The 72,089-nt window shown below is 42.3% G+C and overlaps 1 protein-coding gene and 2 long non-coding RNA genes across 5 annotated transcripts; all 3 read left to right on the forward strand.

Moving 5' to 3' along the window:
• Positions 1–28,409: 28,409 nt before the first annotated feature.
• On the forward strand, positions 28,410–29,486 carry LOC133914207 (uncharacterized). The gene is made up of 3 exons (XR_009909186.1): positions 28,410–28,535; positions 28,624–28,689; positions 29,118–29,486. It is a non-coding gene; the product is annotated as an uncharacterized LOC133914207 (long non-coding RNA).
• A 2,776-nt stretch (positions 29,487–32,262) lies between these two features.
• LOC133914208 (uncharacterized) lies at positions 32,263–34,856 on the forward strand. Its single transcript, XR_009909187.1, has 3 exons — positions 32,263–32,387; positions 34,112–34,209; positions 34,293–34,856. It is a non-coding gene; the product is annotated as an uncharacterized LOC133914208 (long non-coding RNA).
• Positions 34,857–46,110: 11,254 nt separating this feature from the next.
• On the forward strand, positions 46,111–47,751 carry LOC133914210 (transcription factor bHLH18-like). Of its 3 annotated transcripts, none has more exons than XM_062357343.1 (3): positions 46,111–46,161; positions 46,443–47,081; positions 47,168–47,751. In XM_062357343.1, the coding sequence occupies exons 2-3, from the start codon at positions 46,464–46,466 to the stop codon at positions 47,576–47,578; spliced, it is 1,029 nt and encodes a 342-aa protein (XP_062213327.1). In that variant the 5' UTR covers positions 46,111–46,161; positions 46,443–46,463; the 3' UTR covers positions 47,579–47,751. The 3 variants fall into 3 exon arrangements, with proteins under 3 accessions (XP_062213327.1, XP_062213325.1, XP_062213326.1); XM_062357341.1 differs by lacking the exon at positions 46,111–46,161 and adding an exon at positions 46,165–46,246; XM_062357342.1 differs by lacking the exon at positions 46,111–46,161 and adding an exon at positions 46,165–46,242.
• The last annotated feature ends 24,338 nt before the right edge of the window (positions 47,752–72,089 follow it).

Genomic DNA, 72,089 nt, shown 5'->3' on the forward strand with positions numbered 1-72,089 from the left:
CATCTCCTCTCATACTCACCACTCATACAACCATCCCAACTTCAACAAGTGTGCGTAACCATAAGAGTCCTATGCTCGCGAACAACGGAATGAGCCGTCGTTTGACTTCTACCGAATGACCTAAGCATGGCTAAGCATATAAGTCGAACTCGTGTCTAAACATTGACAACACCACACAGCTACAAGGAATGTAAATACACAAGTATTCAAAGTAGAAGAATGCAATCGGCATAGGTTTTACCCATTGGTACCGATACTGACTCACTAAACATGCATACATACATAAGCATAATTTATCAATTTTAGACTTATCCAATTACACAAGAGGGATCAATATGCTTAGTTGCTTGCCTTGCTGTTCAGGTGGTAACCCAAAATCTCCTTCACTCTTTAGGAAAACCGGCTCGACGTTCTCTAAAAAGAATAACACGTGCAATGCCATGAGTATGGATAAAATGCAACAAGGCATGCCATATGATGCGTAAAACATGTTAAAAGAGCAAACATGGGAATTAGAGCAAAATTGGGAGCAGTTCTGGAAAGTGCAGAACCTCCGGAGAAATCTCCGGAACCTCCGGACATATGCGGACTATCCGTAAAATTCTGTGGACAATCCAGACATTTGTGCAGCTCAGGCAAGCTCCGGACTATCCAGAGAATTCTCTGGATACTCCGGACATATGCAGACCCTCTGAACTTTGTCCGGACACTCTGGACATTGACAGGAAATATGTTTTCGCCGATTCGTTGATCGGTTCAACTTGAACACTAGACACACTTCACCTAAACATGGTCATACACTATATAAGGGGTTTAGATTCAATTAATTACACAATGTTAAAGATTAAAATCATTTCAATGACTCATTAAACCTCAACACGTATTTCATTAACCAATGGAATTAAAACACTCATCTCATGGCTCATAGTATTTTTAATGTGTAGAGAATGTTAATACAAGGCTAACAAAAGTGGTTTCATAATTTTAGGACATGGCAACAAATAACCGTGACCTAAACAAGCCGAAACACATTTAATTAACTCACTAATTCTCAAAAATATTTTCTGGAGTTTCAACATTTTTAACACATAGTTCACACTCATACAAAGGTAACGCAACTGGTCTTATGTCGTTTGGAGTTCGGATGAATTAATTAACTCAAAATTGACCAACCAAACCACGAATTCTTGCCATAGGGAGCCTAAGAGACTTACTCAAGATGATTGTGGAGTTGGGTGACCGCTGGGAAGTGGAGGAAATGGAGGAAAATCGAAGAACTCCAGTGTTTCTTGTGCTTCAACTATGAACACCAAAAGACATTAAATCCGGCTCGAATCTTTCAAGAAAACGAAAATTAATTGGATGAATAAGTAGCTTATGAGCTCTATAATGCAATGGTACCACATGCATACCTTCAATCCCCCTCTTGAGCTCGGATTTTGGAAGAAATGGAGAGAGGGAGTGAGAGCTTGAGTGGGGAGGGGAGAGGAGCAGCAACTCCTGCTGCACGGTGGGAGTGAGGGACGAGAGAGAGGGAGTAGGTGGGGGCTGCCCACTTGAGTGGTTGGAGTGGGTGAGGTGTGGGGCTAGGTGGGTCCCACATGTTAGAGAGAAAGAGGTTCGTTTTCACTGCGATTCTAATTCTTTTCTCTCTCGAATTTCTTTCTCTCATCCAATTGATTTCAAACAAAGTGCTCTAGTGCACCAAAATAATCTACCTCGAAAATAAATATGACGCTAATGATGCATGATTAAGCTTAATCATGCGATTATGGAATTTGAGATGTGACAAAACCTCCCCCCCCCCTTAAAAGCAATCTCGCCCCGAGATTCGGTACGAGTCGAGGGAAGAGAACGATGAATCTAGGAACCATGCTGTGAGAGATACCATGCTGTGAATACTATCACGTGGTGAGCGATGGAACCCAATGCAATGCTTTTATTCAATATAGTGATGAGCATAGACATGCAAGAGGTCCCAATTGTACAAAACTCACACAATGCTTACAAGCTCGCAAAGAGCTCGGGATACTCAGAGAGGATTTTATCCTCACGCTCCCAAGTTGCTTCGTCTTTCGAGTGGTTGCTCCATTGGACTTTGATGAATTTTATGGAACTTCGCCACGTCTTGCACTCGGCTTCACCCAGAATCCTTATCGGTCGCTCGCAATACGACAAATCCAGCTACAACTCCTGAGGTGCAACATCATTGACCTCGGTTGAAACTCGGAGGCATTTCTTCAGTTGTGACACGTGGAAGACATTATGCATGGCGGAGAGGGACGGAGGCAAGTCCAGTTGATATGCCACCTCTCCACGTCGAGCAACAATCTGGAATGGTCCCATGTATCGAGGCGCTAACTTGCCTCGGACTTGGAATTGGAAAACAACCTTGAGTGGTGAAACCTTGAGATACACCTGATCTCCAATTTCGAACTCGAGGTCTCGGCGGCGACGATCTGCATAGCACTTTTGCCGGGATTGAGCCATGAGAAGACTCTTACGGATATTCAGAACATGATCTTCCACCTCCTTGACCAAATCTGAAACTAGGAATGCCCGTTCACCGGATTCGGACCAATTTAGTGGCGTTCGGCATTCCTGACCATAAAGAGCTTCAAACGGTGCCATCTCAATACTAGCATGGAAGCTATTGTTGTAAGAGAATTCCGCGAATGGCAGTCATATGTCCCACTTCTTCCCATAAGTGAGAACACAAGCTCGGAGCATATCTTCTAGAATTTGGTTCACCCGCTGAGTTTGACCGTCTGTCTGAGGATGATATGCCGTGCTGTGAAAAAGCTCGGTTTCCATAGCCTCTTGGAAACTCCTCCAGAAATGAGAAGTGAACTGCATGCCTCGATCGGAGACAATCTTCTTCGGAATACCATGAAGGCAAACTATCCTGGTGAGGTACAACTCCGCATATTGCTTGGCCGAAAATGTGGTCTTGACGGGCAAGAAATGAGCGGACTTCGTCAATCGGTCCACAATCACCCATATAGAGTTGTACCCATTTGAGGTCTTTAGCAAGCCGGTAATGAAATCTATTCCAATTTCCTCCCGCTTTCAGGAAGGAATGGGCAAGGGCTGAAGTGTAACGGCTGGCTTGAGATGCTCGGCCTTCACTCTTTGAAAGACAACACACTCAGCTACATATCAAGCGATCTCTCGCTTCATGCGAGTCCACCAAAATCTCGGCTTGAGGTCTTGATACATTTTTGTGCTTCCCGGGTGAATAGACAACAATGAATCATGAGCCTCATCAAGGATCTTCTTCCTCAGTGCTTCAACCCTTGGAACCACTAGTCGGTTCCCAAACCACAGAACGCCCTGATCGTCTTCAGAAAGGCATACGGCCTGACCGATCTTCATCTTCTCTCGGATTTGGGCCATGCCTTTGTCGTCCTTCTGAGCTGCCTTGATCTCATCCAGAATAGTGGATTTGATCTCCAGGTTGGCAATGAATCGATCCATGACCATCTCGAGCCCAAGCCGGCGGAACTCATCACAAAGTGTGGAATTTCCGGGCTCGACCCTAAGACAATGGCAATGAGCTTTCCGGCTCAAGGCATCGGCGACCACATTCGCCTTGCCGGAATGATAATGAACCTCCAGTTCATAATCTTTGATCAACTCGAGCCATCTTCGTTGCCTCATGTTCAGATCGGCTTGAGTGAAAATGTACTTCAAACTCTTGTGATCCGTATAGATACGGCACAAGTTCCCCATCAGATAATGACGCCAGATCTTCAGAGCGTGCACGACTGCAGCAAGCTCTAAGTCATGCGTCGGATAATTCTCCTCATTGCGCTTCAATTATCGTCAGGCATAAGCGACAACCCTGTCTTCTTGCATAAGGACACATCCGAGGCCCATGCGAGAAGCATCGCAATAGACATCGAAGCCCTAGTTCACATCAGGCTGAGCAAGGACTGGAGCGGTCGTGAGCAGCTTCTTCAAAGTCTGAAAGTCAGACACACACTCACTTGACCACTCGAACTGGTTGCCTTGCTTCAACAATTCGGTCATTGGCTTGGCAATTTTGGAGAAGTTCTCGATGAACCGGCGGTAATAGCCCGCAAGTCCGAGAAAACTTCGGATGTCAGTGACATTCTTGGGTTGCACCCAATTGAGCACATCCTGCACCTTGCTCGGGTCAACTGCAACACCGTTCTCTAACAAAACATGACCTAGAAAAGCCACCTCCCTGAGCCAAAACTCACATTTGCTGAACTTTGCACAAAGTTGATGGTCTCTGAGCCGGCCAAGAACAATACGGAGGTGCTCAACATGTTCTGCATCAGTCTTGGAGTATATGAGAATGTCATCGATGAAAACCATGACAAACTTATCCAATTCCTCCATGAATACCATGTTCATCAAGTACATGAAGAACGCCGACGCATTCGTCAATCTAAAGGACATGATGGTGAATTCATACAGGTCATAGCGAGTCGAGAAAGTCGTCTTCGGAATATCCTCCGGTCGGACTTTGATCTGATGATAGCCCAGTCTTAACTCAATCTTCGAGAAAACCCAAGCTCTAGTGAATTGATCAAACAAAATATCAATCCTAGGGAGAGGATATTTGTTCTTGATAGTGACCTCATTCAACGAACAGTAATCAACACACATCCGCAGGGTACCATCCTTCTTCACAAAGAGTGCCGAGCATCCCCAAGGCGAGGAGCTCGGACGAATAAACCCCTTCTCCAACAACTCCTTCAACTGCTTCTTCAGTTCCGCTAATTCATTAGGTGGCATCCGATACGACCTCTTCGAGACTAGCACCGTTCCGTGATGGGATTGTTGGCCTGATCTTCCGATAGGTAGTGATAAGTCGGTAGGTGGAGAACTCGACGTTGATGATCCAAAGGCTTCGACCCGAACAGATCGTCTCCCTTGCAATCACTACACCACAGCTCCGTTGGTTATCAACCGTGTCGCGCGGTTGACCTCGCCAAGAAGGCTCAATCCCTGCAAGCGTACCGAGAACACAAGCAAGAACATAGAAGATGCAATCTGAAATATTGCGAATAGAATTCAAGCACTCGAAGTTGGGGTTCCACAAACACTTGCGGCGGCCTAGTCGGTCCGAAATAAGAGCGAAAATCTCACAATTTGTGTATAGATCAATATCTAAGCAAAATCCGACCCTAATTGGGGCAGAGGCTACTGTATATAAGAGTCTAGGGTCGGCCAAGGACCCCTGGACGCATCCCTAATGGACTCCAACACGTTACACGGCCCAACGGCCCAAAAGATGGTGGCGCAGTACCCTGACAGATTCTGGACGTCCAATTGTTTCGACAATTCCTGTTGACTCAGAAAGAATTTTGGAATGGGACCAGTCCCGTTGGAAATCCTATCTCCTTAGCTTTCCAACCATGTGTAGAACGTCAAAAACGGAGTTCATATGCGTCCTGGGCGACGATTTTAGTGCAGACTGGTCCTGGACTACAAAACGGACTCGAACTTGATTGGACCTCCACCTTGGCTTGGGCGCCCTTGCTGGTCTTCTCCCGTGTTCTTAAGTAACAATACATCACAATTATTCAGTAGCATACCATCCTTATCAAAATATAAAGGAACACTAAGGAACGAGCTCACCTCATGATTTAGTTGACGTGCACGAGTTCGTGTCAATGGACCTATTGTTGGAGGAATACTCGGTGTGTGTATCCGAAAGAGTGATGTCCTCATCATCCTCCCCCTCTTGAATTGGAGTCATCCTCGATGCAATGTCATCTTCTTCTCCCAAGTAAGGTTTCAAATCTGAAATGTTAAATGTGGGACTAACCCCATAATTTGCAGGCAACTCAAGCTTATATGCATTATCATTGATCTTTTCCACAATTTTAAAAGGACCATCAGCTCGAGGCAGCAATTTAGACTTTCTCAAATCAGGAAGCCTATCTTTGCGCAAATGTAACCACACAAGATCACCAATTTCAAAAGTAATATGTTTCCGACCTTGGCTACCATAAGTTCTATACTTCTCATTCATCTTTTCAATATTTTGCTTAGTCAACTCATGCATTTTCAGAATCAAATCAGCACGTGTCTTAGCATCAAAATTCAATTTCTCGGATGTTGGTAAAGGCAGTAAATCGATAGGGGCACGGGGATTAAAACCATACACTACCTGAAACAGACTTACCTTGGTGGTGGAGTGAACTGATCTGTTGTAAGCGAACTCAATATGGGGTAGACACTCTTCCCACATCCTCAAATTTTTCTTCAAAACAGCTCGCAACATGGTGGATAATGTGCGGTTCACAACCTCCGTTTGTCCGTCGGTTTGAGGGTGACATGTCGTCAAAAACAGCAGCTTTGTCCCAAGTTTATTCCAAAATGACCTCCAAAAGTGGCTCAAAAATTTTGCATCACGATCCAAAACAATGGTGTTAGGCACTCCATGCAAGCGAATGATTTCCCTGAAACCAAATCAGCTATGTTTGTAGCATCATCGCTCTTGTGACAAGGTATTAAATGTGCCATTTTTGAAAAACGATCCACAACGATAAATATACTATCCCTCCCCCTCTTAGTCCTAGGCAATCCTAAAACAAAATCCATAGAAATATCCTCCCAAGGCACACTAGGAACAGGAAGAGGCATATAAAGTTCATGTGGGTTCAAGCTAGACTTAGCTTTATTGCAAGTAGTGCAGTGTGCCACGTAGCGCTAGATGTCGCGTCTCATCTTAGGCCAAAAGAAGTGAGCAGTCAGTACATCCCCGGTCTTCTTCACTCCAAAATGTCCCATCAAACCACCTCCATGCGCTTCCTGCAAGAACAATAGACGAATAGAGTTGCTTTTCTTGGCTATGTTGTTACTCCACAGGGAATTAAAGTGGATGAAGCTAAAATTGAAGCCATCATGAGCTGGCCGACCCCTGGGACTATCACACAGGTGAGAAGCTTTCATGACCTTACAGGGTTCTATCGGCGTTTTGTGAGAGATTTCAACACCATTGCTGCCCCACTCAATGAGTTAACAAAGAAGGGCGTTACGTTCCAATGGGGGCCAGCACAAGAATAAGCTTTTAATACGTTGAAAGAGAAGCTTACGCATGCACCTCTACTTCAACTTCCGGACTTTGGTAAGACTTTTGAGTTAGAATGTGATGCTAGCGGCATTGGAATTGGAGGAGTGCTACTACAAGGAGGTAAACCCGTTGCTTGGCATGGCGGAAAGTAACACAAGGCGGCTCGCGGTGGCAAATCAAGTAATGTGGTGGCTCGACTTGTTGGTGGGGATGGTGGCGAGGAAGATGGTGAGGTTTTTGTTGGGCAAGATGCGCGTGCTGAGCAACGTCGTCCTGCTGAACAATTACGTCGTGAACAACAACAACATCGTCAAGGTAACGAAGGTAATTATGTTAATCGCAATGGTCGCGATGATCCTTATTCTAAGATTAAGTTTTCAATGCCTCCTTTTGATGGTGCATATGATGCTGATGCTTATTTGGATTGGGATAGCGGTGTGATCAAAACAGCACGGAGCGTTGACTAAAGACCAAGAACACGACTCTAAACCAGCAACAAGACTCGACCACGGACACAAACTCAACAACGCGCAACTAAAAACAAAAATTGCAAAGGCACAAAGGGTTCCAGGGCAGCGGAAATTGATGATTTTTTTTTTTGGCTTTTTCTGGACTCTAGGTAATGAAAAACAGACTAATCTAAAGGGAAAAACGAAATTACCTAACGGGCAACCTGAAAATCTGATACCAGATGATGGGATTGTTGGCCTGATCTTCCAATAGGTAGTGATAAGTCGGTAGGTGGAGAACTCGACGTTGATGATCCAAAGGCTTCGACCCGAATAGATCGTCTCCCTTGCAATCACTACACCACAGCTCCGTTGGTTATCAACCGTGTCGCGCGGTTGACCTCGCCAAGAAGGCTCAATCCCTGCAAGCGTACCGAGAACACAAGCAAGAACGTAGAAGATGCAATCTGAAATATTGCGAATAGAATTCAAGCACTCGAAGTTGGGGTTCCACAAACACTTGCGGCGGCCTAGTTGGTCCAGAACAAGAGTGAAAATCTCACAATTTGTGTGTAGATCAATATCTAAGCAAAACCCGACCCTAATTGGGGCGGCGGCTACTGTATATAAGAGTCTAGGGTCGGTCAAGGACCCCTGGATGCGTCCCTAATGGACTCCAACATGTTACACGGCCCAACGGCCCAAAAGATGGTGGCGCAGCACCCTGATAGATTCTGGACATCCACTTGTTTCGACGATTCCTGTTGACTCAGAAAGAATTTTGGCATGGGACCAGTCCCGTTGGAAAGCCTATCTCCTTAGCTTTCCAACCATGTGTAGAACATCGAAAACGGAGTCCGTGTGCGTGCTGGGCGATGATTTTAGTGCAGTCTGGTCCTGGAATACGAAACGGACTCGAACTTGATTGGACCTCCACCTTGGCTTGGGCGCCCTTGCTGGTCTTCTCCCGTGTTCCTAAGTAACAATACATCACAATTATTCAGTAGCATACCATCCTTATCAAAATATAAAGGAACACTAAGGAACGAGCTCACCTCATGATTTAGTTGACGTGCACGAGCTCGTGTCAATGGACCTATTGTTGGAAGAATACTCGGTGTGTGTGTATCCGAAAGAGTGATGTCCTCATCATTCCGGGCATGAGATCAATAGAGAACTCAACTACTCGATCGGGGGGCATTCCTAGCAACTCATCCGGAAAGACATCCAGGAATTCCCACACCACAGGAATACTCATCATGTCTACGGTGGGGACAACCTTCAAGGCGAAGAGACAAGATTTGACACCCTCAAGCTTCAATTGAATTCGGTGCTGGACGGACCACTTAGAGTAACTGTCCGCTGAGCACAACCCATAATAGCTTCATTTTTAGTGAGGCAGTTCATTCCCAAAATGACATCTATCCCCTTTGAGTTCATCACCAGTAAGTTTGCACCAAAATGCGTCTCATTGATAATGACCGACGCTCTGGGCACACACTGACTCACTAGAATCTTGGCCCCGGGTGCATCGATGACATACAGTGAAGTGGTGGCACTGACTTTCAGCCCGTGCCGCCAGGTATATCTCGTAGCTATGGAGTGAGAGGCCCCGGAATCAAACAGAACCAATGCAGGAATGACGACAGAATTGAAACTCATACTCAACGTACCCATCAAGATGGTATCACCCTCCTGAACCTCGTCGACGTTGGTGTGGCATGCTCGGCCACGCTTGGGGACATGGGTCGCTTGAGAGGACTGTGGTGCAGACTAAGCCGGTGGTGGCCTTGGGGCTTTCACCGCGGCTCCTGGCTTTGGATACACGCAATCCCGCGCATAGTGGCCGACACAGCCACAGTTGTAGCACGGGCCACCAGGACCACTTGTCACGCTCACTTGGGAGCCGACGGGTCTCGTAGGCTGTCCTTGTGGAGCGGAGAAGGACGAACGCCGCACCAGCCACATCGGCCATTGGGCTATCGAGGCCAACATGTGAGACGGTGGAGATGGATTCTCCGTGCGGGAGCGTTGAGAGCCCCTGCCCACAAAAGGCGACAGACCCCTCTTGCGCTTCTTCTCCTCTTGGTGGTTCTTGAGCTTGAACTCAACCGTGAACGAGATGCTCACAAGTTTGTTGAAATCGGCGAACTCGTGTGCCGACAACCGGTCTTGCATCTTCCAATTGAGACCGTTAATGAAGCGATATGTTTTTGCTCATCGATGCTCACTTCATCTTGAGCATATTGTGTAAGGTGGTTGAACACCTGCACATATTCCATCACCGATCGGCCTCCCTGCTTGAGGTCCATGAACTCTTGTCGCTTGATCTCCATAAGACCCTTGGGAACGTGGAAATCCCGGAATGCCTGGCGGAACTCCGCCCAAGACACCCGATGATTGGTGGGGTGCATGGCCAAGTAGTTGGACCACCACGCGTCCGCCAGACCTTGAAACTGATGAGCGGTGAAGAGCTCCCTCTTGTGGTCCTCTCATCGAAGGAGAGCGAGCTTCTGCTCGATAGTCTGGAGCCAGTGGTCGGTGTTGAGTGGATCCTCAGCACGCGTGAAGGTAGGCGGCTAAGTCCGCAACAAATCCGAGAAATCATCTCGGTGCCCAGCCCCACCTCCTCCATGAGGGGCCGTGTTGCGCACGAGGGCCTCAAGGAGCGTCATCTGAGCTTGACGGTTTTGTTCGATTTGCATTAGGACATCCACCATGCTCGGTGATGGAGGTGGTGGAGGGTTGTTCTCATCAGAACCCTCGGGAAGATCTCCTAAACTGCCATGGGTTCTCATCCTATTGTGACGATGAGAAGAAGAGAGGCGAAGGTTAATTTCCGACAGGTGAAAAATCGAACTCCAACTAATAATATTTTGCTATGTTAGATCTCGCTTACTTGGATCCATACACTATATATTGATGAAAATGCATGTTCAAGGGCATGATGCAAAATGAGCAATAAAACATGAAAGTATGCTCGTTTTTGAACTACACGTATCTTTCTCAAATGCATCTCACCCCATCAAGCATCACAACTATATACGTTATACTTAGGGGCATAATATAGCAGATTCATACATATTGACAGGAAAATGCATAAGTAAACTTTAGTTGGTTGCTAAGTGAGTTTGACACACTTACTAAACAACGTTCTAATTGTGTTTAGGCTACTTAATTAAACCAAGCTCTGACACCACACTGTGAGGAATCGTCCAAATAATATTCTAATTAATCACCAGAAGGATCATTATTCATAATCATAATCTTGATGATTAACCAGAATATCATCCCGGTATCCCGGCACGTGTTTTATGCCTAAGATTGGAATACATACCTTTCCAACATGTACATCACAACAAATCTTAAGAAAGAGCAAGTAATTAACATTATATTACAAGTTCTTAAGCATGCAACAAGTTATCATAATTTACAGTAAAAGAGAGTTAGGAGGAGACTAAAATCTGCTCAACTCCTAACTAGCAAAAGAACTAAGCAGCGAGAGTCTAAAAGCTATACAACAAAAGGATATGGAGCCATATGCCCTTAGGCTCCATACCAAGAGTACCGAGTTCGGAGTAGAGTATGCTACTCCTGCCCGCCACCCCGATCTGTAGGCACAAAGTAGCCAAACACCGCCTCTTCCTCAACGATAGGAGTACCTAAAAGTGCAGGCACAAATATGAAGGTACTCGCAAGACTTAAACCATATAGAGCACATATACATATCTCGACTCCAAGGATTATGCATTGATCATTAGCAAGGATCAACCACAGGTTAAGTAAAACATATGCACTAAGCATCCTAGACATATGTGTGAGCGACTGAAACTTTACCAAGCATATGAAAACTACCCTGCACCTAACAACTGAAACATATAACTGTAACAACATGTATATCAATAAGTAACAAGTGCCACATCACCATCTCCCACATACCAAACCACAAATCATACTCGAAACTCTACGACTGGGTGCAAATGAAACAATAGCATGCTCATGACCGAGAGCATGGTAGTTCGAACTGTTTATACACCCTGCAAGGGATACTCCTGGACCCATACGACACGAGGACCATACGGCTTGTGCCACCCGCTAAAGTGCACACAAGGGGGTACCCGTGACAACCTTTCCCAAGAAAACCCAACCGTGTGCGGCATGCAACGCTCGGCGTGGCGATACCAGAACTACTCCCAGAGCAAATTAGTACCGCTTACAAGCCCGTCCGCTCACACTGTCATTGTTTAGGCCCCACAAAGCCACAGCTGCGAAGGTATTCGGCTCGCCTTACCATTAGATTGGCATGTGGTGAGTAAGGTAAGTGCTAAAGCCAACTACCCCGACGATCGGCCTTAAACGATGCAAGCGGTCTACGGTGTCCGATCTTCCTCTACCAGCCTACCCAGGGGAACTTCACATCCGGGCAGGACAAAACACCATCCTAGCACCGCCCACATCTCGTCTCATACTCACCACTCGTACAACCATCCCAACCTCAACAAGTGTGCGTAACCATAAGAAGGTCCTATGCTCGCGAACAACGGGATGAGTCATCGTTCGACTTCTACCGAATGACCTAAGCATGGTTAAGCATATAAGTCGAACTCGTGTCTAAACATTGACAACACTTCACGGCTACAAGGAATGTAAATAAACAAGTATTCAAAGTAGAATAATGCAATCGGTATAGGTTCTACCCATTGGTACCCGATACTGACTCACTAAACATGCATACATACATAAGCATAATTTATCAATTTTAGACTTATCCAATTACACAAAAGGGATCAATATGCTTAGTTGCTTGCCTTATTATTTAGGTGGCTGCCCAAAATCTCCTTCGCTCTCCTGCAAAACCGGCTCGATGTTCTCTAAAAAGAATAACGCGTGGAATGCCATGAATATGGATAAAATGCAGCAATGCGTGCCATATGATGTGTAAAACATGTTAAAAGTGCAAACATGCGAATTAGAGCAAAATTGGGACTCAAACCCATTTGAAAAGTTAATGAAAGTGCGGAACCTCCAGAGAAATCTCCGGAACATCCGGACATATGCGGACTATCCGCAAAATTCTACGGAACATCCGGATATTTGCGCAGCTCAGGGAAACTCCAGACTATCTAGAGAATTCTCCGGATACTCCGGACATGTGCGGACCCTCCGAACTTTGTCCGGACACTCCGGACATTGACAGGAAATGTGTTTTCGCCGATTCGTTGATCGATTCAACTTGAACACTAGACACACTTTACCTAAGCATGGTCATACACTATATAAGGGGTTTAGATTCAATTAATTATGCAATGTTAAAGATTGAAACTATTTCAATGACTCATTAAACCTCAGCACGTATTTCATTAACCAACGGAATTCAAACACTCATATCATAGCTTATAGTATTTTTAATGTGTAGAGCATGTTAATACAAGGCTAACAAAAGGGGTTTCATAATTTTAGGACATGGCAACAACTAACCGTGACCTATACAAGCCGAAACACATTCAATTAACTCACTAATTCTCAAAAATATTTTCTGGAGTTCCAACATTTTTAACACGTAGTTCACACTCATACGAAGCTAACGCAACTGATCTCACGTCGTTTGGAGTTCGGATGAATTAATTATGAATATTACAACCCTCAACGCGCTTGATGAATAGTAATTGCGGACCCTCCGCACTTTTCTACAGAACCTCCGCACTTTTTTGCGGAGGTTTCAGACTGCGGAACCTCCGAATAATTTTTTGGAGGTTCCGGACTTTCCAGAACTGCTCCTATTTGAGGGGAAATTTTGCTAAATCGATTTGCGATCTTTTCCACTCCAAAGGGGGTATGTTTGGGAGAGTTTAGAGAGTCTAGAACTCAACTAACCACCTAGCAACTCAATTCCTAAATCAAATCTCATCTAAATCCTCATTTTGGTTCAAAACCTCAAAAACTTATGAACTTTGCTAAAACTCGAAATCGACCAACCAAACCACGAATTCTTACCATGGGGAGCCTAAGAGACTTACTCAAGATGCCTGTGGAGTTGGGTGACCGCCGGGAAGTGGAGGAAATGGAGGGAAATCGAAAAACTCCGGTGTTTCTTGTGCTTCAACCATGAACACCAAAAGACATCAAATCCGGCTTGAATCTTTCGAGAAAACAAAAATAAATTGGATAGATGAGTAGCTTATGAGCTCTAGAATGCAATGGTACCACATGCGTACCTTCAATCCCCCTCTTGAGCTCAAATTTTGGAAGAAATGGAGAGAGAGAGTGAGAGCTTGAGTGGGGAGGGGAGAGGAGGAGCAGCAGCTCCTGCTGCACTGTGAGAGTGAGGGAGGAGAGAGAGGGAGCAGGTGGGAGCTGCCCACTTGAGTGGTTGGAGTGGGTGAGGTGTGGGGCCGAGTGGGTCCCACATGTTAGAGAGAAAGAGGTCTGTTTTAACTGCGATTTTAATTCTTTTCTCTCCCGAATTTTTTTCTCTCATCCAATTGATTTCAAACAAAGTGCTCTAGTGCGCCAAAATAATTTATCTCAAAAATAAATATGATACTAATGATGCATGATTAAGCTTAATCATGCGATTATGGAATTTGGGACGTGACACGTTAGGCCATCGATTCCAACTGCTGTTGCATCCTCCGCTTCCGCCAACCCAGTGCTGACTTTGACATCGGTTCTGAATCCAGTAAGTTAAACTTTTACTCAAATTCTTTGTGGGTGTGCATGTTCTTAAGTTTTTTTTGGGCATGCTTTAGCCTTCTGCCCAGGAACACGGGAAGGCGGTAGTTCTCATGAGTTCATCGGGCGATGATCCCTTAGCCCCACTAGCATCGAGGAGCAAGAGAATAACACCCTTCCTATTCCCGGTTAAGCCTTCGCTGACCAGGAAATAGCTCAGGTATACTGAAAATTATTTCCTATACTTTGTTGGAATGTGTGGTTTGAATTCATCTTTCCTGTAGGCTAATCAGAATACCACCGAAAGCATCCAACCCACGACCTTCCCATGCTCCAACCTCTACCTCCTCTGAAGGAGATAGAAGCAAGCCTTGCGATCCCCCGACATCGGTGGCTACAAGTCAGGAATTAGAGGTAGCCAGCTCTGAGGTTGCCTTAGCCCCTCCACAGAAGAGGTACGAGATCTCGTTGGATGTAACTTGGGGGACATGCTCTAAGGGAGGGTAGGCTAGCAGCCGGACTCGATGTTTAACGCCTTCTTTGCAATAAGAGTCTACTTGTAGGTTAGCAATCTAATTAATGGAATAATTGGTATTAACCTTAATGTAATTTGTAGTTTGTCATGCATCGCTTGAACAAGCCCTGATGCAATGCCGAGAAGGTCAATGTCCAAGTAGCTGAGCTCGAGAAGGAGACTATCGAGCTACGTTACTAGCTCTCTCAAGTCATGGTCGAGAAGGAGAAGACAGAAGCTGTGCTAGAGGACCGGATGAAGGGTAAGCCTCTAGTATCCCGACAGGCTGCTCATTCATTTTGTCTTCTTAACGTGTCGCCCGGCAGAACTCTCCACGACCCAAGAAGCTATTGCCCAGGAAGGGGCCCAGATGTCAATCACCAGCCAACAACTCGTCACAGCGCTCAATGTCTTCTACGAGGCGCTTACTGAAGTTGGGATCCAAATAGTTGCTCCCGGCAAAGAGGATGCTCCAGGGCTCGCTACCCAGGCCACCGAGCTTGCTGAGGCATTTGTTGGGTTTAAATGGAAGGTCACCGAACACCTCTCGAGTCAGTCCCATCGGAGCATAGAGCTGGCACTCGCCTTTGCGCTGAACGTCGTAAAGACCCACCAACCAGAGCTCAACACAAGTGTCCTCCTAGAAGGCTTTTGCAACGAACCGGAAGAGACGTCAACAAAGAAGGTTGAGGAGGCGATCGGGATAGCCAAGGACTTCGTGGATGAGATGAACTTCTTGACCTCATCGTAGTTTCTCTTTTTTTCTTTACCATGTAGTCTGTGATTAAACACTTGGTAGATTTTGTCAATTTAGTTAGGAACTCAAACACTTTTCATGCTTGATGGGAGTACTTCGTGTCTAACTCTTTTGACAACATATCATGGTTTTCTTATTGGCTTCTTCCTTTGATTAGATCGGGATGCGTGATCACTAGTCAGAGCGTTTATTATGACCAACCTTCGATCCGCTTGAGTAGGAGGCGTCATAGACCCCAGTCACTCATGGAACGCCATAAGGAGACTTCTTGCAAACTTGTTTTCGCAACACAACGATCCTTTTCTTCTCATTAGACTCTTCTTTCATGATGAGCAGAAGGATCCTATTTGCGGTTGCAGATTAAAAGCACTCAACCCCCTACTGATGGTCGAGAGATGGTAATACTGGGGCTCCATTAAAGATCAGAGGAGGTGTCCTCATCTTATGTTGACCATCACTCGTACTCGGAGCCAGAGAGGCCTGCCCGTTTGTAGTGTCATCATCGTGATTACTCAGACTATCACCCCTGTCTTCGATAGCAAAAACTTCCCGGGGGTAACCTCCGCTGGAGGAAGTGTCTATATCCATCATGAATATTTCATCAAATTTCTTTGGATTGGTATCTTGACAATCCATATTCTAAGAAGATGCCGGGATAGATCCCTACTTATTGTGAATCGGACATTCACAGTTATCTTGGCAGCCGAGTGGTTCAAACTCGATATCGTAATCATTAGTGTATTGGTCTATAAATTGACTTAACTCATCGCTTGAATCGTTGTTGGAAAGTTCATCGTCAAAATACATTCGATTGATCACCGGTTCATTGGGAAGATTGGTAAAGTTATCGTAGAACCCCTCATCCGAAAAACTGGTTCTCGACAAAGCTTTGGGTAATGTCGATGGCATGTTCTATGTAGATTCTTCAACACCTTTTGTCACGATCCCCACGAACAATGCCAATTGTTGACGATTTATAAAATACCGATCTAACGAATTTGTTGAAGAATTAAGAGATGCTTTGAGCAAATAAATCATAAGAGAAGACGCAAGGGTTTTTATGCAGGTTTGGGTCTCCAAGAGGATAATAATATTACATCATGTGTTACCTTTGTATTGATTGAGCCTGTTACAAGGGGTTATATAGCTAAGCTAGATAGATCTAAACCTAGTCGACGACTTTCTTGCTCGACTTATTTTGGCTTGTATTGGTTTGTATTCAACTTATTTGGGCTTGTCCTCCATAGAGCTATTTAGCACCTTATATACTTGGACCTTAGAAGATAGAATGGATCACTTTGCGCTGGGCTAGAATCCGCTGATTGCTAAAAAATTTAAGTGTGTCCAGCCCACCCGAGGACCCTGTTGGATCCTCTAGAGTCCTTGTTTAGGGGTGTCTCTAGAGTCCTTGTTTTTGGAGTTAAAATTTTTCAGTTACGGAATATTTTGGCTACCTATAGGTAGTTTTTTTTATCTAGAGAATCTTTTTTTAAGATAGAGATATGCTCCAAAAATTAAAAAAAAATCATAGAATACCTAGATATAGTAACTGTCTACTATAGATCCTAAATTTCATATCCATTCTGGGCTAAACATAAACATGTAGCTACGCACCAGCACGCATACATAGGGCTGGTTTGGATGGAAGCCGCAGCTCGCCGTGCCAAATTATTGATATTGACTGCACGCATGTGCTGCTGTTTGGTTCAACGCCAATTTTTGGCTTGCCGACGCTAGCGCTGTCTAGCATGTTTAGAATCTCATCAATTCTTAGGTGAATACGCGGGTGGTAAAATAGTCCACCAATATTTTGACGACCAATTATTTGACGTGGCCAACCTGGCTTCATCCAAACGGCCCCTAAACTTCTCGTGCGCTTTCAAGGCTACCAAGAACTCAGCGCACAAAAACTTATAGGCTTGGGCCCAGGCACATCTGGCGGTCCACATGAGCATGTCCCCTAGCATGCATGCCATCAGCAAGCCAATCACTTTTCAACACGGATTAATTAATCCTAAAGACTAAATTCTAAACGTGTATGTCTTTATCACTGGTCATCCGAGCGTTTAGCATAAGAGATCCAATGCTGTTGCATATAAGAGAAGAGAAAGATGATAAAATTACTAACGTCATTCATATGTAATTCTATTTTAAAACTTTAAAAAATTATAGTTTTCAAATCAAACATCTAAATTAAAATCCGATTGCATCATTGTGTTTCGTATGATAAGAACTTCAAAATTAGACCCCAGTTGAGTATATTTCGATAATATCTTTTTCTACAATCAATTTCATATAAAAAAAGTGCTTATATGTGCATTTTTGTAAACAGCATCAGCTATAAGGACCAGGTCAGCGTCGAAACACCAAAATGGGTGAGTTGCAATCACATACAAATCATGTCACAGCCGAATTCATTAGAACAAAAAACGTGTGCATCTAAATAGGCTAATAATTAAATAGATCAAGGAGGTGGAACAGAATGCCATGGTTGACAGAAAAAAGGAAAGGAAGGAGAATGAGAGGAAAAGGGAACAGCATTGAAAAGTCATGGCATCCATGAAAAAAAAAGTCATGGCAGAAACTGGGTCCCACTTTATTGTGCACAATGTCTGAAAAAAAGGTTCAAAAGAAGAATTAGAAGATGCTGAATTGCCCGTATTATAACACCCTGTGTTTTGATTTCTATAAATTTCACTAAATTTTGAACTTTTAAAATTTTGCAATAAAAACATCAAACACAAACTTAATTGCGCAACGTATCCCAAATTCACACCTAATTTGAAATTTTCAAATTTGAACTCCCCCCCACCCCCAAAAGAGAACTATTCTCTGTTCTTAATTGGACTTTCTGGTTCTTAGTTGAATTTTATCACATATTCAAATTTGAATCTGATCCAAATTTGAAAACATATTTTATTACCTGAAAATTCCCTCAAATACTAAAACCTAGAACCTCAAAAAGCCAAAATCCTTTCCCTCTCCTCAAATCGGTCCAACTCAGCTCAACAGTAATCCATCCTATTTCTTTTACTTTCCTCACTAACTCGGGCTGAAACCCACCTCTCTCTTTTGTTTGGCCCAACACACGTTGCACCAGCCCAACCCCATTTGGCCCGCACCACCGCCTATCTTCTTCCTGTTGTCGCCATCTCCTTATCTCGATCCTGACACCTCTTTCTCCCCCCTTTCTTCACTCCGGCAGACAAGCGACAAGATTAGAACCACACTGACCCATTCTACCACACCATGATGGTGTTTTCCCACATGCATGCGTGCCCATGTGAGGGCAGCCAAGCTCTACACCACTGAAGCTACCATCATTCCATCCCATCAAGCTAGCACACCGCAGAGGCCACCATCAACCTCATCAGCGCTCCTCTCGTCGCTGAACACCGCCGCGAGTTCCATGTCATCTGCTACATGCCAACTCGAGCATCATCTCATCACATCACCGGACCGACGAGATATCATGCTCATACAATGAGGACCTTCCATTTCTCGGCTATAAATAGCCCCGTTGAGTGTCTCCTCACCTCACCTCACCGTACCACCACCGCCTCCCCTTCCTCTCTCGCACTTCCAAACTCCCCAACCGAGCACTTCCTCTATTTGTCCTCAAACACTGGCCACTGTCTTCTCTCAATGGTGAGCACCTCCACCAACCATCTGTGCCCGACTTCCTTGTCCTCCTCTCTCACTCCCTCATCCCTCTCTGCAGCGCGAGTGCAACGGGAAGTTGATGAGAGCAAGTCCAATGCAAGTCGTCGCTGCAATCTATGTTTCTCCTCTAGCTCAGACGCATATTTGACCATTTCAGACCTCGCTAACCTAACGGTGAGCATCGTGTGTCCTGCCTCAACCTTCCTTGGCCCTTTTCTCTCCCTCTCCGAGCACACACGAGCATGTCACTATGGCACCTCTGCCCAATGCCGTTTTTCTTCACCGCTGACCGCCAACAATGCCACGCCAACCGAGCCAAGCACCCAAAAACATCCCACAAACTATGTAGTAGCTCCATTGTAGTAGGAAGTCGCAAGAAAAGTGCTCCCAGCATGAACCAATTTTTACTGCCGCCCTACTCAACTCCGATTAGCTCATGCCATCGCTCTGGCCAGTTCCCGGGGAAGTTATGTCTAGATCATCCCTACTCCCTAGCTAATATATCAATATATCATCAAGGCCGCCATTGGGATCACCATCCGACAATGATTCTAGCGAGCACCCCTCCCTGCGCCACCACAAAACTATTGTTCCATTACCAAATTAATCAAGCTGCTGTCAACATGGATGCCACGTTGGACACCTTTATCCGATGAGGCATGTTGTTTTTTACTGGCCCTACACTACCCCAAATCAATTTTTGCGTGACGGTACGGGCTACTCCCGGCGGTTGGCGGCTTCACGTCAGCAAACACGAAATCAACCGCGACGTGCGCAGAACACCGACCGGGATGCCGTTCTACCGTCAGGGGCGCCCCCTTGCGTGCGCTCGAAACAGACCTGTGCGGGACGCACGGGACTAGCGCGGGACAGGCCCACGCGACAGAGAGACCTGACGCGCGAAGGGGAAAAAGAAAGCGCGCGGCAAGAAGGCGTCAGACGCGCGAAGGGGAAAAAAGAAGCGCGGCCGGGAGGCGTCATTCGCAGCCACCTCACCGCCGCCGCAACCAGTCCTCACCACGAGCTCCTCCGCCACCACCTGAGCAGCTCCGCCGCCACCAGCAATCCCGCCCACTTCTCGTCGCCCATGACTTCTTCCCCCAAATCATCGTGCTCCTCTTGTCTCTCCTTCCTGTTCACTCCTTCCCGTTCGCTCCTCACCGTCGCCACATCAAATCCGCCACCACCAGCACCTCTGCCACACCAATCGGCCGATGCTGCACCTCCGCCACACCAATCGGCCACCTTTGCAACTCCGCCACCTAGAACCCAAAAAGCTTTTAGATCCATGAGCCATGACTGGGTAGGGAAGTGGTGTTTGGGCCTTTTGCGATGGCTGCTGGGCTCACTGTTTGCCGCTGCCGTCCGTCACTCCAAGCTTCTGCAACATTGAGGGTAAGATCCATGCTTTGTGTCCTTGCAGTGCTTGTATGGAGAATTTTTTGTTTGTGGCCTGAGGCAAATTGTGCTGCGTGTACACCAGCTGGGAGAGGGGAAACATTGTTCTGACATAAATTTGCTTGAACTTCCACCGTCGACATCAGCTTTGTCCCGTGCTGCTGCCAATTTGCCCCCTGCAACCCTCAAATCCTAGACATCGTGAGCCATTTGGCTGTAAGTTCTTCCTCTCTCAATTTTCTTACCGTCCTGTGTGACCACTCAAAACTGTGATGATGTTGTTTCCCTCATGGAAAATTTTAATTATTTATCTGATGATAATTTATTTGCATAAAGTAACATAGTTGGGATATGAGAAAACATTATGTAAAATGCTCTAAAAAAATAATTTGTTAATATGTCAATTTGGTTCCTGCTACTTGTGTTTCCAACTGGACAATGTTGTTGCTTGGATTGGCCATTTTGTTTCGGTAATGATGGTTGAATTGTGCTATCTTGTTGTGTGTTTAGGTTTCTGACTTGGTACTGCGGATAGTTGGCCTGGTTGCTTGAAGCTTATTGTGTGGTTCATTCTACCTTTTCAAGGCTCTTCCTCGGCTGCTTGCTGCTACTGATTGTGTTCTTTGGAACTCTTGGCTGTTGGGGTGTAGCTGTAGCTTGCATTGTTTTCATGACTGAGAGGTATGTTCTTTGGAGCTCTTGAATTTAGCCTGGTTGCATTATTTCAGTCACTGCTTATACTTCATGATGATGGTTTATGCTTGAACTAAAATAAAAGATCTTAATTCCATCATTAAGGGTGAACTGATCTGGTATACCATATGCTTGTTTGCTTTGTTTTCTGAACCGCAAGTTTATTCTTGAACTGAAATGAATAATCCTTTGCCCATGTTGCTTGAGTTGTAAAAGTATTTTAGTGTACTCCTAGTTTGATATACATTGCTTTATTGTTTATGATTATATCCTAACTCCACAATTGTACAATAAATATACAGATAAATATAATTGATGGCAGATCGTGGGTGGATGTATAGTGGTTGGAAGCGTGGTAGACTATCAAATGAATGGGTTGAGAAAACAAATGAGTTCTTGGATCATGCTTTCTCAGTACCTCATTCAGTTGACTCTGATACAATCAAGTGTCCTTGTTCCATGTGCCGGAATTATTTTAAGCACAAAAGGTCAAAAATAGAGTTGCATTTGTGTCAAAATGGGTTCGGGGAAAATTATCAAACTTGGACAGCGCATGGTGAGAGGCCCATAAACCATAACCATGGAATTGGGTTTGAGGTAGAACTTGAGGGAGTTGGTGAGACATACCGGATGGACGATATGCTAGCTGACTTAGCTGGTGATCACCCACCGTCAGTTGATGAAAATCCAGTGGCCTATGCCCAAGCTTTTTATAGGATGGTTGCTAGTGCAGATTGTACATGAGAAAACCTTGCATTCTAGACTTTCTGCCGTTGCTCGTCTACTAGCCATTAAATCACAATACAATCTGTCAGTGGCATGTTATGATGATTTTGTGGACCTCATGCATGAACTCCTCCCTCCTAATTCCACGTTTCCCAAGGACTTCTACTGTTCTAAAAAACTGTTGGAGGGCCTTAGAATGCCATATCATAAAATTGATGCTTGTTATAATAACTGCATGTTGTTCTATAAAGAAAACAGTGACAACGATAAATGTGACATTTGTGGTACCTCCCGCTACAAGGATGGTTCAAACAATATCCCTCGTAAAGTGTTGCGCTACTTGCCCATTACAGATAGGTTACAAAGATTGTATGCACATGAGGACATAACAAAACTAATGCGTTTGCACAAAGAAACTTGCCTCTCAAGCTCTAGTAAAATGTTGCATCCATGTCATGGAGAGGCATGGAAGCAATTTGATGCAGATTTCCCAGACTTTGCACAAGAGGTGAGGAATGTAAGGCTTGGTTTTGCAACTGATGGTTTTACACCATATAGCTTGGGTGCGGCCCCTTATTCTTGTTGGCCTGTATTCTGGGTTCCATATAATCTTCTACCTGGTGTTTGTATGAGGTCGGAGTATATATTTCTTGCTATGGTTATCCCAAGACCTGAACATCCAAGAAGGAAACTAAGTGTCTTGATGCAACCTATAGTAGATGAATTGATGAAGCTATGGGATGGGGTAGAAACCTGGGATGCTGCACTGAAGCAAAACTTTAGGCTTAGAGCATCATACTTATGGTCCATACATGACTTTCCTGCATATGGTATGTTTGCTGGATGGAGCACCCATGGGATTTTGGCATGTCCACAATGCTTGTGGGATTCCAATGCGTTCCGACTACGTAATGGTGGCAAGCCTTGCTGGTTTGACTGTCAGACATCCCTTTCGAACCCAAGAAAATGCTTTTCGAAATAACACATTGGTGCTAGATGAACCACCTAGACGTTTAACCGGAGAGGAGGTTCGAGCTCATATGTATAGAAAAGTGGACGATTCTGAAAACTATGGCACAGAGCACAACTGGACACATATAAGTTGTTTTTGGCAGCTTCCTTACTTCTCTAAATTATTGCTTCAACACAACATCGATGTGATGCATAACGAGAAAAATGTGGCTGAAGCTATTTGGAACACGTGCTTTGGCATTGCAAACAAAACGAAAGATAATGTAAAGGCTAGGCAAGACTTAGAGCTAATTTGCAACCGGCTTTCTTTTCATTTGGAACTAAAGAGAAATGGGAAGTGGCATCAGCCAATGGCACCATACTGCATTGATAAGAATGACAAGATCACAATTTTAAATTGGTTCCAAGAACTTAAGTTTCCAGATGGGTATGCAGCCAACATTAGGTGTGGGGTTAATCTGCTGCAAAAAAAGATTTTTGGTCTGAAAAGTCATGACTTCCATATTTTCATGGAACGCGTACTTCCTGTTGCATTCTGGGGATTTCTTCCTGAAAGTATTTGGGTCTGTTTGGCTGAGCTTAGTTATTTTTATAGACAGTTGTGTGCTAAACAAATCAGCAAAGAATCCATATTAGCATTGGAACAGAATATTGTGGTCCTTATTTGCAAACTAGAGAAGGTATTCCCCCCCCCCCCCCCGGGGCTTCTTTAATCCCATGCAACATATAGTGATTCATCTTGCTTCTGAGGCATTAGTAGGAGGCCCTGTCCAGTACCGCTGGATGTATCCATTTGAGAGGTAAAACTAACACTCCTAGAATTAATCTATTTAGTACTCTAGTGATTGGAGGAATTAAATGGATTTTCCCATGTAGGTATATTCAGGGACTTCGAAAGAAAGTACGAAACAAGGCTCGAGTTGAGGGCTCTATTATTGAGGCTTACCTTGTCGAAGAGGCCACAAACTTCCTTTCACTATATTTCAGATCTCAAGTGCGCTCCATTAGAAATCAAACACCTAGATATGATGATCGTGCCTCAACTTCTGTAAGGGGTTGTGGGATTGAATTGTTTGAACATGTTGGTAGATGGTTTAGCTCCCAAGGCTTTCGTGATCTCACAACAGAACAATGGAAGGCAGCAACCCTCTACATATTAACGGACATTCCAGAGATGGATGATTTCTTTAAGTATGCCTTGTGTTCAGATCACTCATATATATTTTTTTTCTGAAATTTTACTATAATAATGTTGAATATGTCCTTGTAGAGAATTTTACCATGAAGAATGGAAGGGCTGCTCACACCCAACCGAACGACAAATCAATAACTTAAGATTAAATGGCTGGAAAGGCACACGGGGCAGCAGCAGTGGCCCCAACTTTTTTTATTGGTTTAAAAAATAGTAATGCCTCTTCTCAACTGGAACTAGCTATTTGTCTAATTTTTAAATAATAAAAAACTAATACATGCGATGCAATTATTTGCAATGTACAAGTAGATCAAGTGTGCACAATGTGTTGCGTCAAATTTCATATGGGTTTCGCAAAAGAGTGTCCTCCTTTGGTTGCTATGATGTGAATGGGTATAGATTTCGGTCAGAGAAGTATGAGAGGAACAGGACAGGACTAGCTACAACCAACACTGGTGTTTGTGTGACTTGTACTGATGATGATGGTAGTGTTCTTGAGTATTTTGGTGTAATCGAAGACATCATTAAAATTTCTTGGGAAGGTTGTGAGCAACTTGATCAAGTTTTATTTTATTGCCATTGGTTTGATCCAACCGCTAGAGGTGTCAGGCGAACTGAAAATCTTGGTTTGGTTGAAGTGAAGCATAGCTTAAGGCTTTCAAATTTTGAACCATTTGTATTGTCAAGTCAAGTTACACAAGTTTATTATCTACCATATGCTTGTGCAACTAGATCTGATTTGAGAGATTGGTGGGTAGTATACCATGTAGCACCGAGAGACCGTTTGCCTCCGATGGACACCAACAATGACTCCAATCAAGCTAAAGGGACAGCTGATAACAACTCAACTTTTCAAGAGGATGGGTTGGAAGGCACATTTGTAATTGATCTAGGAGGTGACTTTGAAATAATTGCATCACCAACCTCCGATGAGATAACTGACCCAAAAGAATTGGAGGAGCTTGAGAGGCAGAACGATAGTCCACAACAAGAAGAGACCTTACAAAATGATGAAGATGGAGAAAGGGAAGAAGATTCTGCTGAAATTGAAGAGGAAGATTGTTATGAAGAGGAGGATTTCTGAAAATGATTATTGTATTGCTAAATTGTTATCCTGTTGTTCTACTGTTTGTACTGCTGTATTTCACATATTTACAGCTTTTAAAAATCTGCTAGTGTCAACAATTTCACATATTCACATGTTTGTACTGCTGTATTTCACATGTATTTCACATATTCGCATGTTTGTATTGCTGTATTTCACATGTTTTGTGGCAGGAGATGAGGTCTTTTAATCATCGGATGGAAAAGCGAGCGCGGCCAAGTGACGTGTCCAATGGTAGTGAGAGTCACCCACCTGAAAAAAAGAGGATAAGGGGACATAACAAACTACATAGACCTCGCAATGGTCAAATTGCCATTCTACCGGAGGGTGATAGGTTAGTAAATTTAACATATTTTCTGTGAATTGTCTTCATAAATTCGAAAATGGATCCTCAGTTGAATTAATTGCAGGCAATTCAAATATGTTAATTACTTGTTGGATGACACCATGAAGACAGGACCTATACTTGGAGTGAGTTTAAAGCAAGAATACCCACCCATTATTCAAGGGACTACAAGAGGTGGTCAGCCATTCAAATATCATGCAAGCAAGTGGTGTCACTACTCTCACACTGTAAGGGATGATTTACAAACCCCAGCTGATCGTGTGAAGGCAGAGTTTTGGGTGAGCATTAAGTTATAGCATTGCGTTTGATATGCTCATATTAGATATCCTTACCTATCATGTATCCTCCAGTAATTGTGCATACATACATACATACATACATACATACATACATACATACATACATACATACATACATATATATATATACATATATATATACATATATATATATATATATATATATATATATATACACTATTGTCCTCTACTTGCTGCAGTGAAGAAACAAATGATGGTAACACCATTATCATCAATATTGCCCTCCAATTGCCTTTTACTCCATCTGCCCTATCTGTCATGCTGCTTGAATCTGAAGCTTTGCCTTTTATTTTTGTTGTTGATGTCCATACCTGCTCATGTGAAAACACTTTGCTTTCTTGTGATATGTTCCAATGGTTGTTAAGTCAGTCATATTCTTTTTACAACATGGCAAAAGTTGTGACATGTTTGAAGTCGCGTATTCTGTCATAGGATAACAAGGACGATGTATGGCTATAGAAGTAGCATTGTAGTGTTGGAAAATAATTCCTTTTATTTTTCATCTCCTTTATCTGTTCTGTTTGATCTCCTTTATCTGTTCTGTTTGATCTTCAGTTATAAGCTACTGATTTCTGAAAGTTGCCACTGCTAATTAATGTTTCTTTCTTTTGGAATGCTGTCTGTGTTAGTTGGAGTGTTGTGCGACATAGTATCAAAATAGCTGTCTCTGTTAGTTGGTTTTGGTGGTTTTGTTTCACATATATATGCATTGCCTCTATTATTTTCAGCGTTGTCTTTCTCACATATGGCCTACAAGTGATTGTTTTTTATGGGCGAGCACGCATGAGAGGGAGGAGACAAAGAGGGTGCATTGAAGTGTCCGAGCTGCAGATTCGATGATATGATAGGGGATCATTAATTCTTTGATAAATGTTAAATACATTTTTAAATTCACAAAGTCTAAGAAGTGCTCAAAAAATTTCAAAAAAAGTCCTGAAATGCATTGAGAAGATACTTGGCATACACATTACTTTTTATGAGCTGGAACTGAATAGCAAACTGATGATTTATTACCTGTTCCATTGCCATCAAACTTTAGTTTAAATGAAAATCTCTATCCAAGACATGATTGCATATACAGGGACAATATAGAGCTGACAACAACACTAGTTCAACTCTAAGCATGTACCAACTCACACATGTTTCTTCTACCATTACTCTTTACGACATTTTCTATATGTACATATAGTTACACCTAACCCTACAAATGATCCACCCAGTGAAACGTTCTTAAACAGGCTCAAAAATAACTCTAGAAACATGTATGTCCATCATATATGCTGGGCGATGAGTAGCATAGTAAGAGCTTCTCACAATATGCCATAAGGTTTGCTTGGTCTTACTGTTACTGGTTTTCTCATCCGATCTCATGAGGAGAGATTGAGCAAGCTCTTGCATATCCAACTCAATTTCATTGTCAATGCGGTTTATTGTTGCTTCATTCTTCTCGGGATCCTGAAAATTGTATCATTACTTCAGCATCACAACTGAATATATTTTGTAAGCTTTTTCTTTTGAACTATGGAATACGTGGTTCAGTCTGTATAAATCATTACAGTATTTACATCTGAATAAGCAAGTGAATGGTCGAATAACATGGCAGAAGTTTACAATTACTATATTTGCCAAAAAAAACTTTGTTAGACCACTGCTAATTGATGTTTCTTCCTTTATCAGACCATATATTCAGTGCCTGAGGAACTTGAAGACGAGGCTGACAGCGTATTTGAGAAATTTGCACACAATCAATGCAAGAATATGTTGTACCAAGCACGTGTGGATGCTGTCAAATTCTACTATCGTGAAATTCTTAAGGAGCCCAAGTCTGATGAGTTTGCATGTGCTACAGAACTTACTTTTGAGAAATATATGCGCTGTATGCCTGAATGGTACACTTCTAAAGCCTAGGAGTCCATTTGTAAGTGGTGGTGCTCGGATGAATACAAGAAGAAAACAAAGCTTGGGCAACAATCGCGAAAAAAAATCAAATGATCCAGCTCAAAATAGGGGTGGCTCAAGGTCTTTAGTTGAGACTCAACAATACATAGTAAGCTTCGTGTTCCCTCTTATTGTTGCATTCTAAATGATATGTGTTGCAGGTAGCATGACTTTATGAAATTTGCTTAGGCCTTAACATTGGTTAACTTTTTTATGCCATGAAGGGAGTCAAGTATGGACCTGGGAAGGCCAATATTCTAAACACTTATTGTTACATGAAGTCAGGCCTTAAAAATTGTGATAGCGAGGGGAATAGTGGTCCGATTGGCAGTGACAAGGCAAAACAAGTTGTTGTAAGTTGCAGAACTTCTATTTAATTTTGAGATTATGTGTGTTTCATTTTCCATTACTAATATCTGTTATTTCTAAGGATGACTACAATGAAGCTATCAAAGATAAGTACCCAGATGATTGTCAACAACGGCCTTTTGATCCTCAAGTCATGTATGACAGCTCTGGTGGCTATCCCCACGGTTGCCTTGCAATAGAAGATGGTGCTCTAAAGAAGGCTAGCATTATTCATGCTGCCAAGGCAAGTCACATAAGTCCATCAAACTCAAGGTCTTACCAGAATCTCTTGAGAAGGTATGAGGAGCAAGTTGCGACTAACCAGAACTTTGTTCAACAAAATGCGGTCTTGACTCGACGTGTGAATCGAAGTGATCGTGTTCTTGAGGTTGTTATTCTGTTTTGGTATGCATTTTTAGTTTCAGAATTGAAGGTCCAAAGATGTGTGCATCATCTTGTTACTTCTTTTCATGCAGATGGTTTGTCGCAAGATTGATATACAGATACCACCTGATGTGCTTGAGGAAGAAGCTAATGATATGGTAAGATCAATATTTGCCCTTTCACTGAAATGCTTACATCTGCTGTAAAGCTCGTGCTGACCTCTTTGTGACACCTTTTGCCCTTTCTAGATTAGTCTCAAAATGAATCCAGGAACACATGCTATGTTTTGAAGTGCACTGAGTATGCTTGCCTCATTGCATATCTGACAGATATGCAGATATGTTGTATGTCTAAAGTAGTCCAATGTAACTTGGTTCAACATGGTCAATAGGTAGATCCTGCATAGTCTCAATTAGCATTGTTAGGCATATTAATTAACATTTTTTTCACTCTAGAAAGAAACTGATGCTTGCAAAGACATTTTACACAACTGACATCAGTTCCGTTGTAAATTTGCATTGTTTCTTCTCCTGCATTCCCATCCGAAATATTAAGCCCTTAAGAGGTTGATCTTTTTTGCATGTAGGGAGGGACTGGACAAGGATCCTCTCACGCTTCAATCAATAATGTGGACAGCAACAGCGATGGTCATTGAATAACCTAGGATGTGGTGTGGAAAATATTTTGTTTCTAGAGATTGGCATGATGGCTGCAAGTATTTGAGACAGCAATAGCTGTTGCAGATCTTGAGATTGGTATGATGGCTGCAAGTATTTTGTGGTGTGGAAAATATTTTGTTCTTTGTACTATGCAATCTAGTAAATGGCTGGAAATGCCATTTGCGCATTGCTCTATCACTTGTATGACTGCCCTTGTGCATTTGCTGTCTTATGTTTAGCCAAACCTCTAATGTAACTTGATGTATCGATTATATGGCTGGAACTTGATGTATGAACATGCCATTGCTATTTTAATGATATGATGTTTGAGGACATTTGAATATGTATACCATATGTTGACTGTTGATTGTGCGGTTGCTATTTCATGAATAATTATTGTTAAATCATTCCAATTTCCTGATAGTTTGGCAGCAGAAGGTTGTCTGCTACTAACCGTCAGGGAAGATATTCCCCTACGGTGTTAGACCGACGGGAAAAGATTTTCATGACAGTGCTAGAACCGTCAGGGACAACTTTCCGTGACAGTGCTAGAACCGACGAGAATAGCTTTCCGTGACAGTGTCACAACCGTCAGGAAAGGCCTTCCGTGACAGTGTTATAACCGACGGGAATTCATTCCGTGACGGTGCCAGAGCCGACGGGAAAGAATTTTCGTGACAGTATCAGAACCGACGGGAAATGATCTCTGGCGGGGAGGGGAAAACCGACGGAGACCATCACCCGTGACAGTTTCTCCCGTCACGAAAATATCCGTGACAGTTTACCGTCACAGATGCCTGCCTTTCCCTGACGTCCGAATCCTGACGGGTCATCCCTAACGGCAACCGTCACGGAAGCCCTTCCGTGATGGTTTCGGGACCTTCCGTGATGGTTTTTCCCGTCAGGAAAAAATGGATCTGGGGTAGTGCTAGCCTAGTCAGCATAATAGTCATGCCATCGGTGTACCGTATACCCTCCTCAGTAACCCCCCCTCTTATAGAACTCGTATACCTAGTCTACAAAACAGTAGCCACCATGTTTGACCAATGATCAAGTCAAACTTTGACTTTGACCTTGTTCCTAAATAAGGGTAAAAAATGGATAGCAGTAATCTAAATTATCCGATATTTATATCTATCAAATTGCGAATGTGGTAAGAAATATCTGCATCTGTTTTTTAAATGCATGTATTCAAATTCATTTGCCAGATCCGGATTCGAATATGGATATCTGAATTACTGCCGAATTTTGATGTCAAAACGGATAGTATATGTATCCGCATCGTCACTCCACGAAAATTTTTCGGCCCGTCACCCGCACGTGACGCATGCGAACTGCGATGGTGCAAGCACGTAGCTTGCAAGCGAAAAGCCTCGCGCGGTCGTGCCATCCACCATGCCACAAAAAGGGAAAAAGCCAAAAATCATAGTGTTAAGGCTCTATTTGTTTCAGCTTATTGCTAGATTCTACTTTTCAGAAGTTAAAAGCTGAAACAAACATGTTGGTTTATTATTAGCTTTTGAAAAACTGAAAAACTAGTTTTTGATGAAATGAACTAATAAAAGCTGATAAGCTAATTGAGAGTAGCTTTTCTAATTTTTTTATACTGAGATGCTAAAAAATTCTCATAAAAAGCAAAAGCTAAAAATCAAAAACCATAAATAGCTTAAAAAACTATTTTTCAACCGAAACTTATAAATTTCAACTAAGACAACAATAACCTCAATATGCCTCGCGGCCCGCTCAACGCGACGCTATTCGGTTATATATTCCCCTTCCCCGGCTCGGCAGCGGCGCCTCCCAATGAGTCATCACTCATCAATTCGTGTTCGTCACTCTCACTCCCATTCTAAATCTAGCAATCTCCCTCCAGCCATCCCACTACCACTCACCCCTAAGCAGGGTTCAAAAATTCGTCGGTAACCAACCAAAATGCGCGATAACCAGTCATCTGGGTCCAGCTCGATTTCAGAAATCGAACAATAACCGAATTTGAATTCAAAAAATTCAAAAAAATAAAAAACATTCAAAAAAATCCTAAAAAACTAGACACAATTCTAAGACCTTCTGTGAAAACAAATTTAAAAAATAATGTCATTTGCATCATATTCTATAGGGAGGAAGTTTGAAAAAATGAAAAAAGTTAAAGCGTGCGGCTCAGTTATTAACTCATGTTAAGGAAAAGCTTAACATGCAAACACATATTTTCTTGTGTCGAACGTATCTTAATAGGATCGTTAAAAAATATTTCACTTTATTTAGAGTTTTATTAATTTCTCTATGATTTTTACAAAGTTCACAAGCATAAAGTGAATATGTTAAGGAACAACACTGTAATGAACTTTTTCATGTCTACTATTATTTTTTCTATGTAAATCATAGTATAAATAAAGTAATAAAAGTGGTTTCACTAATTTTTGAGGTGTGATGGGTTAGTTATGAATTAATCTAATCGCAACATATTTACACAATCCTGCATGTTAAAATAACTAATTCATGAGTTCATGTATTTTTAAAAGACATGGGATCATATAAGAAGACTAACAAAATTAGTTTAATGATTTTTGGATTAGCAAAGAGTAAACTATGAATTTAACTTGTTTTAATAAATACATTTTCTCACAGAAAATTTAAATTTTTTTATGAGTATAAATATTTTTATCATGTAGATCATGTTACAAGGAAACCAACAAAATTTGTTTTACTTGATTTTAAGTTCAGATAAATTAGTTATTGATTTTACAATATTGAGATAATTTTTAGGTTTTTGTTGAACTTTACTGAAAATCAAGAAAACCGCTCGATAAATCAAGAAAACCGAGCGGTTACCGATAAAACCGAGCGGTTACCCACGATACGGAAAATTCGAGAAAACCGCTTGATAAATCGAGAAAATCGCTCGGTAACCAGTCCAATTTCATAAAAAAAATTCAAATTTTAAATTTTATCAAACAAATTTTATTTAAATTTCGAACGGTTATCGTGAATTTTCGGTAACCGCCGGTAACGGTAAGGCTATCGGTAAGTTTGAACCATGCTCCCCCATCCTAGCTCTGCTCCCGAGCTCCGCTCACAGGGGCTACAGTGGCAGGTGGCGGCTCGTCGGCTCCACTCCCATGGCGGCTCGGCGGCTCCTCCTGCTGCGACATTCAAGTCCGCGAAAACGGCGAACCCTCCTGTTGCGAGCCTGCGAAAAGGTTAGACGGTTTGATCCAGTTCATGGCTTGCTAGTGATTTATTTCCCGTCAGATCTAGCACCAATCTTTCTCTCCTTTCTCATTTGCTCTCTAGTTTCAATGAGCAAGTAGAGTGTATTTTCATAGGTTCCTATTTCAGATACGCACTGTTTTTTTCTTCGTCTTTCGTTCTGCTTGCATTGGAGAATAGGGGCAACATGTACTATGATTTGATAGCATCTTTTGCTGTTGAAACCAGTGATCATGAGCATGTGCCATGTTCTTGAGTGGGGCATAATTGCTCAGCACATGCAATTCCAATGCAGATCTAATACCTTGCCCTACCCTAGTGAATGTAAAATCTCTACCCGGACAAGGTACCAATGGAAACATCCTCAAGTGTCCAATTAGTTTGAAAAGTTCCTCTGCTGTATAGGCTGACGTGCTAGTGTTACAAGGTGATTGCGTGGTTATAACTTTATTGACTTCCCCAAAGATTTCTTGAACTTTTTGGTGAAAAGTCTTAAGCTACATCATAGGACAACGAATTTTTAACACTACCGCAATCATTTATCACTGTTGGGGAATAATCTTACGCGCCCCTTCGGATTCTAAGGCGAAGTCTACTGGTGGTTGTTCAATGAAGAATAATCCAGTTGTGTTTCAGGGAGCGCGAGCGAAGCCTCTGGCGGGCCTTCGCATGGAGATCGGAGGTCGACTCACGGTGCCAAGTATCAGTGCAGGCGAAGCCTCAGGTGGGACTTTGGGCGGAGACCGAAGGGTGACTCGGGACGCAGCACCGAGGCTAGTCGAAGGTGCCTTGAGGGCCCGTGTAACGGTCTGGGGTATAATTGTAAATGTGCAAATGTACTCAATGGTACCAAAATACCCTCGAATATGCCGAGAATGTGGCAGTTAGAGAGGCAACACTGTAAATGGCACAGAGTGATTGGGTACGGATTATAAATAGGCCGACAATGTAACTGATGGGACGGAGAACAATTAGTTTACTTATCTCCCCATAAACGCGTGTTGCATCTTGCTACCTTCGGCTCTTTCTCTCTCTCGGCCGAAAGCTTCCCCTAGTTTGGTGACTTCGATTACCAACAATCACCTTGAAGTAATTATATACCTTCATGTGAGTAGTTATCCCTTGAAGTAAATGAATAATTTACTGAAGATTAAACACAAAGGACACTCACAAGAACCAATGATCATTTGTTTGTAGGTTACAAAGTTAATTGCCTCGCCCCACATATTATTATTCACCAAAAGCCAAATGTAGGATCTCAAGAGCAGCTCTTCATGTCCATGTGATATCCAATAGAAGCAGCCACAACCTACACTGCCAGTACCATTCAGATTTCAGAGAGGCTCATGATGACATGACACATGTTTTTATGCGAAAGTTGACTTGCTGGATGAGAAACTATGGTTTCAAGGCCACTTTGATGGCTTATTATTTCTGTTTTGCTATCTTATTACTACTAGCAAGCCTAAAGAACTTTCCAAGTTGCTATCCACTTGCATTTAGTGCAGTATTTGGTATGAGCATATTTGTTTTATGAATACATCTTTTACTCTAATTTGTACTTTCTTTTCATAAATGAAAAATACAATTGCTTGTCACACTCAGTATACTTGAACATACTCTTTTTTTTTATTCCAGTTATGATGTTCAATTGTTCATTATGTTCTATCTCTGCAGCAAGACTAACACTAATATGATAATATCTGATATGAAGTGCCTCTCTAATATCTGATCTTGTGAACTAGGAGCAAAACGACTAGCAAAGAAGATTAGCCATGGTTTCAAAAAGCACAAGGTGCGAAAAATAAGCAGGTATATACATATACACGAATGATTATTAGCTGCTCATGTACAACAATCTGTAACTTTTTCAATATCAAATTTGCTTCTTGCAGACTACAATGCCATCTGCAACTGGAAGTGAGCCAAGTGACGGTGCCAATGTAATTGCAAGTGACAGGGAGACTGGTATAGAAGCTAGTGGCGCAGCTGTTGCTGGGACTCCAGCAGCAAGAGATGCGGCCACCAAAGTTAGAGGTCCAAAGAAGAAAACTTCCAAGGTTTGGAAGTTTTTCACTGAAATTTTTGTTGAAGAAAAGATTGAAGACATGGTTATCAAGAAGCCAATGACAGCACGCAACTACTGTGATGATGTTCTTTGTGCTCAAAATAAGCAAGGTAGCACACGTCTATGGAATCATTACTATGCATTTCATGATGAAGAAAAACAAGGGAAATCTATTATGAAAATGAAATTAATAGGAGCTGATAGTTTAGATGCTTGGAAGTATGATGAGGAAACTACTGTCAGAAAATACTATCTTGCAATTATTATGCATGAATATCCATTCAACTTTTGTGAGCATGAGTATACAAATGATTTCATTAGATCTTTGTGCCCAAAATTTACAATAATGGGCCGTAAGACTGCTAGGACAAGGATAATGGATATTTTTCATCAGGAGAAGAAGAAGCTTTTTGACTATTTTGCCTCTCTTAACTGCCACTTTAGCTGCACAATAGGTCTATGAACTTCTAATCAAAATAAGGGTTATCTATGTGTAACTTGTCACTTCATTGATGATGGCTGGGAGATACACAAACAAATTATAAACTTCATGCATCTTGGAGGAAGGCATACATGTGCTAATTTGAGTGTTGCATATATGCAAAATATGGGCTCATGGAACCTTGATCATAAATTATTTGCATTGACCTTAGATAATGCAGCTTCAAATGATGTTTGTGTGGACACGGTCATTTCTACTCTTAAGAATCATGATTCTCTACACTGTGGTGGCAAGTTCTTTCATGTGTGTTGTGCTGCCCATATTATTAACCTCATTGCTAGGGATGGTGTGAACACAATTTCAATTGGTATTGCAAATATTCATGCATTAGTCCTTATTGTCAAGAGCTCACCTTTACAAGAGGAGTTATTTTTTAAGTAAGTTGTTGATTTGAGAATAGTAGAAAGAGGCCTTTCTTTAGATGTGTTTACTAGATGGAATTCAACCTACTTAATGCTAGTAGATGCCCTTCACTTTAGAAGGGTTTTTCAAAGGCTTATTCTGCTTTATCCTGATAAGTATGGTCCGCACGCTCCTGTAAGAGAAGAATGGGACAAAGCTACTGTCATGTGCAAGTGTTTGGACATCTTTTATGATGCCACTAAACTTCTCTCGGGATCTAATTATCCAACAACAAACCTGTTCTTTTCAGAATTTTGTGAAATTAACCTCAAGATTATTGAGTGGCACAAAAGCAATGACAATTTTATTGTTTCTATGGCAAAATCCATGAAGGAGAAATTTGACAAGTATTGGGAGATAAGCAATGCTGCTCTAGCAGTTGCATGCTTCTTAGATCCTTGGTACAAGATGATGTGGTTGAATATTATTATGGTGAAATGTTGGATGATTACGGATTTAATTATATGTATGAATTCAAAAAAGTTGTGCACAAGCTTTATGACTCTTATGCCTCCTCCATGTATGCCGCTCCTGCAACTAGCCCTATACAACAAATTCAAGCTGGAACTTCTCACTAGAACTTCTCAGTGCTATGTGGACTTAAATGAGGAGCCCAAGAGAAGAAGATTTAGTGCATTTCTAAGGGACAACACTGAAATAGGCCAAGAGCAGTCTGATTTAGAGCAATATTGCAATGAACCATTGTTGAGTTGGAAAGAAGATGATTACTTCGACATTTTGAGCTGATGGAAGATCCATGGTGTAAAGTATCATATCCTTGCTCGAGTTGCAAGGGATGTTTTGGATATTCCTGCATCAACAGTAGCATCTAAATCTGCCTTTAGTGTTGGAGGAAGAGTTGTTCACAAATATCGTAGTCGTTTGTACCCTCAGGTTGTTGAGGCACTGATTTGCACCAAGGATTGGATAAGAGCATCAAGGAAAGGTAAGAAAATAAAATATGCAAATGCATTGGCTCTATATTTGTATGTTAGGTTGAGTGACTTGAGTCACTCTTATGCTAATGTCACCATGTACTTCTGTCTATTTATTTCAGATCAAAGTGGTGTATCTTCAATTCTTGATGGTTTAGCTGGTTTTGGTATAACTGATAAAGTTGAACAAGATGAAGGTATACAAACTGCAACTAGAAAGTTTGAATTGTTAGTGTTAACTGCTCAGATTTATTTATGCATATCATTATTTGTGTTGCAGGTGCTATTGTTGGTCACAACATTATGGATGTGAAAGACAATTAGAGATACATCTCATCATATATGGCTGGTGAAGAATCATTTGGGTTTGTTCTTTCTTTAGGTGGCTCCCTTTTCCATAGAGTTTTGCATGTGTTATGTGTGAATGTGCTATTTTGTTATGTGGTGTGACCTAAAGGAATTCTCTAAATCTATTCAGATTTATTAATACATCTCATCATTGTGTTGCAGGTGCTTGACTGCTTGCAATGCTACTGCCTACTGCTAGTGTCATAGTGTGTTCTGTTTGATTTCAGTTCACTTTAAATTTGTAATGGACACAATTGTGCCATTGCTAGGAGTTCAGTGTTGTAATGTTGTAGTGTGTTCTATTTTAATGGACACAATTGTGATATGGGAGTTCACTTTAATGGTCACCGCATTGTTGTAATGTTGCTTGATTTTATGGCAGGGTGAGCAAGTAGAGTACAAAAATGTCCTGCATCGGGATGGCTCTTTACTGATGTCAGTTTCCTTGGATTAGTTAAAGGTAACTTGCACCTTTCATACTCTTGAACTTTTCTAGAATGTATGTAACTCACCGAAAGAGATTTCGGTGTGGTAATATCGATTTTATAATCCGCACCACGTTAGCTTTAGTACTCCCTACTAAGAATGAATGTTGTAGTAACCAAGCTTTATTGATTAGTCATCTGAATAACCGTGCTCTTTAATGATGAAAGTTTCTTTTATTTGCCAGGCTCCTGAGCTCCTTTATAGGTCTCTTTGATTATCCGACAACTTCTTGGCAATAGCTAGGGAACTTTGATTTTAGTCTCTCGTGACTTGAGCTATTGTTGTATCATACTCTATTTGTCACTTGTGCCTTTACCTATTTTACTAGTTTTAAAAATACTATGTCGATTTTCATCTAAAAAAATTCTACTTTGTCGTGGTCAAATAACTTTCATACAGTGCTTTGCCTGAAATGCATAAAATCCGTTGGCATTTTCCATGATTGAGCACTAGAAATTTCGTTCATCGGGATTAAATTTTAGGATATTCATATCGAGTTGAATTGAGTAAATGTTCGAATGTGGATTGGATTCGAACTATCTGATTCATATTCGTATTCAAGGATATTCGGCTTTGTATTCATATTCGTATTAAAATATGGATATCAATATGAAAAGTGGACTATTCGATTCGTATCTGATCTTATTTCACCCCTAGTCCCAAACCCACATGAGAATGATTCGACCATTTTCTGATTTTTTTCAAAAATAGTAATTAAATTAGAAAATCCTTTTTATAAATTCTAGGGAATATTATGGGTAATATTATCTCATTTTCTATTTTCTGTACTTAATCTTCTGACAAAACATTCGAGGCCTATTACTCCTTCGTTTTAGCTCCAATTTCAACGATTCCTCTACCAAAATTCATACAAATTCAAGACCTATACAAACACATAAGTTTAATATTTTTTGGAGTTCATTTGATTTTTCATTTGAATTTATTTGAATTTGAGTTGTTTTTTATCGTAGTTTTCTCACTTGATGTTAATTTGCATATTTTAGAGGAAGAAGTGTTCGAGGAATAACCCGAGGACCCAAATTACGAGGAAGGACTAGAAGAAGACTTTGACGAAGGCAAGTTCTGCACCCTTTGATCATATTTAACCTATTTTTATAAACACAACATTGTAGAGCCGATTTTAAAGCTATATACATGCATATCTAATTTAATTAATTTAAATGATCGATTATCTATGTCATAACTTGTTAATGCCATGCCTTATTATTGAATTACCTTTATTTCATGAAAATCCTAGAAGGTTCCTAACATCAACTATATTGATTGTTTGGATGACTGACTTGAATTACTTGTATGCTTAGGGCTTTATATTCCTTAATGATGAATCATGTTAATTAATCATAATAACCATGCTTTTGCGAAATGTGTGAAATATAGTGTGTGCTTGGTGGTGTGAGTGGGTTAAAATGAGTGGCATTAATGGAACCAAAAGCGTGATTTGGCAGGGGTGAGTAAGGTACCTCACGGGGGAGGGGTTACCTTTAGATCAAGGTTCACTTTTGTGGTGTTCTTGCTAGGAGATATTTGCGTCAGTTATATAAGGACCAGTTCGTTGTGATATCCAACCTAGCGACCATAGTACAACCACATGCCCCTTTACGAGAAGAACTTGGCATGACCCTGTTAGCTTAGCTCGGTACCCACTCGTAGGGTGGTAGTGGCAATAGGAGCCAGGATAAGACTCGGCCAATTAATTGTGAAGTCTTGTGATTCGGCTAGTAATTCTAAGTGAGCCATGTTTACATAAGCTCTTGGTTGAGTGTCTCGTAAGTGGATATTGTGACGATGTTTGGTGAGTGAGGTGCCCCGTTATGTTAGCTCTGCCATTCCTTGAAGTAGGACTTACTGAGTACCTTATGTACCGACTCTTACTTTTTTGATTTAGATGTAGAACCAGAGGATTACTTCGCTAATGATGATGATGAAGAGTTGAAGAATAAGGTCATGTTCACACCCAAGTTGCCTATAAGCATTATGCTTATTCTTTATTTTGCTGTTGTTGAACTCTTTAATTAGGCCTATCAACCTTCGTTGCAATGAGCTCTATGTTGTAATACCTATGTAGGACTCTGTCTAAGCTATTATATATAATGTGTTCGATGTATAATTATGATGCTATTCTATTGGAATATGCGTATTGGCTACTGATTCAGAGACTGATACAAGATGCACAATAAAACATAACATAATCCCAGAGCGTAGCTATCTAATTAGGAAAAGGTGGGAAAATAAAAGAGAAAATTGCATAAAGTTACTTGCAACTTTAGAGGCTTGTCAAGAGACCTCATACAACTTTTTTTTTGTTGGTCTACCTTTTGCAACTTTCATTTGATGTCAAATACCCCAATAGCATTGTTTGACCGCACGATAGGGTGCTTACGCAACTTCCATAATGACACAGTAGCTTCTAGAATGATTTTTATAGTCTCTTGAACCATTATATTGGATCCACCGCTACGATTTGAACGCTTAAATATGATGCTTATTCATAATTATGTGAACCGAAGAGCCAAAATGATAAAATGCTTGGTTGGTAAAATGGTCCCGAGATATCGAAAGCTATGCTAGATATCACTACGACGTCATAGCAATCCTAGGAAGTCACATGCACATCACATTATGAGGGTGCTTGCGCAACTTCTATAAAATCCAAAAGTAGATAATATACTCGACCGTATTTGCCGAAATAGACAATATATCACCATATTTACAAATTTAGCATGTGTATTCAGCACCTTATTTACAAAAATAGTGAACAGTGTCATATTCAGCACCTCAGATGACTTATACAACCCACCTCTCAGTCAACTCCGGTGCCATGAACAGTAGTCATGTTGATTAAATTTCGTTTCCACTCTCCTTCAAAACGGTGGTCTTTTGTTACTCCAAAAATTTTAAATTTTTTTTACGTGTTCCATAATCCATGTACAACCCATTTTAATTGGATTCACCTAAAAATCCTTTGTGTATTTTAAACTAAAATTCTAAAAAATGCTATTTTTATAACTTCTAGCAATTGTTAGTGCTTCAAATAAATTCCCAACAATCTAGGAAAATTCATTAATATTCTTCTTATGTGATGGATTAATTTCTAAAATTATTTTTAGCCCTAGGTTATATGATAAAAAATGAGTTCCTTTGTAATACTCTATTATATGCATTTTTATCATTTCATGTGATATTTTTCTTTTAATTCAATTTGAATTCAAACAAAACTTAACTATCTCATTATTTTTACCCTGTTGATATGCTAACCTTTTAACTATATTTTTGAAGAACGGTGGGCGAGCTGGCGCGTCTCTTGAACTATCTCATTATTTTTATCCCCTAGTTTGCACCGTTCAAGAGACGTGCCAGCTTGCCCACCGTTCTTCAGAAATGTAGTTAAAATGTTAGCATGTCAATGGGAAAAAAATAATGAGATAGTTGAATTTTGTTTGAATTCAAATTGAATTAAAAGAAGAATATCACATGAAATGATAAAAATATATATAAATGGAGTATTACAAAGGAACTCATTTTTTTATCATATTACCTAGGTCTGAAAATAATTTTAGAAATTAGTCAATCACATAATAAGAATATTAGTGAATTTTCCTAGATTTTTGGGAATTTATTTGAGGCACTAACAATTGTTAGAAGTTATAAAAGTAGCCTTTTTTTTAAGAATTTTAGTTTAAAATATACAAAGGATTTTTAAAAGAATCCAATTAAAATTGGTTGCCCATGGATTATGAAACACGTACAAAAATTTTAAATTTTTTTGGAGTAATATAAGATCACCGTTTTGAAGGAGAGTGGAAACAAAATTTAATCAACGTGGCTACTGGGAGTTAATGGAGAGCTGGGCTGTATTCGGTAACTGAGGTGTCGAATATGGCACTGTTCACTATTTTTGGTAAATAAAGTGTCAAATACACATGTTAAATTTATAAATATGATGATATGTTATCTATTTCAGGTATGTTGTCTTACTTTTGTATTTTTACCTATTATGCGGTCTAGGGTAGTATATGGTACCATAAAATATCTGCAGTGGGAGAATAGAGTAAAAATTAAGTCAAATAGGACAGGTGGGATTTTACAGTTCTGAAAATAAAAAAATCCAGCAGCGCCTAACAGCTAGTACTACTGCAGTGGTTACTCCAATGAAAGTTCATGGGGCGGTGGGACCGTGTGGGAGTGGGAGTGGGCAAACAGGTTCGCTAAAACAGCACGTGGCTTTTAGAGGGTCCTGCGTGCATACCGCGCAGTAACCCATGCAATCACGAAGAAAATTGCCACCATTTGACCCCATCGTGAGGAGGCCTGCGTGCCACGTGACCAAGCGCGTGAAGCACGTTCCTCTTATGGAGTTGGGACCCCGGACCAGCAGGGCGGGCAGTTCTGCACACTGCACTGCTAAAACGGAGAGGCAGGCAGGAGAGCCCCCTCGACCTATCAGTATCCATGCAATCGGTTTACAGTACCCGTATATGCTAATATGCCCTCCATCCACCTAGCTTAGCTTTATCATTTCTAAACTCACCGGTCACGCAAATATTTCGCTGACATTCGCGTTGTGGCAATGGACGATTTTTTTTTCAAGGACGCAAAAGTTCTGCATGTCGAGCTTTATAGAAGAAATGCAAAGATGCATGGTTGGAAACACGACGCAACCAATGAAGTGGTTGCCAAGAACTCCACACTCTCGAGGAAACAACCAACATAACACCGAAACAAGCTGGCATATACATACAACACACACGACATAATCAGACGAATCCTCCACCTGACAGACAAAAGCTACAAGCTAGAACGGGCTTGATGATGCGGAGGATCACCATAGCACAAAGCTTTAGAGGAGTAGAAGCAACGACAGAGCGAACCACAAGCTACCCGGGTTGAAAAACAATGACAAACACACACACTACAGGGGTACGTAACCAACAAACAACCTCTGAATGAGGGTGGCATACGGACAACATTGACATCCCCAGCTCCATATGCCTCGTCCCCAAGTAGCATTAACAGCTAGCCCAGAACCCAACAGGTGGCTGATGAGGACTACTCATCACGCCGTGTAGAGATGAACCACAAGCACTTGCCCACGCACCGGACGCGGCGCTCTCGCTGCACAGCTTCTGGCGTCGTCAGATTTCTGGAGAAGGGATGGAGACGAGGCATTGGAGCATATGCACAGAGAGGGGGGCACCCGACGATGACTTCTACGATCCACGCACTGTTCTGGCCTCAACGGTCACCGTCGCAAGGAAACAGAGGTGGCCGACGAGGGGATGCAAGGAGCCACGACCAACATGCATGGACGCTCCCAGTCACCATACAACCGCACGCAGGTAAGGCGGACCAGCCGCCGCAATAGCTAGCCAGCTTGTAGACGTGCAAGGCCTCCATGAGCCAGATTTGGATGCAACCAGACCTCGTCCACGCAACGCGAGCAGTGCCTCCTCGACGAAACCGATTCGGCCGCCACACTAGCCACTCTGGCTTCAACAAGGAAGAGACCATAGAGAAGAAAGAGAGGAGGGAGAGACCGTAGATGAACACCGCTTGGCACCACCGCTAGCCGAACATCTAAAATCATTAATAAAAATAACCACAACAAATAGTAATTTACTGTAGCCACTATGAACAATAAACATGCACACACTTTCTTTTTAATGCTGGTTTCGTCCCTTGATTGGGTAGGAGACGGGTTTGCCCCCTCGCGTCGCTGGAGCGACACTGAGAGGGTGTTTTGTTTTTCATGTAGTGCGCTATGATGACGAAATGTTTTCGATCCGGAAGTACCTAACAAATGCATATATCTGTAAAAGAAAAGTCGCAAACAGTTGGATTAGTTACGAGTAAAAGCACAGCCTAATATGTCTTGTCACATCCTCGTTGATTTATAGTCCTTCCCGGGCCAAATGAGACATTTTCCTCATTTGCAGGAATGTCAGATCATTTGTTATGTATACCTAACGAATGATCTTCAGGAACAAATCATTTGTTAGATACGTACGTCGCAAAGTCGATTTATGACGCGAACAGAAAGCTATGTACTACGTGAATAGTACATGACTAAGCTAGTACTATATCATTGCACGATCGAAGGCATGCACAGCAGCACAGCAAAGATTGTCCTTGCTACTGTTATGACACGATTGTTGAATCAGCTTTATTTCCCCTATGTGCTCCAAGAAAGATGCTGCTTGAGAAAATTAGTCATAGTTGGTACTCAATCTAAGCCTACACCGTACATGGGGCACATGCCTATTGATGGCCATGTTTGTTTATCGGAAAAAATGCAAAACTTCCAAAAGATTCTCTTAAAATTTATTTTGTTAAAAAAATCCCTTAAAAGTTAGTCCCCAGACTAAATTTTGAGAGGTCTTTTACAACAAAAACAATTTTTGAGATGAAATCTCAAAATCAAAGTGACTTTTAGGGGTTGTATCTTTCCCTTGTTTATTTCAATTAGAAGCGTTGTATATGTCAGACAACTAGCTGTTGTGGTTACAATTAAAGGACTTGTTGAAATGCAGAAATTTTCATAAGAATTAAACAGATAGATTTGTGCAAAAATCGAGAAGAATTCCTGCTTTGTAAGGACAGATCTAATGATTAGAGCTGTCCTAAACGAGGTATACTATTTTTGAAACATATGGAAAAATAATTTTTAAAGACAAAATTATATCTGCATCTATATCTATACCGTTATAAAATACACGAGTTATAATAGAACCGAACGATCTCCGCCGTTCACTCGAATTAATCAATCCATCACTGTACAAATATTATCTTTGTTCCTCTTTCAAAAAATATATTTAACCTTATATTAATTACCTTTCAAACCTAGATGTCTACTATTTGTCTTCCATACACAAATACATTCAATCTCTTATTATTGTTTTTCATACATCGACGTCTAATATTTAACTTCGATAAATTATTATATCTTAAATTAATTCCACATGTGTGAAATACGTGTACAATTACTAATGATACATTAAAAACACACGGTTGTACCTCCTGTTTTGTGAACAAAAAATTGGTCAGCTTCAAGTACTTTGCATATTGCAAATAGCTTTCCATTCAGGACAATTGGTGCAAAACATCCGTATGAGCAAAATGTTACTGTTTTTTCCTTCTTCTTTCAAAGAACTTATCACGCACGGTTGGCAGACTAGAGAGTTCCACAAAAACCTACTAGGCAACCGCGCAATTTCTCTAGAATCTCAGGAAAATCCTTTCTTTCAAACAGGGTATTAAAAACTTGCATAATACTCGTCATCTATGACCTTCGACGAAGAAGACTAAAAGAATAAAATATATTGTTTATATCCTAACTATAAGATATGTGAGGTGGTATGGGAGCTATGCGTGTGAGGGGAGGTAATAGGTTTGAGCCCCATAGAATGCAGATTAAAAAATAGTTTGAAAAATGGTATGGCTTGTGAGGCATATACGTTGGATCTCTGTGTTAAGATAACTCGGGTGAATTTTTTTTGATTTTTTTTGTCAAAAATGCAAAAAATATTTATCAGTCATAAGTGACGGTTACTATTAATGATCCATCACTTATATTTAGTTATTATTAGTGATTGGTCATTATTATGATCCGTTACTAATAACTTTTATTAGTGATGATGACTCATCAATAATGTGTTTAGGATAATGTGTATATGAGCCATCACTAATGACGATTATCATCCATCATTGAAGGCATTTTTCACGTAATGTTTGTTTGATTTTGTTGGTCCGTGACTTTGAACTAGGGGTGAGAATTGGCCGAATTTTCTTTGTTTATTCAATCGTCCGAACCGCTTTAGATATTAATCGCATATTAGATATCTGATATTCGAAAGAAATCTCGGATATCAGATGGTTCTTAGATAGTTGTATTAGATATCAAATTCGGATGTACAAAGCTAGGTATTTGTCGAATATCAGATATCCGAGAATAAAATCGGATATATCCGAAGACTATCTAACAACTATCCGTGCTTATCTTACGGAGCTTATAAATTTTTCATATGAAATTGAATAGAGACGATCTTTATATAAAAATTGTAGCTTTTGATGATATCTACAAGTTTGTAGCTGATAATTTTTCATTTAAAGTTATTAATATGTTCAAATAATTAATAAAACCTTCAACCGGCATATTGGACACTCATAACTTTTCCGGTTTCACTCTAATATAACTCCTTCCATGGTATTACTGATTTGCTTGTTGGATCTCTAATATAGTTGAGTTTTGGATATGTGAAATGGTTGAATAATTATAACATATGCGATATATATAGTTGTTATTTTTACTCAAAATCTAAATAAATATTCGTAACCGATATTGTCTGTATTCGACTCGTCACATATTCGATCTATATTCATGATTGAGATTATCTACATTTATATTAGCATCTGACATCATTCATATTCTGCTCTAATTCTAATAAATATAGAATCAGCGATATACATCTATATCCAATCCGATTAGATCAACTTAACCATTTATGGATCGGTTCTTTGATCCAACGGCACAAAATGAAGCAGGGTCATCTATCTCTACGCCGTGCCCACTCCGTGGCAGATAGGCATCATGTTAGCTATTGCCGCCTTTTTGGGGTCAGCTGGCCCACAGCCTTCACACACGGACATTGGATAAAACAAGTTGCAAAGTTTATAAAATTGCCATTTCCCACTACTATATTTAACTCTGTACTTTTTTACTATAATAGGGTAAAACATAGATGGTCATTGGTTAAATTGTTGAATTTTTACCATCCTGCTATTTCGGTATAGTGGTAAACTTATTATTGGTTCTACTGTTATAGATTTAGAAGGATTTATTTATCATCCTTAATGAAAAATTACCACCAATAAAATGATATAAAGTTAAATATTCCTCTTTAAAAAAGTTAAATACACCCTGTCAGCCTTTTGATCTGGCAATCGTCCTAGCTATTCAGCCATTCAGGGCTCACATCGGTCTCGCTGCCTACAAACTTTTGCTACTAGTACGCCACTATTTTTGCTAGTTTTTTTTTCTACTGATATATGGACTTGTCACTTGCGGATTGCCACACAGTTCTTCCAGTGTTGGTGCCATGTTTCTTTGGCTAAATTTCTTGTGCAAATTGCAATCTTGGCATCGATTGTTTTTTTGTTGTCTTTTTGATGTTTAGCTCCAAGGCTTCACATCACATATGCATGGAAAAAACAGCGTATCATGCATCTGGAATTCTACGTAGATATCGGTTGCTGATTTTGTTGGTACTCTTTGATGTTTCTCTAATAGGCAGTAGCGGTATCTGGGAAAATGGAGGACTCGAGCATGTTCATGCAGTGGGCCATGAGCACGCTGCAGCACGGGCACCCGCCGGCAACGCCGACCGCCGCCTACGACGATAGCGGCGACACCTTCTCGTCACTCCCAGTGTTCGGATACTCGGCATCACTACTGAACACAATGGTCCCGGAGGAACCACCGGCGCGAGAAGGCCACCGGGACACCAAATGCTGGAGCTTGGGCAACACCGACAGCGGCAGTGGCGGCGTCGGCGCATCCGTCGGGGCCGTGGAGCGCGATGGCAGGTCGCCATCGCAACACTCGGTCAAGTGTCCCGCGCCCCAGAGCAGCAGCGGTAGCGGCACAAACCAGCTTGTGAGCTGGAATTTCAACTCGGTGTCGGCGCAGCCATGCAACGAAGCCATGCCGATCTCTGCCGCCGCCGCAAGTGCATCGAACGACGGTGGCGGCGTGCCGCTGATGATGCAGCACGGGTCACCGCGGACAAGGAGATCCTCTGAGAAAAGCTCGGGGTCCTCGTCGTCGGCGCCGTACGCCCAGGACCACATCATCGCGGAGCGGAAGCGGCGGGAGAAGATCAACCGGCGCTTCATCGAGCTCTCCACCGTCATCCCCGGCCTCAAGAAGGTCCTCCAATGCGGAACCCTACACTTACTCTACATCAATCTCTGATGCATGCAGATTTCACAATTCCACGGTTAATTTCTGTTCAGATGGACAAGGCGACGATCCTCTCCGACGCGACGAAGTACGTGAAGGAGATCCAAGAAAAGCTCAAGGCACACGAAGACAGCAGCGGCAATGGCCGGAGCGTCGAGTCGGCAGTGCTCGTTAAGAAGCCGCGTATCGCGGTGCCGGACGACAAGGACGGTCGACCACCTTCGAACGCGGCATCTGGGCCCGCGATGGCCAGGAACGCGCTGCCGGAGATCGAGGCGAGGATCTCGGACAGCAACGTGATGGTGAGGATCCACTGCGACGACGCCAAGGGATTGCTCGTCAGGTTGCTCGCTGAGGTCGAGGGGCTCCACCTCGGCATCGCGCATGTCAATGTCATGCCGTTCCCCGCTAGCACTCTGATCGTAAACATCGTGGCAAAGGCAAGTTCGCTAACATTTTCTTAGATTTGGAGATGACAAATTCATTGTCTCCTGGTAATTAATCGGAAAAAAATCCATTGTTTTGTGGAGAGACGATCGACATATTTAGATGTACTGTGTCTACTCAAACCTCGTGTGCAGGGGGTATTCCTCCAACAATTTCCAGGTTTCACTCAAATTGGTTTAGTAATTGGATAGAATCACTTAGGTCATGTTTGGATGTGTAGTATTTTTGGAGTATCTAGAGAATACCATTGTTTCTTGAAAATACTATAGTATTGGAAACTTTGAGGTGTTGGGTACAACAAAGATTATAGTTTTTACAAACTGTAGTATGCCAAATACCATGACAATTCTTTTTTTTAAAAATCCACTCATCACCAACATGCATCGTGTAATACTAAATGTTAGACTATATTTGGACTATGACTCTATATTTGGTTTATGCTAATCTTGGGCCTCCCTTCCTATTCTTTCGGATTCTTGTTTCCGTAAGCCGGTGCTTGAGATATGGAAGGCTTGTGCCTATTTATGTAATCCTTTGATTATCGATTGATTATTGCGTGAATTATTTCCGCTTTCATGGTATTAGAGACGGTCGTTCCTGTGACCTCCCTCCACCGCTTCTGCTCCTAAACTTTCGCGCCGCCATGACCGGCGATCTCCCACCTGAGGAACTTGAGTGCCAGCGCAATGATGAGGCCCGCATCCATGCTGAGGCCGAGCGTCGTCACGCCATGGAGGAAGAATGCCAACGCTCCGCGGCAGAGGCCGACACCACCATCGTTGTCGCTCTTCACGTGTAGGCGGTCTCCATCGCCAACATTCGTTAGCTCGTTCCCATCATCCTTGACCTCGCGTACGCGAGTTACTCCAAGCGGTGCGGCCTCCTCCTCGTCACGCTTAGGAAGTATGCACTCACCGAGCACGTCCTCTTCGATGACACCTACTCTGACTGCGCGTCCTGGCGGCGCATGGACTGTATCGTCCTCTCTTGGTTGTACGACACCATATCCACCGGCCTCCTCGAGATCGTCATGGTTCCCAACACCACCGCCCGCGTCGTTTGGCTAGCTCTCGAGGACCAATTTGTCAGCAACAAGGAGACCCGTGCATTGCTCCTTGACGCTGAGTTCCGCACTCTCATCCAAGGTGCTCTCACTATATCCGATTATTACCGTAAGTTGAAGAACATGGCCGATCTCCTCGGCGACCTTGGCGAACCCGTTCAGGACCGCACTCTCGTGCTGTCCGTCTTACACGGCCTCAATGATAAGTACTCCCACATGGCAGCCCTCCTAAAACGGTAGAAGCCGTTTCCGTCTTTCGTCGACATCCGCAATGACCTCCTATTGGAGGAGCTCACAATGGCCGATCGCCTGGCATCTTCCTCCACGGCGCTGGTGGCCGGTGCTCCTACTCCCAGCATGCACGGTGGTGATGCCCAAGGTAGTGCATCGGGCAACGCGCCTCCCACCACAGGCGGCGGCAACCGCCCGAACAACTGCCGTCGTCGCAAGAACCATAATGGTTATGCCAGTAACCTTTCCACTTCTTCTCCTATTTCTCATTCTACTCCATCGAATTTCATCATTGGTAACGGGTCACTGCTGCCCATTACCTCCACCGGCTCCACTCATATCCTAGCACTCATGGTCCTTGTCACCTACGGAATGTCCTTGTTACACCTTAGATTATTAAGAATTTGATTTCCGTTCGTCAATTCACAATTGATAACAATTGTTCCATTGAATTTGACCCATATGACCTTTCTGTGAACGACCTTTGCACCAGGAGCATGATCGCTAGGTGTAATAGCACTGGTTCCATCTACCCGTTGCTTTCATGTCCTTCCAGTCCGCAGGCACTCACCGTTGTCACCACCGCCCTTTGGCATCACCACCTCGGTCATCCTGGTTCTGAGGCTCTCTCCAAATTAGCTAGCAGCTTCGTCATCACTTGTAATAATGGTGCAACTGAATCTGTGTGCCATGCTTGTCAACTTGGCTGACACATTCGTTTTCCTTTTGCTACCTCTAGCTCGCGTGCTCTCAAGAATTTTGATTTAACACATTGTGATCTTTGGACCTCCCCTGTGCCTAGTGTCTCTGGTTAGAAGTATTATCTCGTCATTGTTGATGATTGCTCCCATTTCCTCTGGACTTCTCCTTTGTGTTTAAAGTTGGATATTTTTCCACTATATCGTATTTTTTCGCCTATGTCCAGACTGAATTTGGGTGCTCCATTAAAAGTGTGCAATGCGATAATGGCTGTGAGTTTGAAAACTCATCTACCCACCACTTTTTCCTCACCCACGACATTGCACTCTGCATGTCGTGTCCATATACATCTCAGCAAATTGGGAAGGCCGACCATGTCATTCGTACCACCAATAATATCATTTGTTCTCTCCTATTTCAAGCAAGCATACCTCCTTCTTATTGGGTCAAAGCCCTCCATGCCACCACTTACCCCCTAAAACGCCACCCAACCAAAACACTTAGCTTCCTCACACCATACTTCTCCCTTTACGACGTTCACCCTTCCTATGATCATCTTCGTGTTTTTGGTTGTCAGTGCTACCCCAACCTTTCTTCCACGGTTGCACATAAGCTTTCCCTCCCTCCACTTTGTGCGTCTTCCTTGGCTATCCCTCAGAACACAAAGGTTATCGGTGTCTTGATTTGCCATACAATTGGATCATCACCTCTCAGCATGTCACGTTTGATGAGGCTTCTTTTCACTTTGCCACTAATGCGGCCTTGCTGGTTTCTAACTTTGATTTTCTATCAGACATGCACTCCTTGCCGTTGCCCATTGGGTCGTGTCCTTCTGCAGGTCCTACAGGCGTCACAGTTTTAGCCGGTCCTGCCAGTCATATTGGTGGGTTTGATTCGGCACCATATCCAGTCTTGACTGCCTACTTGGACCCCCTCTAGTTGGTTCTTCCTGGCCTTGGTCCTGCTAAGCAGCCTGCCCATGTGCCCGGCTCCTTTGCCTCCGCCGGCTCACATGGGCTCAGCACGACTGGTGGCTCTCCCGGCTCCCTGATGAGCCTCCAGGAGCCCAGCGCATCTAAGGCGTGTGTGCCCGGTGGCGCAGTGGTGCTTGCTTCAGATGTTGCTCAGTCATTGCATGCGCTCGTTCCGGACGTCCTGAGCGCCCAGCACGGCGTCCCCTCTAGTTTGGCTACCCCTGTTGACATGTCGTCACAGGTTGTTGCCAGCTGAACCGGTCCAAAGCAAGTTATCTCCATTCCCCTTGTGACCAATGATCACCGCATGGTCACTAATGGGAAAACTGACTTTCATCTTCCGGTTGATCGCAAAAATCTTCATGCCTCGATCCTCTCGCTGATCCCAAAGACGTACTGTGGAGCTTTGTCCGATCCTAATTGGCGAGCTGCCATGACTGAGGAATTCGAGGCCCTTCAGGCAAACAATACCTGGGACCTCATCCCTCGTCCTCCTGGTGCCAACATCATTACAGGCAAGTGGGTTTTTTTCGTCATAAGTTTCAGTAGGATGGTTCATTTGATCGATATAAAGCACGCTGGGTACTTCGTGGCTTCACTCAACGGCTTAGTGTTGATTTTGATGAGACTTTTAGTATTGTAGTCAAGCCTACCACTATTCACATAGTTCTCATATTTGCTTTCTCCCGTGACTGGCCAATTCACCAACTTGATGTGAAAAATGCCTTTCTACATGGCACTCTTTTAGAGACAGTCTACTGCATGCAGCCGTCTGGTTTTATTGATTCTACCTAGCTTGATCATGTGTGTCACCTGAACAAGTCTCTTTATGGGTTGAAGCAGGCACCCTGAGCGCGGTACATTCGGTTTGCCTCTCATCATATATCCATTGGTTTTGTGGAGGCCAAATCCAACACATCACTGTTTGTCTTTCATCGGGGGATGAACACTATTTATTTGCTCCTGTACGTCAATGACATTGTCCTGACTGCCTCATCAGTGGACCTTCTTCACCGCACTATCTCAACTCTTTAGCAGGAGTTTGCTATGAAGGACCTTGGGTCGCTTACACTATTTTCTAGGTATTTCAGTCAGTCATCATGATAGGGGTCTTTTTCTCTCACAATGATAATATATTCTGGACATATTGGAACGTGCTAGAATGGCCGCATGAAAACCTTGTAGCACGCCCGTGGATACACATACCAAACTCTCTGGTGATGGTACCCTTGTGGATGATCCAACTCACTATCACAGTCTTGTTGGTGCACTGTAGTACTTGACTTTCACCCGTCTGGACATTGCATATGCTGTGCAACAAGCATGCCTATTTATGCATGACCCTTGTGAGCTTCATCTCGCTTTGTGAAACGCATCCTCCGGTATCTACAGGGCATTCTTGAGCATGGTCTAGTGCTTCACCAGACTTTTACTGCTAACCTAGTTGTCTACTCTGATGCTAATTGGGCGGGCTGTCATGATACACGTAAGTCCGCCTCGAGCTATGGTGTTTTCCTTGGTGACAATCTCGTCTCTTGGTCATCTAAAAGACAACATACTATGTCACATTCTAGTGCCGAAGCAGAGTATCATGCTGTGGCCAATGGTGTTGCAGAAGCTGTTTGGTTGTGCCAGTTGCTCATGGAGTTACACAGTCCTCTCCGGCATGCCACTCTAGTTTACTATGACAATGTCAGCGCCGTCTACCTCTCTAGCAATCTTGTTCAGCATCAGCGTACCAAGCATGTGGAGATCGACTTGCACTTCATCCGTGAACGTGTTGCTCTTGGTGACATCCGTGTTTTACACGTTCCAACGTCGTCCCAATATGCCAACATCTTCACCAAAGGGCTGCCTATGTCTGTTTTCCAAGAGTTTTGGTCCAGTCTGAACATTCGTCCCTTTGCCGTTTCGACTGCGGGGGTGTGTTAGACTATATTTGGACTATGGCTCTATATTTGGTTTATGCTAATCTTGGGCCTCCCTTCCTATTCTTCTGGATTCTTGTTTCCATAAGCTGGTGCTTGAGACATGGAAGGCCTGTGCATATTTATATAATCCTTTGATTATCAATTGATTATTGTGTGGATTGTTTCCGCTTTTACTAACTGATATACGATGGATTTTGCTGTATGATGATGCATGAGCTTAACAATTTTGAATGGACAGAGTAGTATTAAGAACAGATGAAACAAAAATAAATTATATATATTTGTTGAAGAAAGCTAAAGAGATTAAGGCAACCATTGTAAATAGCATGTGTAAGCCAGTGAATATGTCTCATGACTTTACTATATCTCATATATAGTACTTACCCCCTATTTGGATGATGGGGATTGGTACAACAACTTCTAGAGTTAGTTAAATCTTGGGATTTGTCTGCAAATCCCTTCTATCAAATAAGCCCTTTCGTTTGAAGTTAATATTACATTTATAGAAACTAGCTGAGAATTGCCTCACAATTGCATGTATCGACAATTTGTGGATCACTGATCTTATGAATACATGAATAAAGTAGGGGATATTTCCTTTAGCCGAATCGTATGGTAGAACACAGAGATTTATACAAGTTATGCAGAAGGTTTGAGGCTCGTGGAGCAATGGTTGCTTCTATTTGGCTTGTTGTGTCTTTTTTTCCCGCAGGGTCCCCTGACTCTCTCTCTATATAGAGGTTTGTCGTGTAGCGTCCGGATTCCTTTCTAAGTAGAATTTGATCATCTTTAAACTTAGGGATGCACTTTCTTGTTTAAGGGATGTTCTGGAACCTGTGGATAGTTTCCATATATCCAGAGATTCCTTTCTCAGATATAGTCGTATGTTCCGAGAATTTGAGAAACCTTGGAGATCGTGAGGAGGCTAGACAGGGAAGATTATCGGCGAGACAATTATCCTTCCTTGGGATATATTTGACCAACAAATTTCTTTTCCAGCTTCCTCACCTCCGCGAGGTAGTCTGTCATAGTCTTATCCGAGGTTTGATACTCCTTACTAACTTGCTTCCACCACTAACTGTGAATCCTCTTTCACGAGAAGGAGGTGGATACCAAGAGCAGACCCTCAGATTGAGCTACATTATTTGTGGCTAAAAAGTCAATCTGCAAAGCATATTGCAGCATTTCTCCTGTTGGAGAGATAAGTATGGTTCCAGCCCCTGCGCCTTGAAGCGTAAGCGACCCATCAAATAAAAGAGTCCATACATCTGACACTTTGTTATGGTTGTCATGGGGTTGATCGAGTTCTTTCCATTCAGTTACGAAGTCATCTAGTACTTGCAACTTGATCGTAGTCCGAGGTGTGAAGCGAATGTCGAATTCCACGAGCTCGACAGCCCATTTAGCAATTCGTCTAATGTCATCTTTGTTGTGGAGAATCTCTCCGAGTGTGAATATTGATGGTATGATGATCTTATGAGCTTGGAAATAGTGCCATAACTTGTGAGTGGCCATCAACACCGTATATAGTAGCTTCTGCACTTGCGGATAGTGCTCCTTAGGACTGTGGAGTACTTCATTGACATAGTATACCAGGCGTTGGCTGCTCTCTCATTTCTCGGGTACTTACCTTTCCACCACCAATACCCCTTTTACAATACGTGGTCCTGCCGCTATGTATAACAGAAGATATTCATTTGAGATGGGAGTGACTAGCACATGGGGATTAAATATACCTCTTTAGATTCTTGAATGCTTTGTCTGTCTCTTCTAACCATTCAAACTTGTCATTTTGCGTAGCAATTTTAAGAAAGCGAGTCCTCGATCTCTGAGTCTAGATATGAAGCGGTTGAGAGTTGTTATGCACCCGGTTAATCTCTGAACTTCTCATACTAGCCTGGGGGGTTGCATTTCTTCGATGGTGATCTTTTCGGGATTGACTTTGATCTTCTATATGACACTAGGTACCCGAGTAATTTTTCTACGTCGACTCTAAACATGCACTTCTTTGGGTTTAGCATGACTCGGTTCTTAACTAGGTTATCAAATGTTTCTTGTAGGTCGGAGATGAAGCTTCCCTTATTTTTGGTCTTGACAATGAGATCCTCAACATTTTGGCTAATTTGGTCATGGAGAGTTATCTGCATAACCCATTGGTACGTGGCACCAACATTTTTTTAATCCAAATGACATCATCACATAGCAATATACTCTAAAAGGAGTAATAAAGGAGGTTTTCTCTTCATCTTCTTGATGCATACTGACCTTAACCGGAGTAAGCATCGAGAATGCTTAGATACTCGCACCTGGAGGTGGAGTCGACTATCTGATCTATGTGTGGTAGAGGAAAGGCATCCTTTGGGTAGGCTTTGTTGAGATCGGTGAAGTCCACACACATTCATCACTTGCCTTTTGATTTTTTAACCATGACGAGATTGATGAGCCACTCGGGATGATCCACCTCTCTGATGAATCCACCTTTATAAGCCTTTTGATTTCCTCTTTGATTGCTTCTTTCCGGTTGGGTGCAAACCGCCAAAGCTTCTGTTTGACTTGCTTTGCATCAGTCTGGATAGCTAATTGTGCTCTATTAGCTGCCTGGGGATACCAGCCATATCATACGGTTGCCATGCAAATAGATTGTCATTTGCCCAGATGAAGATGACGATCGTGAGTTCCTATTTGGGATCCAGGTTAGAGCTGAACCGGATGGTCTTGGATGGCTTTGCTGGGTCCAAAGGAATGGTTCCGATGTCACCATGGGACTTAACGGTTGCCTTAGGTCTCAAGTTCTTCATCTCCTTATTGGGTTGGTGTTGCATTGCCATGTCGAGACTTTGCTTGTTGCAGCGGAGGCTTGCTGTAGGGTAACCCCAGACAGTAATGAATCCCTCGGGTCCCAAGATCCTCATGCATTGGTAGGCGTAATGCACGGCAGCCATGAACTTGACTAGGGTTGGTCATCCCAAGATAGCATTATATGACATCTCAAAGTTAACCACATCGAACTGACTCTTCTCTGTTCAGAAGTTGTCTTGCTTTCCGAATGTAACAGGGAGCGATATCTGGCTGATGGACGTGGCTGAAGATCCGGGTACTATGCCATGGGAGGCTTGCAAAACCGGCTTGATGACATATTGGGTGATATGCATCACTTTGAGAATGCCTGTGAGGAGGATGTTTAGGGAACTCTCTCCATCGATAAGCACTCGAGAGATCTTGCAGTAGTTTATTGTAAGCTCGACTACTATCAGGAAGTGGTCTGCCGTACGAAGTTCTTATGAAAGTTGTCTTGGTCGAAGGAGAGCTCGACGTTCAACCATTTGATGACCTAGTGAGCATTAGGGCCAGCAACTAAGACTTTTCGAACCATTGTCTTGTACTACCACTTGGACTTTGATGTGTGTTTGTCTGATCTTCCGAAGGTAATATGATAATTCGATTGGTAGAGTTTCGACGTTGATGATCCAAAGGCTCCGATCAGAACAAATCGAGAACCCTCGCAACCACTACAACACTACTTTGAGGTTATCAATCATGCTAAGACGTGGTTGACCTCACCAAGAAGGCTTTTCCTGCAAGCGAATCGAGAACACAAGAAAGAATAGGTAATTACCAATGAAGTACTCAAGTTGTGGTTCAACAAACCGATAAACGATAAAACTGTCTGAAACAAAATAATCTAAGCTAAACCCGAGCCTAAACTATGACGGCTACTGTATATTTATAGGGGGACATGATGAGGTCAACTTAGGGTTGTGCAGCCATGGAAAGAAGCGTGCACAACCTAGACTTTGATCCCGACACGATTACAAGACCCAACAGGGTGTAAAACAATGATGCAGCATATTATTCCTTCTACTCGGACTAATCTATGAGGAATCTAAGGGTGAGACCAGATCCATTGAAAAGGTCTCGTCAATATCTTTCCAACGAATTCAAGAACGCCTCAATTGGACTCCGTATGCGAGAGTTATGCCCGTTTTGTTGATGTGTTGTGCTGGGACTCGACCACGACCATGATCACAACCAAAGCTTAGCTTCGTGTCCGAGTAGACTTGTCTTTTGAGGGATGACATCCAGATAAGGTTGTGAAAGGTTGTGGTGCTTTTCCCATGTTACTAAGCAATAAAACATCACAAAGATTCAGTAGCAATCCATCCAAGAAAGTATGAACAGCAAGGAACGAATTCACCTGGTGGTTTAATTTTCATGCACGTGCTCTTGTATTTGGACCTTATATGATTTGAGGAATATTAGTAGTATTGATCGTATCTGAATGAGCCATGGGCTCATTAGACTTGTTGGATGTGGAGCCACCGAATATGTGGTCGATGATCCTCTGTTCTAGTTGGTAGGACATCATGCTCACGTCATCGTCATTGGAGCTGGAGTCCCTGCTCTGGACTGTGACTTGGGTCTTCTTTCCCTTGGCCTTGACCAGTTTTTGCCAGAGGCGGCACTGGTGGAGGTTGTGGTTGTCGGTTTGGTGGAGGTCACACCAAGGATTACCATCACATTCACCAGTGCCCGGTGTGTAGTTATTGCTCCAAGATGAGCCAGAACGCTTGTAGGGATGGGTGTCGACCAGACCAACAAAAACTTTATCAGTTTTGGTTTTCTTGCCCTTACCTTCCTTAAAGTTCCTCTTGCACTTGCTTTTGGCCACATCGTTGTCGAGTCTAGCCTGAGGGCGTTTGATGCCCTGATCTCTCTCCTTGACAAACATGAGCTCCTCTTCGGCTTTGGTTGCCTGGTTGATGATCTTCATGAGTTCCTTGATCATCTCAGGCTCCTTTCTAGTGACATCCTCAATGCATCATCAGCTCCTAACCCCTTGAGTGAACACCTTGATGATGTCTTAGTCATTTACCTCGGGGATGGTGTTCCGAGTGTTGTTGAAATGACGCATGAACTCACGCAAGGTCTCTTTCTCCGTCTGCTAGCAATGGAAGATATCATTTTTTGTGCCAAGGAAAATGTATGTACCCTGAAAGTTGGCTTAGAATAGATCACAAAACTACTCCCATGAGTAGATTATTTTTGCTGGTAGGTGAGTCAACTAGGTCTTAGCTACCCCTTCAAGGGCTGTGGGGAGGTAATTTGTCATTATCTTCTCGTCCTTGCTAGTCTCTTGGACGGTCGTAGTGTAGATTTTCTTGAACTCAATGGGATTCGTATTCCTGCTGTACTTCTTAATCGACTCGAGGCAAAACTAAGATGGCTAGTTCACCCTCCACAGATCCAGAGAGAAGGCTTGGCATCTGTTGATGGTGCCTTGCTCGGTTCGGGTAGCCATGGGTGTTATACCCATGAGGATTAGAGATCTGCCGCGGCTCCTACTCAAGTGACGTCGAGACCTCCTCTGATTAGACAGCTAAGGCGCAGTTGATTCCTCTTCAGGGGTCTTTGAGTATCTTTGCCGGTCAATAACATCACGCGGGTCATTGATAGGATATCTAATCAGTGAAACCTTGTGGTGACTGGACACTCGGTTATCTTCTTGGACCATCTTGTTCTAGGGATTGTGTCTCTTTGAATTTGATTCACCACGGGAAGGGTCATTGCGAGACTTCCCCTAGTTAAAGCTATTCGTGGTGATAGCTAGATGAGAGTTCTCAGCTTGGGTGATAGCCTCCTTTGCCATGCCGGTCATCGAGTTGATCAAGCCCTTACTGGAGGATGTTGTCAGATATGCAGTAGGAGGTTGCATGAGGGCCTTCTATGAAAAGAGAAGCCTTTGTGTTGTTGCGGATCTGTAGTGCTAAGCCTCCCTCTTATGATCAGAACTCATTGGATCCTATGCTCCTTTAGGGTTCTAGATCTAAGGGGGTGTGACCAGTGGAAACTAGCTGTCGCTCCCTGCAGCCGGAGTGACTGGAACCCGCATGTCAATAGGATTGTTCTCCTCATGATTGTCCAGACCGACATCCTTATCACTAATGGCGAAGACTTCTTAGGGGCAATCTCCATTGGAGGAGGAGTCTAGATCTATCATGGATTTATCGTCAGAGTTGTTTGGATAGGTGTCTTGACCATCCATGTTGTTGGAAGCCGCAAGAGAAGATCCCGACTTACGGCGAACATCGCTCTTGCGATCGTCTTAGCAATTGAGTGGTTGGAACTCGATGTCGTAGTCTTTGGCGTACTGATCCATAAAGTGAATTTACTTCTTCATTAGAGTCATCGTCGGTTAGGTGTTCATGGAGGTCCACCCGATTGATCACCAGTTCATTGTTGGTTGAGGGGGGTGAAGATGTCATAGAATACCTCGTCCAGGAAGCTAGTCCTCAGTGCAAGTTTGGGTGAAACCGACAACATGTCATGTGCAGAAGTTTCAACACTTTTTGTCATAATCCCCACAGACACCGCCAACTATCGATGATTAGTGAACTGCCGATCTTATGAGCTTATAGAGATAGTAGGGGATGCTTCGAGCAACCGAATCACACAGTGCACACACGATCTTATACATGTTCAGACCTCCCTTAGGATAATAGACATACATCTTGTTGGCCTTTTATTAACCTATAGGACTGTTTACAAGAGGATACTTGGTTAGCCTAGATAGATCTAAATTTAGTTGAAGGGCTCCCTTGTATTTAGTCGGGGGAGAGAAGCCAAATCTAAGTTGCGAAAAGCTCAAGGGCGCAGAACTTCCGTGGGCTTGAATGACGTCAATAGAGTTGTGCTGACTTCTAATGGCTTGTCCTCCGCAGGGTCCCCTGGCTCCGTACATATAGAGGGGGGGGGGGGTTCATCGTACGACTCCTGGAGTCTTTCATTATCATCCTTGGAGATAAACTTTCCTGTTTACAAGATATCTTGGGTATTTGTGGTCAGTTTCTATACGTCTAGGGATTTCTTTTTGAAGATAGAAATATACCCCCAAGAATGTAGGGAAACCTAGGGTTTTTGAATACGGCGGTTTATATTACCCATCATCAGAAGTCATCTCCTAGATCCACCGGATCGATCATTGGATCCTTATCACGCATAGGGCAAAGTTATAGTAGAACCCCTTGTCCAAGTAGCCGTTTCTAGGTATAGACTTGGGTGGAGTCGGTGACATGTTTTGTGGTGAAGATTCGATGCCGTTGGTCATGATCCCTATGGACGACGCTAGTGACGATTTGTGAACCGCTGATTTTATGAATATGTGAATAAAGTAGGGGATACTCCATTTAGCCGAATCGTACGCCAGAACATAGAGATTTATACAGGTTCAGGCCTTCCGAAGGATAATAGTCTTATATCATGTGGTCTTGTAATGATCTTCGAGACAGATTATAAAGAGGGAGGTCTTGGCTAGTCTAGATGAGATCTAAACCTAGTCAAGGGCTCCTTGTATGTAGTCTCAGCAAGATGTTGATGTAAATAGCGATTGCAAAAGGCTTAGGCTCATGGAGCGATGATTGCTTCTGTTTGGCTTGTTGTGTCTTTTTTTTCCCACAGGGCCCCTGGTTCCATATATATAGAGAGGTTGCCATGTAGCATCCGAAATTCTTTCTGAGTAGGATTTGATCATCCTTAAACTTAGGATAAACTTCCTCATTTAAGGTATATTTTGAAATCTACAGGCAATTTCCATACATCTAAGGACTCCTTTCCTATATACAATCGTATATATGCTCCGAGAATCTGGGAAACTCTGAGGAATTCGTAAATATATAGGATAGTCGTATACAGTAGTTATGTATTACTCATCGTGCATGGTGGCATATTTTTAGACAATAGAATAATAAATTGGCCCGGCTTTAATCCCACAACTAAATATTATTCCAAAGTCCCTGCATAGCACAAAGCTAAATTATAAAACTTTAACAAGCCAAATAGCGTCTAACTAATCAAACATTGCATAGCATGTTACTAAATCTCCCATGGCTAGTGAAGATCTCCTTATAGTTGTCTCCTCCCGCTGTAACAAGGACTAGAACTAAAACTAATTATGTTCAAAGTCCTCTGAAGACAACCTACGTATATCTTTGTTCTTTAAAAAGCAATGTCATTTTGGCTTCGCCAACACCAAATCGACCAAAAAAATCGGCCGGCAGCACCAATCAAATTTTGAGGCTTCAGCTTTGAACCCACCCTGTTAAGCCAGTTACCAAATGTGTTGGTTACTATATACGCGGACAGTTCGCCAAATAATTTTAGCAAAGTGGCATTCAAAAATTGATGTTTCCGTCATTGTAAAACCAAAACTTCTAGCTGTCATGCCAATTTCTCTTAGCAAGGTTACCTTTGGTAAGACTACTCGTTCTCACAAGTACCGTAGGAAATTTTTTATTTTCAAAGGTAGCTTAAGCTTCCACAGCAACTGATTTGCCTTGTGAACATTGTAATTTGCCAATGCTTTATACATTGATTGGACTGGGCAACTGGCATGGTGACATATATTATCTGCCTACAATTAAAGTACAATAATATATGTTGTACTTACAACTGTAATCAACAATATATATATATATATATATATATATATATATATATATATATATATATATATATCCAATTAATACACATCGTTATAATCAGGCTCCATCAAAATAGACGGCATAGACCATTCTCCTTTTTCCCTTGGTTGTGGAGCCAATTTCTATGATTTACCCCCACTAGTCCTCAAAGCGAATGAAGTACATTTAATTTGACCTTTTGTTGAACTTTACATAAATTTGGAATGAAGCATCGGTAGATATTCTGTTTGTAACCACCTGTTAAGTTCCTGGTATAATTAGTGGTACAAAGAGTGCTCCTGATGCAACTGTGCATCAGACATGGTTTACTGGTGTCATGCGTGCGCATCAAATTTGAAACCTGCAGTGAACTTCTATTGAACTCAACATCTTCTTCTTTCTCTCAGGTCATCTGATACATGCCCTCTTTAATTTTCAGGTGGAGGAGGGCTTCCACGCCACAGCGGATGACATTGTAGGAAGGCTTAATTCTGCACTGCACCAAAATAGCAGAAATTAATGGTACAGAAGAAACAAGAAGCTGCTGTTAAAAAAACTTGCGCCAAATAATTTCTGGACCTGAACTCGTGATGATCGACGTCCTCATCAAGCTATGATTGATTAGCCCCATCAGATGCATATGCACTTTGATGCAAATAATTTTGGTGTGATGGACATGCATGCGTCCTTACAAGCATGATTACTTGATCGATCAATGTTTGTTCTCACTTCTCAATTCTTTCATTTTTGATATGTTTACCTCTCTTAACTGCTGCTACTTAGGCTGAGCTCAACGGATTCCCTTCGAGGACGAAAATCTTATCGTGAAGGGATTTTCGTTCCCTTCACGGTTCCTTTCACGACGGGATTCCTAGGGTCATTTCTTTCAGAACGGAATTCTCTCTCCTTTCCCTTCGCGATTCCCCTCGAAGGAAAGCTGTTGGAGATGAAAGAAAATAAAAAGAATGGGAACGAGAAAGGGAATCGGAAAGAGAACGAAATGAAAAGAATATGGTTAGGGATGATCTTATAACACTTATAATTAATAGTAGCACACAATCCACTACACTTGTTCACTCTCAACTCCAACTTATAATAATTTTTAATATGGGCTCTTTAGAAAACTAAAAAACCTAAAACGACATCTATTTAAAAATAAAATCAACTTCCTAATACGATATCTATTTCATAACGGAGTAGTACCCAAGTGTACAGAGCTATCTGGATATGCATCTTTAATAATGGGACATATAGAGAGCAATCTGGTGTTCCAATCCCATGTAACACTTGATTTTTCTAGCTACCCGTTGGATCAAAATCCAACACCCTACATCCATCCTATCCAAATATAACTGCTACCCTAGCATCATCCCCTACCTCCTGACTATAGTCGCTCCTACCGCCGCCACCAAACGCACTACCACCTGTTGTTTGCCTCTGACGCTGACGAGCCAGCTCCGGTGAGCTGCTGCCCTACCTCCACACTCACCTCTTCATTCCTCACCTCTGGCACTTAATTTCGTTGTGCCTTTGCCCTTGCCACTCCCTCCCTCCTCGACTTTGGTGGCTCCCTGCGCCTTCTTCCGCCACGCTAACATCACTTTGTCAGGATATCACTGTGGCGCTCTTGCTCCTGCACCACCCAACCGACCGTTGGTCCTCCACCTTCAGCGGTTGGCCTCCGCATCTGTCACCAAAGCCGTGGCCTTCCCTTTAAGCCTTGCTAGAGTTGGAGACGAAGCACCCGACCATGAATCGTGACATCGATTCAACGGCTAGAAAACCAGGTTAGGAACTTCGCTAAAACACAATGCAATTTAGCTTTTCCATAAATAATATGTTGGCACACCCCCACAAAAGATATGACAGATCCGATTTGGTTCGAAATGGAAAGGATCTTATACAAATCCACATATCAAGTGTACAGAGCTGTCTGGATATGCATATACTTTATGAAGATTTCAGCATGTTGCTTGGAAAAGTTCCTAGAGTTAGTTAGTGCATATAGGGCTTATATATTCACACTAATATAAGAAGGATCATCCATACCTTATTATCACATCTGGTACTATTATAACCGGCAGTGATAATTTGTCATTGTCGGTTTATAAGCTCAAGAGGCACATAAAGAAACCGAGCCAGCAAGAACCGACAATGATGTATCACTGTCGATTCATAATAAGAACTAGCAGTGATACCAAATCATAAAAAGACGTGCTATTAATTACTGGTAGTGATAATAGTTATCACTGTCGATTATAATTATGTACTGGTAGTGATAGCCCAAAATTATAGGGTTTCTAACCCCCGCCTGCTCGGCTTCTCCTGAAAGCCTTTAAATTTAACTTTGTGGCACTGATCGCTCATTCGCTCCCATACACGCACATTCTCTCCCTGTCTCTTTCGTCGCCGCCACACACGATGAAAACTCCACCACCATCTCCCATTATGTCCATTCCACCGCCACCTTCACCATCACTATTTCCAGCCACACCATCTCCCCCATGGCTTCATCCGACGATGAGGCTCTGACACTGCTAGAGAGCTCAGACGAGGTGCAATCCTCGAAATACAATCGATGGGGTCCCCCTTCGATGATAAAGTATGGGACTACTTCATTGATGAGCCAAAGCCAAAGAGGCTCTGGAGCTCGGATGAAGAGGAGCATGAGGAGGAGGAAGAGGAGGATGCTGAGGATGATGAGGATGACGGCGGCGATGATGACTACTGCTTCTTCGTTATCATTGCCGACCTTAACTGGCTGTGGCAGGCGCGCACGGCGGGTGCATGTAGTGGCCTCTTGTGACGATGGTGAACCAATAGTTTTAGGGTTCTTTTGCACGTGGAGCCGCGTCTTTTGTTTTGGTGTAAAGTGATTCTGGAAATGAAAAGTTATTAGTGACTTAATTAATTATTAGTGTGATTTAAACCTTTGATTCTGGATATTAGTAATATAAAGCTCGAATAAATTATTGCATATCTATTTAAATTTTGATTTTTTGATTGAATATCACTGTCGGTTTGTAGATGAAATCGGCAGTAATAAGTATATCAATCGGCAAATTAAAGCCAAAAACCGATAGAGATACAAACTATCACTGCCGGTTCGTGGATACAACAGGCAGTGATCATAAATATTAGTGTTGGTTTTTAAGCCGGCACTAATAATCATGAATATCAGTGTCTTTTAATCATTGTAGATTAAAAAAATTAATATTAATATAATTTTTGAATTAGCAGTGATAATCTTTTTTATAATTGTGTCAGAAGATTTCAGCATGTCGTGAAGTTCTCACTAGTGTATACAAATTTACGTGGTAGGCCAGTAGCTCTTCATTTTTCGCAGCTGGGTGAGTGTCTGCATCTTTTTTGCATAGATGACTGAGAAAGCACGCAGTTTTCTGTGATTGATTGACTCTAGCTACATGTGCTTACGAAAAAACATTCTAGTACCATTTTGTTTTAAGAAATAAAATACACACAAATTCTTTTCAAATGTTCTCTGTTCACGGAAACAGTGCAGATTTCATCCATGATCAGGGAACGAAATTGTGCCATAATTTTATACGCCACAATAAATATGTGAATATAGGGAATACTTTTGCCTTTGATAAAAACTTAAAACTATATATAAATGTCAGGTATGTTAAAGTTGCAAGTGAATTACTAGTGTTTCTCCGTCAGCTTAGTCTTTTAGTGAACCGACTAGTGCATAATAGCTTAATATGGTATAAGAGTTAGATATCTCAATTTTGAGTCATAGCCGACGCAATTTAACAATAATATTGTTTGGGTGTTCACGGTTGAGGACTAAAGGAGTCTACATGTGATGGGGGAGTATTAAAATATAAATGAATTATCCCTTTTTCGTCATTAGCTTGATATATCTATCTTTCATCGTTAACTTAGACTTTTATATAACTGATTGATCATGAAACCTCATTAAAGTACATCTTCACAAGTGTGCGCCCGCATCATGCATCAGCCTTATCAGTTATCTAAAAATCATCCCGATATATCTTTGACGATTATTTTCTTAATTTTATATCACTAAAATGCATAAACGTTGTAATAATGTAAAAGTACAATGACAAATCTAGTGGTGCTCTCTCTCTGCATGCTAAATATGTATTCAACGCGCCATCTGTAACACCTTACTTTACAACTAAGTATATTTATTCGAAAATAAAAAATTTTGGTAGTATTTCCTCTATAGGGGCAGTATAACTGACCACAAAAGAAAGAAACCACAGGCAGACAATATATGATAATAACAATATATAGAAATTTTCACGACGCTACCAGCGTCTTACCACAACAGATACAAAACAAACAACAGACCACCAAAAATATAACTTCTAAACACCGGTTGAGTTATCGACATCGTGATGAGGAAGTGCGTGCAAGTCAATATTCTAAACACCGGTTGAGTTATCCCCAAAATGCAAGTCAATATTCTAAACATACCTGTAAAAGATTTAACAGGGGGTGAGATGAGCTCAGCAAGTAACAGCTATAAATATAAACACATCTCACTCAATTCAAAAGTATTTGGGAATTGAACATTCTTCTCACAACGTAGAAAAAACATATGGTTTTAAAGAGAATATTTTTTTTCAGAATATTTGGTCGAGAAAGTAACGACAGATTCCAACACGGTCTCCCACAAACTATGGCATTTAACTTCCAGAATTCTGTATTCTTCAGATATCATAAAAATGTATGAATGCCATGATGCAACTCCATTTGAGAGCTGGACGATGCCAACCTCTCATGCAACTCCATATACCGGTACGAATCACGCACGATGACAGTGATCAGCCTTTATCACCATATGAAGTGCATAAATGCATATGTATGCATGTGAATTGATGTCAATTCTTGATTCCCTTTTGATGACTCGTGATAAAAAACACCACAACTGATTCATGATGACAAAGGTACAATCCAAATCAATAAGAATAGCATGGATTTAATTAATCAAATGCAACATCATCCATGATTTGAATGAATTAGAAAATGCCATATACTTCAATTTTATTTGCAAAAGAAGTAAGACATGAATATAAACATAGCACTAAATTACACCCCCCACGTTACTTGCCTTTTACCAAAAGCGATGAAGAAATTTCGATTAAGTACGCCTGGAAGTATTACCACCTGCACAGGTATATTATTAGCACTAAAACACATAAAATATGAAGCGTCATTCCTACGCCTGAAAACGTCGCATATACGCCTATATTTCAGAAAACCGTATCACATGAAATGATACACTATTTCCAATTCAGAGTCGAATCAAAGTTCTCACTAATTAGACTTTGCTCCGTTGAAAGAAATGAATGTTTCGACTCGGATGTCTTATCTTCAGATCAATAACGATTATCGAAACGAATCGGACTATTGATCACATGAAATGATATGACATGAATTGATTGATTTGCTCTAACCATAAGCGTCTAGGAATTACTGAAGAATCACCTTTGGAGGATTGACGACGAATCCGACAAAATTGCGAAAATTCCAACTTTTCCCTTTTTCTTCCTTTTTCTTTTTTTCTTTCTTTTTCTTCTCTTTTCTTTTCTTTTCTCCTTTTCTTTTCTCTTTCTTCCTTCTTGGCTTCTTCTTTGGCTGGCTGGCTTGCTCTCTTACGGCGGCTGCGGCGATGCAATGGCGGTCGGCAGCGGCGTAGCAGCACACGATGCGGCGACGGGGAGCTCGGCCGGTGCACGGCGCGACGCAACGGCGAGCACCGCTGCGGCAGCACGCTCGGCGCACAGCAGCGACGAGCCAGCGCGACGGCGCAGAGGCGCGAGACGGCTGGCGGAGATGGCACGGCGTGGCGGCGGGGAGCAGGCCGTGGCGCTGGCGGGCCGGCGGACAGCAGTGGCCTGGCGCAGCGCACGCGGCGCAGTAGCTCAGCGCACGACGGAGAGAGAGAGAGAGAGAGAGAGAGAGAGAGAACGTGAAGTGTCTGGATGGATCGGGTTGAGAGCTGATCCATCCGGTACTTATCTTTTTTTATTATTTTTTTTAAAAAAAAACAACGGTCTAAATTTATTGGGCTTGCTACGGGTCACAAAGTGCCCGGAACGGACATATGAATAGCAAAATGGGTTCGTCTCGACGAGATGAACGCAACCACGGTTTCCGATCGTCCATACGAGCAACGGATAAAAAAAGTCAACTTTTGGTCAAAATCTTCTTTTTTTCTCTCAAAAATTCGGTATTACATTCTCCCCCCCCCCCCGCCCCCCTTAAAGGAATTCGTCCCCGAATTCTGCCGCTTCCATGGCAAGTAAGGAATGGAGGTAAAAAATTTCAAAACTTATGACTCACCAGTCTCAAAGAGCTCAGGATACTTCTTGCGTATTTGTTCTTCGAGTTCCCAAGTGGCTTCTCGTTCTGATTGATTTGTTCAAAGGACCCTCACAAACTTGACAGTTCTCCTTCTCATGACTCGCTCTGAGGAATCCAGAATACGTACTGGGTGGCACTTTACGGTCAGGTCTTTCTCTATCATGATTGATTCAACATCAATTTTATGCTCAGGGTCTCTCAGATATTTTCTTAGCATAGAAATATGGAAGACATTATGTACTCCACTCATTGAGTCTGGTAATTCAAGATGGTACGCCAAACTGCCTACTCGGGCTGTGATTAGAAATGGAAGAATGTACCTCGGGTTAAGCTTTCCAGAGATACCAAAACGTACAACACCTTTGGTTGGCAACACTCTGAGAAGAACATAGTCACCAACTGTAAATTCTAGGTCTCGTCTCTGGATATCTGCATAGCTCTTCTGTCGACTTTGAGCAGCCAACAGGTTCTGACGTATTTGGTATACCTTTTCTGATGTTTGCTGAACCAAATCTGGACCAAGTAGTGATCTCTCTCCAACAGAATCCCAACACAAAGGGGAAACACACCTTCGGCCATACAAGGCCTCAAAAGGAGCCATCCGAATACTAGCTTGATAGCTATTATTATAAGCAAATTCTGCTAGGGCTAGATGGTCTTCCCAATTGCCTTTCTAAGATAGGACACAAGCACGAAGCATGTCCTCCAAAGTCTGAATAGTCTGCTCTGACTGACCATCCGTCTGAGGGTGGAAGGCTGTGCTAAGAGAAAGTTTTGTGCCCAAGGCACTTTGCAAACTCTGCCAAAACTAAATTTGGAATCCCGATCTGAAATGATCGATTTTGGCACACCATGCAACCTCACTATTTCCCTGATATACAAGGGAGCCAAATCATGTGCCGAATTGGTTGTCTTCATTGGGATGAAATGTGCGGATTTGGTAAGTCTATCCACGATAACCCAAATAGCATCTCTGCCTCGAGGTAAACGAGGCAACCCAACAACGAAGTACATAGTGATATGTTCCCATTTCCATTCTGGGATTTCTAAGGATTGCATTAATCTTGCAGGTCTTTTATGCTCAGCCTTTACTTGTTGGCAGACACCACAAGCTGCAACGTACTTAGCAATATCCACTTTCATCTTTTTCCACCAAAAATTTTATTTTAGGTCTCGATACATTTTGGTTTCACCTGGATGAATAGTATAAGGAGTCCGGTGAGCTTCTCTCAATATATCCATTTTCACATCTGCCTTCTGTGGTACACAAAGGCATCCTCTAAAGCGTATTGCATCATGCTCATCCACACTAAACTCTTTTGATTTTCCCGCTAAAATTCTCTTTCGAACTTCTAAAAGAAGACGATCATGTTGTTGAGCTTCACGTACACGTTCAGGTATAGCAGATTGGATGATCATTTGAGTTTCTTTCTGCACAGTGCCAGCAAAGCAAAAAGATATCCCCATCCGATCCAAGTCTGAATGTAAGGACATTATTGCTTTAGGTACACCTGTTCTGCTAAGGGCGTCAGCTACCACATTTGCCTTTCCGGGATGATACTGAATTGTCAGATCATAGTCTTTGATTAATTCTAACCATCTTCGCTGTCTCAAATTCAGATCTCTTTGAGTGAAAATGTACTTGAGACTCTTATGATCAGTGAAAATGTCACATGACTCACCATACAGGTAATGCCTTTAACTCTTCAAGGCAAAAACCACTGCAGCCAATTCTAAGTCATGAGTGGGATAATTCTATTCGTGAGTTTTCAATTGTCTGGAAGCATATGCAATTACCCGACCTTCTTGCATAAGCACACAGCCAAGTCCGATTCGAGAAGCATCAGTGTAAACTGTGAAACGCTTACCACTCTCGGGCAAAGCCAAAATAGGAGCGTTCGCCAACTTATTCTTTAAGGATTGAAAACTGACCTCACATTCATCAGTCCATACAAATGGAACGCCTTTTTGAGTAAGTCTAGTCATAGGTTTTGCGATAATGGAGAAATCTTGTACAAAGCGCCGGTAATAGCCAGCGAGTCAAAGAAAACTTCGAATCTCTGTCACATTAGATGGTCTTTGCCATTCTAATATTGCAGCAACATTCTTTGGGTCCACAGTAATAATGCTGATTAATAACATGACCAAAAAATCCTACTTCTTCAAGCCAAAAGGCACATTTCATTAACTTCGCATAAAATTTATTCTTTCAAAGAGCCTCCAACACTAAACTGAGGTGCATCTCATGTTCCTCTTTTGACTTGGAATAAATCAATATATCATCGATGAAGACCACAACAAAGACATCTAGATATTCATGGAGCATCCGGTTCATGGCTTCCATAAAAACAGCAGGGGCATTCGTTAGTCCAAAAGACATAACCACATATTCAAAATACCCAAACCTTGTATTGAAAGCCGTCTTCTCAATATCCTCATCTCGGATTCGCAATTGGTGATAACCCGATTGCAAATCAATCTTCGAAAATATCATAGCACCCCTCAACTGATCGAAAAGATCATCAATACGAGGTAGAGGATACTTGTTTTTGATTGTCACTTGATTAAGCGCCCGATAATCCACACAAAGCCTTTTAGTGCCATCTTTCTTTTCCGCAAATAAAATAGGAGCAGCCCAAGGCGACATACTCGGTCTGATAAATCCCTTAGCAAGGAGTTCATCTAATTGCTTCTTCAATTCCATTTGTTCCATTGGAGCCATTCGGTACGGAGTCTTATAAATAGGTTGTGTACCTGGAATCAACTCAATACGGAAGACTGGTCCTCGTTCAAGAGGTAATCCTGGAAGCTCACTAGGAAACACATCAGGATAACGACACACTACTGGAATATCTTCCACGCATAGAGTGACATCCTGCCCTTCAACCAATGACCAAAGAGCACCAGATTTCCACATCCATCGGTTAGGGAAAAACCTGCACAACATGGAAAGTGCATATGGCAAGGCCTTCCCTTGGAAAGTAATCTCCCCTCCTGATGGAGCTCGCAAGGTGATGATTTTCAAAAAACAAGAGATAATGGCTTGGTATTGGGAAAGCCAGTCCATACCAAGAATAACATCGAAGGACTCTAAATTGATCATCACCAAGTTAGCTGTGAATTCCTCATCTCCAATATTTATAACACACCCCGGGCAAATATAAGAACTAGATATAAGACCACTGGGGGAGTTAACTACCACAGATTGCCCAATTTGTTGTACTGATAGACTCGCTCGTCTAATGAAGTCTACCGAGACAAAGGAAAAGCTAGCTCCAGAATCAAATAAAACATGTGCATCAAAGGAGTCCATGGGTAAGATACCTGTCACCACGTCATTGTGACCTCCAGTCTCAGCACTAGGTAAAGTATATAACCTAGAAGGTGTCTAAGATGAAGAAATTCCTGCAGTGTGGGAAGAAGATACCCCAATCACCGGCAATGTCGGTGTAGAAGTTCCCTGAGGAATCATAGACTGATGTGACCAGTAAGGCCCAGTGAGAACTGTAGAAGGAAGATAATACTGCATCGGTGGAGCCATCGGGCCAGTAATGACTGTAGGAGTAGGAGTAGCAGCTAATACATATGCTGATCCCTTAGAAGAAGAAGAAACCCCAGAAGAAGAAGATACTGGTTCCCACCTGATACGACTATTCGGGTTTCTGCGACACACCACATCCTTGTGGCCTGGACGACCACATACTGAACAGTTCCCCTTCCAAGAACATTCACTCTGCATATGTGAATCACCACACTTGAAGCACACCAAACCAAAACCGGGTTTAACCACTGTACGAAATTGGGTACTGGTGCCTAGAGGATGTATCTGAGAGGGTCCACCACGGTATGGTTGGCGACGTTGTTGTCCCTTGTACTTCTTATAGATGGGACCACCAAAACGACTCTTCTTCTCTTCTAGTCCTTTATGCTGATCTGCTCCCGACATCTTGCGAATATCATCAGTATAAGATTGCTGCAACTCAACACCAGAAGCTTGTTCAACCATAGAGCGAAAATCTGTAACAACAAAAGCACCAAGCACATGACGGATAAAAGGCTTCAAACCCTGTCTGAAACGTCTGGCCTTCTCTGCATCATCATGGGCTACATGAGGTGCAAAGCGCACAATTTGATTAAAGCCCACTTCATACTCTGCCACTGATTTCTGCCCTTGTGTATAGTTGTTTAAGTCAATTTGCATTTTATCCAGAAAAGTAGCTGGATAAAATCTCCTCTCAAATTATCTGACAAACTCAGATCAGGTAAGATCCCCATAGGTAACAGTCCTGGCTGACTGTACACCTCTCCACCAGATCTGGGCTTCTCCCTTCATCAACTGTGTCACATATCTAATCTTGTCTCGAGGCAACACATCAAAAGCATCCAGTTGCATTTCTATATAGGCAAGCCAATCTGCAGCCTAAATTGGAGTCCCTGATCCATCAAAGGAGTTCAATTTCATACTAACCCAATCACGGAGCGTTACCCCACTAGTAGCACCCTCTTCAGGTATCTCACGTGCCACAACTCTAGCAGCAGCAGGAGTATTTGGAACAGTCTGCCTCAATGCTCTTAACTCTTCTTGTATCTCCTTCATAGTGATCATTAATTCCACTTGACTGATATTTCCTGGTTGAGAGGACTCAACCTCAGCGGCCGATAACTGTGCATCACCATGACCTGGGACTGTTGTACGACTACGACCTGCCTCATTACCTCGACCACGACGTCGCACCTTTGGCGGCATAGCTACAAACACCACAATGGATAAGTAAACATGCACTAAACTGCAAACATACTTCAAACAAATGAAC

This window comes from Phragmites australis, chromosome 4 (assembly GCF_958298935.1).
Source record: "Phragmites australis chromosome 4, lpPhrAust1.1, whole genome shotgun sequence".
Classification (NCBI taxonomy): domain Eukaryota; kingdom Viridiplantae; phylum Streptophyta; class Magnoliopsida; order Poales; family Poaceae; genus Phragmites; species Phragmites australis.

What these genes read in the sequence shown, in the direction of transcription:
- LOC133914210 (XM_062357341.1), top strand. Translation starts at nt 46,202, where the DNA reads ATGGACTTGTCACTTGCGGATTGCCACACAGTTCTTCCAGTGTTG. An exon ending in ACACAGTTCTTCCAGTGTTG is followed by an intron (nt 46,247 to 46,442) that starts GTGCCATGTTTC and finishes TTTCTCTAATAG; the next exon opens with GCAGTAGCGGTATCTGGGAA. An exon ending in TCATCCCCGGCCTCAAGAAG is followed by an intron (nt 47,082 to 47,167) that starts GTCCTCCAATGC and finishes ATTTCTGTTCAG; the next exon opens with ATGGACAAGGCGACGATCCT.